At 38.9% G+C, this 72,089-nt stretch overlaps 1 protein-coding gene across 1 annotated transcript; it reads left to right on the top strand.

The window, feature by feature from the left end:
* Positions 1-25,459: 25,459 nt before the first annotated feature.
* fam204a (family with sequence similarity 204 member A) lies at positions 25,460-60,912 on the top strand. The gene is made up of 7 exons (XM_061961911.1): positions 25,460-25,798; positions 25,874-25,949; positions 28,316-28,346; positions 28,435-28,540; positions 29,855-29,944; positions 59,901-60,010; positions 60,194-60,912. The coding sequence occupies exons 1-7, from the start codon at positions 25,583-25,585 to the stop codon at positions 60,243-60,245; spliced, it is 681 nt and encodes a 226-aa protein (XP_061817895.1). The 5' UTR covers positions 25,460-25,582; the 3' UTR covers positions 60,246-60,912.
* Positions 60,913-72,089: the final 11,177 nt, after the last annotated feature.

Below are 72,089 nucleotides of genomic sequence, written 5' to 3'. Positions count from 1 at the left end.
AAAGCAAAGCTACAGTAATAACAACATCAGAATGCGGCTGACAGACTTTTTAAAACTACACGAAAATAAGAAAAACTTTCACAAACAAACTAACAGCTACTTCCTGGAGAAGGATAGACGACTTATACAAATAAAGAGTGGACCACCAATTATTTTTAGTTTATTAAAAAAAAATCATTAAAATTAAGAAGGATTTAAAAACAACATTTAACATAGTTATACTTAATGTTAGCGGATTTTTTTTATTTTTTTTTTATTTTTTTTACATTTTGCATATCACAAAAATAAAGATATCGGAATTTGTAGATTCAGTGTACAGAGAGTCATTATTCAATCTCCCTTTTCTCACAGGCCAATTGGAATATAGATAAAGAGAAGAAAGGCTGCACCTTCCATCTATGCTGCTATAATCAACCATGCAAGTGAACCTAAAAATATGTAGTTCATTTCATTTGAAGGGTCGGACTCTGGAGGGGCACGTCAGTCCAGATTAAATCTGAGCTCATCCGATTGGATCGTATAAAGATTCAAACTGGGCTAATTTAATGCCAATCCGGTTGGCTCGAGCGAAACTATGCAGAAAGCAAAGGGAAAAATAATTATTTGAAAAAAGGGAGACCACGGATAAATGGCAAAATAAAGTTGAAGGGCCTTCTTACCTTTGAAAAATGATTTCAATTTAAATGCATATATATTGTATAATGTGTAATCTATCTTTACACCTGAGTGATTACATTCAACATCAAACATAGTACAGATGCCTTATATGCTTGTCTGTGACAGTTAACTTTACAGGCACAGCATATAATGTTCAGATAAATGCAGTGGCTCCTTGCAATCTCTAACAATATAAACACTAAAGAGAAAACAGTTCATGATATCATAAACGTCAGTATGTATTTGGGTATTTCTGACTGGAATACACATATACACTCATACACATATAACATACCAGAAGTATCCATTTTATGAGTAATTATGTACCACATTGTGTATTACATTGTGTATCACAGTTGTAGCATTTGACGAGGGATCTAACTATATGAAAATATCATATCACATATCATATAAAATTGTGACCAAAAAGATCAGGGTATTTTCGCATGTGCTGAAAAAGTACTTAAACACACACTAAAAACTTTGAAGCAAGTTTTATTTCATAAATAAATAAACAGACATGTAATGGTTGATTGCATGAGAAGCGAGGGAGGAGCTGTCAAAACAACAATAATAATCCATCCATCCATTTTTCTACCATTTGCCCCTCTTGGGGTATATTAATAATAATAATAATAATGATAATAATAATAATAATAATAATGGATTTGATTTATATATATTCCAGACACTCATAGCGATTTATATATATTCCAGACACTCATAGCGCTTTACAGTGGGAACTGAGAACCCATCAGTCATTTACTCCACATTCAACATGGTGGTGGTAAGCTACATATGAAGCCACAGCTGCCTTGGGGTAGATTGACGGAGGCGTGGCGTACAATTTGCCTCTAGAGCCCCTCTGACTACCACCACACATTAATTTACATTCATACACCAGTGTGAGTGGCACTGGGACAAGGTGGGTGAAGTGACACGACGGCCGTGACTTGGATGGCAGAAGCTGGATTCGAACCAGGAACCCTCAGGTGGCTGGACGTTTGCTATGTCATCTTAAAGGGGAACATTATCACAATTTTAGAACGGTTAAAACCATTAAAAATCAGTTCCCAGTGGCTTATTATATTTTTCGAAGTTTTTAAAAAATTTTTACCCATCACGCAATATCCCTAAAAAAAGCTTCAAAGTGCCTGATTTTAACCATCGTTATAAACACATGTCCATTTTCCTGTGACGTCACATAGTGAAGCCAACACAAACAAACATGGCGGAAAGAACAGCAAGCTATAGCGACATTAGCTCGGATTCAGACTCGGATTTCAGCGGCTTAAGCGATTCAACAGATTACGCATGTATTGAAACGGATGGTTGTAGTGTGGAGGCAGGTAGCGAAAACAAAATTGAAGAAGAAACTGAAGCTATTGAGCCATATCGGTTTGAACCGTATGCAAGCGAAACCAACGAAAACGACACGACAGCCAGTGACATGGGAGAAAGCGAGGACGAATTCGGCGATCGCCTTCTAACCAACGATTGGTATGTGTTTGTTTGGCATTAAAGGAAACTAACAACTATGAACTAGGTTTACAGCATATGAAATACATTTGGCAACAACATGCACTTTGAGAGTGCAGACAGCCCAATTTTCATCAATTAATATATTCTGGAGACATACCCTCATCCGCGCTCTTTTCCTGAAAGCTGACCTGTCCAGTTTTGGAGTTGATGTCAGCAGGCCAGGGAAGCTATGGTCGATAGGGGGTTTAGCTCGCTCGTCTGCGGGAACAAACTGCCGCCATTGCTTGCCGTGCTACCGAGGTCCTTTGTCCCTGAATTGCTCACACACTCCGGCAGATTCAATGGGGGTCTGGCGGCAGATTTCTTTGACTTTATCGTTGGAAATGCATCTGCTTTGAGTGTCGCAGGATATCCACACATTCTTGCCATCTCTGTCGTAGCATAGCTTTCGTCGGTAAAGTGTGCGGAACAAACGTCCAATTTCTTGCCACTTTCGCATCTTTGGGCCACTGGTGCAACTTGAATCCGTCCCTGTTCGTGTTGTTACACCCTCCGACAACACACCGACGAGGCACGATGTCTCCAAGGTACGGAAAACAGTCAAAAAAATGGAAAATAACAGAGCTGATTTGACTCGGTGTTTGAGAAAATGCTTCCCGATGTGACGCCACGTTGTGACGTCATCGCTCCGAGAGCGAATATTAGAAAGGCGTTTAATTCGCCAAAATTCACCCATTTAGAGTTCGGAAATCGGTTAAAAAAATATATGGTCTTTTTTCTGCAACATCAAGGTATATATTGACGTTTACATAGGTCTGGTGATAATGTTCCCCTTTAACCACGCCGCCCCGTCGTGATTAAGTAAGCATTTTAATGTATTCTCAAGCGCACAAAGTAAGACAAAAAAATAAATAATTGTTTTAAAAGGAAGAAAACTTTATTATTATTTTTACGAAATATAAAAAATCTCGGGTTCCCAGGCACCCAGCAGCTACAAGACATTAAAACAACGAATTAGGTCCTGACTTTGAGCAACTCAAACCTAACATTGAAACAATATGCTTTCTGAAAATGTTTAATCAATGTTGGATTCTGGTGTTGATTTCACTATTGAATTTTGGTCATTTCCCAACCAATAGTCTACAACACAACACGTTAGCAATAGATCATTAGTCATTTTTGCGAGGGCTGCCTCCGTAGAGTGATTTGCCCTGAAACCGGATTGAAAGGGTTCACAGAGATTGTTAGACGCTATGTTCATTTAGCTGCTGTGCAACAATTTTTTCGAGGATTTTCTAAATAAACGGAAGGTGGGACACCGAGTGGTAGTTTACCATGAGGTCAGGATCGAGGTTTGGTCTTTTGAGCAGAGGATGAATAACCGCTTTTTTGAATGCTAGGGGAACAGTGCCAGAGGAAAGTGATACGTTTATAATATTTAGCACTAATGGTCCTAATATTACAAACAGTTCCTTGATAAGTTTCACAGGAAGTGGGTCAAGTAAACATGTTGTTTGTTTTATCCCATTTACACACCGTAGTAGTGTGTGTTTGTGAGTGTGTGTGTTTGTGTTTAGTATCTGTATCCAAACGTACGTATGTGATAATGGGAGATATGGGTCACCGGGGTATTGTTTTTAACTTTGTAAAGCACTTTGCGTTGCATTTCTTTTATGTATGAAAAGTGCTTTATAAATACAGTTTGATTGATTGATTGATTAATTGAACCAAGTGGCTGCCACCTTCTTATTTTGCTATAAATTATTTCTCACCTTCTTTTTTTTTTGTTCTTTTTTTTTTTTTTTTTGTGTCCTGTCCAGCTTCTCAGGCAAATCATATAGTTGATGTCGATGCCCATGTCGGCTGTTCAGATTTACTTTACAAAAGAGAAGTGTAGGATACTTCTCTTGTTGCCTTATTTGTATTTGACTTTATTAAATGTATTTATATTATCATTTAGTGCAGCCGGGCCGGAGCAGGAGGGGATAGAAAGAGAAAAAAAAAGAAGACAGAGGGGGAAATTGTGGGGACAAGAGGGGGATTAGACAGAGAGACAAAAACAACAACAGCAAACAACAACAACAACAACAATAGAGCAACATCAGCAAATATGACATGTACAAATATGATGGTAAAAGTAATAGCAAATAAGCAGTTAGCGAAAAATAAAAAATAATACAGAAATGACAATGAGCATTATTACACTACAAATGGATCAATACAAATACCAATAGAAATAGTGCTATTGATAATGAACAATACCAATAATTTACCTTTATTATCAACAATACAGTTGTTTAAATGCAACAATACATATACGTAATGATAACTTGAGATACGAAATAATGCAGAAAAATGGAGGGGGAGAAAGAGAAGCAACCTACATTAACCTTGTAGATTGTTATAGTCACAATAGGTTAAGCTTTGTCAGTGTGCCATGTGTTACACCCAGTTTACCCTAGGGCAACAACGTTAATATATGTTTGATGAAACGTGATTATGTGCATGAGTGTAAGTATGCATATGTACTTGTATATGTACAGAATGTGTATATGTGTTTGTACAATGAATGTATATGTACAGAATGTGTATATGTGTTTGTACAGTGAATGTATATGTACAGTATGTGTATGTGTATGTTTGTATATTGAATGTGCGTGTGGATGTACGAACATTAGGTATGTAAATATGTACTGTATTTGTGTATGTATGTGGGAGCGTAGGTACCTATGTACGTATGTGAGCATATGTGAATTTGCATGTACAATACATTCGACTCCCAGAGTGCGTGGGAGCCAGAGCACGGCCCCATCACCCCCGAGAGCCCAACCCACAAACAGGAGGCGTGGTGCCCAGGGAACCAGGGACCACCGCCCCCACGCAGCCAAGCCGGCCAGCGACAGGAACCCCAGAGCCCGACCCACCGTACCGCCCACAAGGGCCAGCAGCAGGCCGCAGACAGACGCACCCGGCAGAGGACAGGGCACGAGAAAAGCAGGGGACAGCCAGACCCCAAGCCAGCGAGAGACCACACCCCACACGGGCAGAAAGGCGAGACGCCCCGCCCGAGGGACCCAGAGACTCCCCGCAACCGGACGGGAAGACCGCCCCCGCCCCACCGGCAAGCGGGCCCCCACGAGCCCACCCCTCACCCCCGGAGAGCGCGGCGAGGCCAGCCCCCGGCCACCCCACCCAAACCGGCCGCCGCAGGACCACCCAGGCACAGGGCCACGGGAACCACCCACCCCACCCGCAGGGACCCCAACGATGGAGATGGAACAACCAGCAACCGCCCCGCCGAGCCCCCCCCCCCCTGAGGGAGGGGAAAATTAAAAAATAATATTAATAAAATATATAAAAAAAATAAATAAATAAATAAATTAATTAATTAATTAATTAAAAAAAAAAAAAAAAGAATTAAAAGAAGATCACAGACATGCTGACAAACAAGGTCACTACCCCAGCAACTGGCCGACTCGCAGCACCTCGGAATACCTTGCAGCACCAAGCTACCACAATAGACGCAGGGACTAGGCCCAACAGGCCCCAACCAAGACGGGCACCCGGAAGGGATGGACAGCGGGACCCAGGAGCTCCAGACACGCAGTTCGGATGCAGTAGCCTGAGGCGTCGACCCCCGTCTGACAGGCAGGCCCAGAGCGTACCCCCAGAAATATACATACATACATACATATATACATACACATACACACATACATGTATACATACCCACACATACACATATATACATATACATACACATATGTACACATACACATATATAAACATACATACATACACACACATATACATACATATACACAGTTCGTCAGCCCCGACAGCCATCACGCGCGCGCGCTGCCACCAGTCACAACATCAGCCACACCCCTGCACCAGACCCAGCAGCCACGGGCGCCCACACCACAAACAAAGGGCAGCAGAAACAGCAGCCGCAATAACCCCAGACAGCCAGCACCAGCCAATCAAATCAAAGCGATCAAAAAAAAACTGCGACCAGCAACCACACGCCACCAGGACCACGGAGACCAGCCGGCGCCAGCCCGCCAGTCAGCCCGAACGCCAACACGCAAACAAGAGACACCAACAACCCCCCCAACCAAAAGGCCCCCCACCCCAACCCAAACCCGCACAAACACACCACCGCCCAAACAACCGAGACACAGCATCCAGACCAGACACGGGGGCTGCGCCGCCACCACACCAAGTCACCAACAGAGACCCCACAGCGCAAGATCGGGCCACACGGGCACGGACCCCACCCAACAGGAAGTGAGACCCGCGCGGCGCCACACACAAATAAATAATAAGATTTAAAAAAATAAAAAATAAAAAATAAAAAATAAAAAATAAAAAATAAAAAATAAAAAAATAAAATAAAATAAAAAATAAAATTTAAAAAATAAAATAAAATAAAAATAAGTAAATAATAAAAATAAAAATAATAAATATATTAAAAATAAAAAAATATATATAACAATAATAAATGAATAAAAGCCTGGCAGGCCACCAGACCGCAGTCCCCGCCGGCCGACGAGGCAATGAGGGGTGCGCCGAACCCCAAACCCCCCATGCATGTGTACAAGGCCCCCAGAGTGTCTACTGTGTAGTTAAAATTAGGAGGTCAGCCGTTACAGCCGACCTCCAGTCCCTATTGATGTGTGTACTGTAGCGTGAGTGAGATATGTATGCTTGTGGGAACTAATAATGCGATTAAAATTGGGGGACATCAAGGTCATGGTGGGTCCCAACCAAACCAAGCCCCCCAAATCCTAAGTGTCTAATATGCAGCTAAGATTGAGGAATGGACGAGCAGGGGACAAGACAGGAGGACTGGAGCCCCATTGGAGGCATCCTCAACCCCCCGCCATGCCTCCCCGCAGGACAATCCCCAAAGTCCTATATATGTGTGACTGTGTGCGCTATAAGTAGGAGGAGTAGAGGGCCCGGACATCCCCCCAGTCCACGCGGCCGACAACCAGGAACTACGGCCAGGAGGCCGCCACCCCCCGCCACAGCCCGTGACCCACACCAGACCACTTTAACGTGACGCCACGCGAGCCCTCCCCCCGCCAAACAAAGCCAGCCCCCGCCCGCCCCAACCCAACCCTGCAGAGCCCATACCGGCAACCAAACGCAGAAAAACCGCACAGCCCCCACCTTCTCACCTTCTTTAGCAAACTGCTGCCACTCTCCAATTTCTCTGGCTAAATAGTGTGTGTTTTTTTTACAACAGTACTCTTAAAAACAGTACAAAGACTGAGTCACCAACATGTGGGGTTGTTGGGGAACATGATTCTTCGGAATGATACAGACTGGTTTGTTATGCGCAATGTTGTTCGCGTAACTGGTGTACGAACACCAAACTAAAACATTTTGTTGAAAATGTTTTAATTGATATGAAAAGTGGGGCTGATAAAAACATTACACTCACGATGACAATGTAATTGTGTAGTTGTGTGTCAGTCTGTTTTTGAGTTGAGTGATCACCTGCTATCCAGGAAACTTCCAGAGGAGGATGCAGCAGTGCTTTTACCCTCTTTCCCTCCCTCTGCACTTGGCTGGTTCTGAGCTCTGCCTGTGGGCACAGTGGATTTGACACAAGAGTGCTGATGAATCTCATCAGTTTAATGTGTTTATGCTTGCTAAACCCTAAATACTTATTGCTGCTCAATGGAGTGCTACAAAGTTACCTAATTTCCCCCCGGTTGTCTGTCACTGCATGGCTTCTGTTTGGGTCTTCTACAGCAGTGTTTTTCAACCACTGTGCCCCGGCACACTAGTGTGCCAAGAGATATTGTCTGGTGTGCCGTGGGAAATAATGCAACTTCAGCTAAGTGCTCCAAAAAATATTTTTTGCAAATCAATAATTATAATAATGTGCTGTTGTCTACTGCCTGTGCTGTGTAGAGCTTGACAGGGTAACCATGTAATACTCTATATCAGTAGATGGCAGCAGGTAGTTCATTGCTTTGTAGAAGTCGGAACACGTCGAGGATGGTTTGTCGTGATCCCAATATGCAGAGCACAGCGGGGGACAGCGTCCAGGTAAAAACGCTTAAACCTAAAATGAACAAAAGGCACTGAAGCATAGGGATGGCTATGCAAAACATAAGTAAAACTGAACTGGCTACAAAGTAAACAAAAACAGAATGCTGGATGACAGCAAAAACTTACAGCGTGTGGAGCAGAGACGCCGTCCACAAAGTACATCCGTACGTGACATGACAATCAACAATGTCCCCACAAAGAAGGATAGCATACGCACAACTTAAATAGTCTTGATTGCTAACACAAAGCTGGTGCGGGCAATAGCACTCAAAGGAAGGCGTGAAGCTGCTACAGGAGAACACCAACAAAACAGGAAGGGTCACCAAAATAACAGCGCAAGACAGAAACTAAAGCACTACACACAGGAAACAACAACAAAATCAAAATAAGGCACGACAACCTGGTGGAGTTTCTCATTTTTTAACCATTTCTGCTGGTGGTGTACCGCCATATTTTTTTAATGAAAAAAATTTACCTTGGCTCAAAAAAGGTTGAAAAACAGTGTTCTACAGTGTATGGGAAAAGGTTGTGTGTGCAACCTGTAGAAAACTAAAGGCATGCTGTGTCCTTGTGATTTGTGTTACCGAGCATAAAATGGACGTTGACATAAATACATTGAGCACAGATATTATTATTTCTTTCCCCACCTCGCTGTCGGCCCATGACTGTCTCTCTCCCTCTACATTGATCCGCTTTTACATCCTTTTCACACTAAATACTTTCATCTTATCTTCAGTGCCCCCACCTAGCCTGTCTCCTATTGGAGCCAAGGAGACTGGCTACCTATATGACAGCTATCACCCTGTATTAATAAAAATGTCACGCCACCGAATCAATATTGTAAAAAAGTTCAAACACAACTCATCACTGCCGCTGTGGATGACAGGTAAGTCCAAGGAAAGAGATGCAGTTGAATGGTGTGATGGAATTATGAACATGTAACATTAAAGATGTATGACCCCCCATATGGGTTACTTCATAGCTCACAATTGCAAATTATCCACACTGTCATGAAGTGTGCTGCTTTAACCTGACAGAGGCATAAGTCAGCAGCAGCAGTAGACACTGTGTAAAAACTCTTTAGCTTCACGTTCGGCTGATGTGCTAAACTAATTTGGGAGGGAATCTGTCAGAGGGACAGTTCATCTGAGATTCTAAAATAGCTTTGATAACTCAGCTTTATTGGGGTGAAAATTAAGGGGTTATGATTTATGTAACACAAGTTTTCACCATAACAGTGGTGCAATATGTAATACATTTTCATCTCATCATGTAATAACGCCAAATGTTATAATACAATTTGTGAAGCCATTCTGTAATAAACGTTGACACGTTTTGTAATAACTTCTTACACATTGCAAAAGTTATTACACCATACAGGTGTTTTTATGGTAACAATGCATTATGGAATAATGGTGCAATATGTAATAAATTTTCATCTCATCATGTAATAACACAAATTTGTATATTACAATTTGTGAAGCCATTCTGTAATAAACTTTGACACATTTTGTAATAACTTCTTACATATTGCAAAAGTTATCTGCACTTTTAGTGCATTATGTAACACACTTTCACCAGCATTTCACCACATTTTTGACAAAAAAAAGAAAAAAAAGAACTGGAATTAAAGAGCAAAGAGGTATAATGTAATAAGAAACGCTAATAACAGAAAGCTGACATGCAAGCAATTTTTTTTCTTAAAAAATCCTTAGATTTTTCAATCTGTGGCCCTTAGTGGAAACAGTTTGGACACCCCTAATCTATAGTTTATTATTATCATCATAACATAATCCATATTGCATGAGTGCATGTTTTCCAACATTTCAGTGCACTGGTTATTTTTATGTCAGTAATACTTCATATATGTAGTTTTTCTAATTAAGGTATCACATTCGACGGTTTAATGCAGGGGTGTCAAATTTTATCTGGCTCGCGGGATGAGTTTACTAAGTATAAAAATGAGCCAACATTTTTTAATGAAAGAAACTGCTGTTCTAAATGTGTCCACTAGATGTCGCAATAGCAATTCTTTGTATCTTTGTAGATGATGCTACATATGTAAAAAAAAAAATCCACCACATGATGTTCGTGCACCAGTCGAGGAAAATGAGAAAACTACATAAATAACATCCTGTAATTTAATTGTGATATAATTTTTTTATCTTGATAGATTGAAAATTACCACCGATAAGTTGACTGATGAACATTATCACATAATTTATTTAGAAAGTATAAATAACGACAAATAAAGATAGAATACTATTAACCGCAACATGTAAGTGTAAAAAACCCAACAACATTATGAATTGTACATTTTCAAAATGTGCTTGTTCTATTTTTAAACAAAGAAAACAATCTGAAGCTGTCTTAATTTTTAAGTTATCGTGCCGGGATTTTACCAGTCCGGCCCACTTGGGAGTAGATTTTTCTCCATGTGGCCCCCGATCTAAAATGAGTTTGACACCCCTGGTTTAATGTATGATGCAGCAAAGTGTTACATTTTATTCAAAACAGTGCATTTTGTAATAATTTTTGAAATATTTAAAAAGCTATTACAAATGCATTAAAGTTTATTACAAAATGTGTTCTAGAATTTTAATACAGAATGTTTTAAATAATTTGATTACAAGACGTTGCATTATTACATAATGAGGCGAACATGTATCACATTACCACATATTGCAACATTAGATAATGAGTTGTCGCAAAAGTGTCAATGAGTTATCTTAAATAAAACAGAGAGCTACTGATAATTGCAGAATATCCTGCATTGCGTGTGACAAATGAGGTCATGTCAAAACTTTGTGTGGGTTGAATATGTTCATACATACTGTACGCATTGACAGACATTGTTCCAAGGATACGGATAGAATGTGACAAATTCTGCCAGAGTAAATATGGTTTAATAAATGAATTAGCTTCATAAATAATGACTGTAATGACATTTTAGGGAACAATAAGCCAAAGCGTTGTGAGGAAATAGTTGATGTATGAGTTTCATGCCTCAGCGATTCCTCAAAATGAATAGGCTCGGGAAGATAGCAAGGGCCTGCAACCAGCCTATTTCCTCGAATTATCTACTTGTTGTCAATTTGCACAGTGGAATTACACATGCAAATTGAACTGCCTGCACAAACACCACTTGGAGATGATAAAAACAAATTAACAAAGGCTATAGAAGGAGGATTTATTTCACTGGTTAACCAGGGTCAAGCAATACATGTATTTTACGATTGTGTGTACCCAATTTTGGTGTAATCATGTCAGCAAATTATTCCCTGTAATGGTATTATTTTTCCCCAACCTTCTCCTTACACATATAATTAACTACCTTCATATTCTGACAAATAAACACATTTTGATTAGCAGATCACGCCTCTCACCTACACGGTGAAAGGTTAACAGTTTAGGGAAGCAGCTGACTTAAGTAGCAGTCAAATCTACAAGTCATAGTGTTAAAATATATATACTATCACCTCCTTACATCTCACCCCCCACCCACGTATTGGGGAGGACCTCCATGTTTGCTATTAGATATCTAATTTACTTTGTACACACAGTGCTAATCTGCACTAATGAATTCTGCCACACCAAGCCAGATGGAGATGACTTAAAATTATTACCACTTGCACAGATTTTCCTTCTCTCATTTGAGGCTCAATTTGGCAGGCTCGCAAAAACAGTCTGTCACAGCAAGATACTAATAATTAGGGTTTTAAGATGATTAGTTTATCTCTGTACTCTTACAGGCCTGCCTCTTATCCGCCATGGCCAAAACTTAATAAGGGACTCAAAGTTTTTAACAGCCAACTCGCAAATTACCAAGAAATGATGAAAAATAGTGAAGTGGAGCAAAAGGGTGAAGAAAGACAGAAATGGATGGTGGAAAAGCTACATGACATTAGAACATAAAGGTTTGTGTGTATTCAAAATCATGCAAACTTAATAGCACAAGCAAAGCTGATCTACTAGTCTTGTGCGCAGAAGGTTGTGTCTTTTAGGTGAGCAAAATCTGTCTTTATGAATATGCAGAGTATATGATGATTATTAAATGCCCACAATCCTAGAAGGAGAAGATGCAAGTATAATTCTTCAGCAGCCACAATTGGATTTATTAAGACTGTTCTGAGGTAGTAATTTTGCACGTCTGAAATCTACGTGCAACCTAGGGATGTAATGACAAACGGTAATAATGATAATTGCGGTAAAACTCCCGACAGTTAGTATTACCTTTGTAAATTAAAATGATCGAAAAACGGTAATTGATAATAGCACTTTGATAAACTCATGGACGGACTGGCACCATTTGCTATCTTAAATGCCAACATTAAAACAAGAGGCATTAACTTATTTGCCCATTATGAAACGACATACCCCAATCTAAACTGATATAACCACATTGCTTCCTGAGAAACTAAGCTATTCAATTGTCCAAATTGAACCTTCAAGCTGCGCTTTCTTAGCATAAGTGATCGAGAATTACGAGACGGGGGTGTTTTCACGGTGCTTTCAATGACCGCTGAACAGATTTGGTGTAATATTTACGAAGTAGTTATTAAAGCCTCCAACTACTTTGTTCATATTGTCATTATTTACAATTCCATCTGAGAAGTCCATCCATCCATTTTCTACCGCTTGTCCCTCTCGGGGTCGAGAGGGGTGCTGGAGCCTATCCCAGCAGCACTTGGGTGGAAAATTGTGGTTAATTCTTTGAGCACCATTTTTAAGGTTGCTATTTAGGATGCCCCATGTTGCTCTCATATTGTTCTGTACCTGTCCAATGAATGACTGTAATATTTTTCCTACATATTTGTAGTATGCTAGTTAGCTTGTTTTTATATGTTGTATACTTATTTATATGTCTATAAATCTTTGTGTTTAATATAAATGTTCTATATAATGTTTTCTTCTTGTTACAAGCATGCTTCAGTTCTTTTCTCATCCATTGTTAATAGTTCTTCTGCTTCTACCCAAGTTGTTTCCATGAACAATCAACAAGCATCGAGAAAGTATAAAAGAAAATTCCCATATGCATCATCTACATCATTTTCACTGTACACATTTACCAACGTTGTTCCCTAGGATCTTAAAAGCATTCACACTTTTCTCTGTGCATTGTCTTCAAAGTGTCTTTTTGTCATCCATGTTCCTCATACTGTAGTTTTCATCATAGATTGTGAAAACTGGTAGACGATCACTGATGTCAGTTATTGGCAGACTTTGTAGTATTATTATTAAAATCAAAAGTACATATATTATAAATAAGCATGTCACGCTGCCCTGTGATTCTGTTTGGCCTTGTGATTTTACGATATAAACTCATGCTATACATTGTATCCATGAAGTCATCAATGGTCTTTTGCTTGTTAGGCTTCAAGGTTGCATTAATCCAGTCCTCAACCATTTCAATACTTGAGTTAGGTGTTCAATAAATACATACAGCTGATCAATACATGTTTTCTTTTTTATAATATATTTAAATGGTTATGCATTATATGATATTATCAATAGCAAATGGCATGTTTTCTAACAGTGAGTTTTCCAACAGTGTGTCTATTCATTTTAGTTATTTACCAAAATAATAACTTGGACAAAAGATTGCAGTGTGTACATAAGTACTTTATGACCACAATCAACAATACTGCAATAATATTGATAACCGAGTGAAATTTTGTCACGATAACCGTGATATGACATTTTCATATCGTTACAGTACACCCTTGGTGCAAACTGACACAGTTACACACACGGCTTTGAAAAAAGAAGTGGATTGCGCTACGAAAACAGATGGACGGATAGTCCTTCATCCTACATGTGTGTGTCAACATATTTGGACTGTCATAAACAAAAAATAATTGACACATCATCTAGTCAGTAAAATAATTTTAGACTTTTCTAGTTGCTAGCTGACTTAAGGGGCCGATTAAAAAAAATGTAATTGATGCCTTTTGGTGCCTGGTGGCGTTTATTTTCTTTTAACGGCGTTCCTTTTTTTATTATTAAATACACTAGTATATCTACTACATGGAAAAGCGTATTGCAATATGCATTTTTTCTTGCAGAGCTTTTAAAAAAACTAAAAATAGTACCTGCTGTCTATATATTGTGATTTTATATTACAAAAAAGGTTTGACAGATTATAAATGTGTGCAAAACCCCACAGTTTGGAGAGCATAATAACATGAATATAGAGAGAAAAGAGTGTTTCCATGGGCCCATATGCCAGTAGTACACGCAAAAATCTAATTTAAATAAGGCGGTCTGCGCCACTTTGGCAGTTGTTATTAATTGTACACGAGGTCTTAGTACAGTGGTTCTTAACCTTCTTGGAGGTACCGAACCCCATTAGTTTCATATGCACATTCACCGAACCCTTCTTTAGTGAAAAATAAAATGTTGTTTTTTTTCAAATTCAAGACAAAGTTATATGTTTTTGGTAACACTTTAGTATGGGGAACATATTCTAAGCAACAAAGACTTAATTTAGAGTTATTTGGTTATGGTTAGGGCTAGGGTTAGAGGGTTAGGGCCAGGGTTAGAGGGTTAGGGCCAGGGTTAGAGGGTTAGGGTTATAATAAGGCCATGCCAAATAAGGCATTAATAAGTACTTAATAATGACTAGTTAAGAGCCAATATGTTACTAATTTTCATGTTAATAGGCAACTAATTAATGGTGAATATGTTCCCCATGTTTTTTTACTGGTGCACAAAATGAACCGTACATGAACATCACCTTGTTCAAAGAACAAAACCAACACAGTGTCTAAACTCACAACAAATTACACACCTGCAAATCAGTGTGACTTCTGCTGTTGCCGTATCCATAATACGCCGATAGGGAGACATTTTTATTTACACGATGAGTCGGGTGTGTTTTCTTTGCTCATCAAAGTGTCATAGACGTAATTAAAGTACTGATAATGCTGACTGAGTGACACCAGTTAATGACTGCATATTTTAGAGGATGGGTTTGAGATTTGTCTCGTCAAGATGACATTCAATATAACATAAGCCCTATCATCCCAGTTTTACGTGCACTGCACTTATGTGCGCAAAACTTAACTCACTCATTTATGGTATCAGGAGGTCAAGGACAAGACAAGGTTCCTGCAATTGTTGGCTTCCTTGTGTAGCCCCGAGCGCTGGCACATGCACATCTACCCTTAAATTGCTCTTTCACTCTCATTCCCATTAAGTTATGGCCCACTCTTTGAATAACACTCTTTAAACAGCAAATGTATTAATATTATTAATAAGTGATTTATCTCTTACATACACTGTGCATGTAAGTGTTGTGTGCAAGATCCTACGCACAATGAACATACACAGTGGTACAGTAAGCATTGATCCTGCAAAGACTGTAATGTACAAAACCGTATATATTTTTCTCATGGGAAAAATATATACGGTTTTGTACATTACAGTCTAATGTTTAATGAAGATGAATAAAGACAATTTCCCGTCTAATCTTGATATGTCTAATGTTCCAACTCTAAAAGAACCACCATTTTTCTTCACTATTCTTTTTGTTTGGACACCCAATTCAGTGCAGTAGAATATACGCTGGCAAATGGAGTTTGTTACGTGCAATGTTTGGCCGTATTATAACTGAGACAAAAACTGGGAAAAACTTTTGGCGAAATATTTAACCAAAAACCAAATCAGGCCAAAAGTGGAGCGTACAAAAACTGAAGTACCACTGCAATTACTTGTAAATCTACTTGCATAGTAATGAATCTGACTGACCCATATATAGTATAGAGAGTCTATTATTTCTCCTGTTTGATGAACTTTGCATTCAATTTGAGCAGTAACTGATTGACAAACAATAACATAACTAAATAGAATAACCCTGAGACCCCTGCGATTGTAGTGCCCACGTATACAACATTTAACTTGCCTGCAGAATGAAAATAGCTAATGTACTGACATTATCATTATCAACTATATTCAGTGGTGTAAACAAAATGAACTACTATAGTATGGCTGTACCTGAAAACATGAGCCTTCCCTCAACCCATTTCCACCTTATGAGACACAAAGTGCAATCGTATTGCAGCTTTGCAAATAGAAGCTACCAAAAGAAAACTTAATGGGAATGAGAGTGAAAGAGCAATTTAAGGGTAGATGTGCATGTGCCAGCGCTCGGGGCTACACAAGATTTGCATGCTAATCATCCTAGTAATAATGTAATGCCCATAGCAACGAGGGTCATATAAGGAAGCTTATCTCACCAGAAATATGGCACAAAAATAGGCTAACATTTGACGGATTCCTGGTAAATTATAGACCTCACCTTGCAGAAAATGCTAGTGTTTTTAAACACTAACTCGCTTGGCTTGATTGTTGCCTGAGCAAATTACTCTGCTTACCAAAATAATTCTAAAGTTTCTAAAACCAAGTATTTAATATTACTACTAGTAGTTGCAGGGCTACTGTATACTTTATACACTTTCTTGCTATAGTTTTTTTTAATTAATAAATGTTTCCCCGACTACTATATTAGGTGATGTTTATCAGAAGTTGAAGCTTGTAAAGAAAACATAAGGTAACATAGTAGAAATGACCCGGATCATGTAATGATGTACCGTATTTTCCGCACTATAAGGCACACCGGATTATAAGGCGCACCGTCAATGAATGGCCTATTTTAAAACGTTGTTCATATATAAGGCGCACCGCATTATAAGGCGCATAGAATAGACGCTACAGTAGAGGCCGGGGTTACCTTATGCATCCATTAGATGGAGCTGCGCTAAAGGGAATGTCAATAAAACAAATAGTGATTGTACTGACACTTCTACTTGCTGCTCTCTGTTCAACAACCCACTGTTCGAGTTTGTCCACCAACTGTAGCCATCTTGCTTTGTTCCCTTGGAAACTCTGTTTAGTCTTCTTTACTTGGCGCAGGTCATCATGTTGCTTCCTCCACTTCCGCACCATTGATTCGTTAATGTTGAATTCTCTCGCTGCTGCTCTATTCCCGTGTTCTACTACGTGACTGATCGCCTTGAGTTTAAACTCTGCGTCGTAAGCGTGTCTCTTAATAGGAGCCATTTTTGGGTCTTTACATAAAGTTTAGGTCTCGCAACTACGGTAATCAGCCGCGACTTCATTTTTGGTAATCAGCCGCCGACTTCATTTTCCCCCGCAGAAGAAGTTCTTCTTCTACGGTAAGCAGCCGCCGACTTCATTTTCCCCCGTAGAAGAAGAAGCGCTTCTTCTTCTACGGTAAGCAGCCGTAGAAGGGGAAAAATTAAATCGGCTTAGTTACCGTAGTTGCGAGACCTGTTGTGGCACAATATTGGTCCATATATAAGGCGCACCGGATTATAAGGCGCACTGTCAGCTTTTGAAGAAATTAGAGGTTTTTAGGTGCGCCTTATAGTGCGGAAAATACTGACTTGTTCCTTATATAATTTTAGACATTTCCTGAAAGGTAGAAGATCATCTACCCATAACTGTTTGAGTTATCTATAGCAAAAGGAAAGAAACTGAGTGATAATTTCTTCATTATTCCATTTTGGACATTTCCTGCAAGTTTCATGAAAATCATGAGTTTTTTTGTTATTTTGATAACTAACTAACTAACTAACTAACTAACTAACTAACTAACTAACTAACTAACTAACTAACTAACTAACTAACTAATTGACAGAGAGACAAACCAACAGCAACTATTGTAATATCTCCAGGCTGAAGTAATAAAAACTGTCAATAACACTAAATCAAAATCGGTGTGGAGCACAATGAACATATATTGCTTGGATGTTACTGACGTCAGGTGCTGTTCACGTTCATTAAATATGTGTGGTGGTCAAGTTAGCTCTGTTCCCAATGGCTACAAAACGTCATTTAGCCTGTCTCGATGAAAAAATTCTCAATGCTTGCGTTGTTTTTGGTTTGTATTCGTTGAAATCGCGAAAAGGATAAACGTTTCTTTAACATTTCTAGAGAATTGATCAAAAGGGCAGAAGAGTGCAAGATTTTACGAAACAACGACGAGAAAAGCAGCACACTCTTAAGTCCAAGGGAGCGAAGTCGAAGAATGCAAGTTTGCAGTGATCACTTTGTCAAAGGTCTGTTAGATATATTTTTAACGTTTATTATTTCCCATTTAAGTATTACATTGATATTAGTTGTATTTCTCACACATGTTTGCCTGAGTAGTCTTGGGTTCAATCCAGGGCTCGGGATCTTTCTTTGTGGAGTTTGCATGTTCTCCCCGTGACTGCGTGGGTTCCCTCCGGGTACTCCGGCTTCCTCCCACCTCCAAAGACATGCACCTGGGTATAAGTTGATTGGCAACACTAAATTGGCTCTATTGTGTGTATGTGAGTGTGTCTGTCTATCTGTGTTGGCCCTGTGATGAGCTGGCGACTTGTCCAGGGTGTACCCCGCCTTCCGCCCGATTGTAGCTGAGATAGGCTCCAGCACCCCCCGCGACCCCAAAGGGAATAAGCGGTAGTAAATGGATGGATGGATGTTTGCTAAGAGGGTTTCAAAAAGCACCAACTCGGCGTGTCTAAATTTTTATTTAGCAAGCAAGTGTCAGCAAAACATAAAAGAGTTAAGCTTTTACCAAAGACAACAATCATAAAGGAAACTTTCAGCACAGACACAATGTTGACATCAATAGTTATATTTTGATAAAGACGGCGGGGAAAAACATGCTACTCATAAACGGCGCGTACAAAAGCAACAAAGATGGTGATAAACGTGAAGTTAAATCTTGAAATGCAACCTTGCCCGATTATAAACAATTCATATTTATCCGGGCAAGTCTTGATACCAAATGACCCAGCCATACACAAAGAAGCTTTTCCAAGTTGTCATCTGTTTTGTCGTGCAGAATGTGTGAAGGTTGTTTGGAGTGCAGCGTGTACAGAGTTCGTTTGCTGTCGGGGCCGGGTATGGTTGCCCTAAGAAGCATGCCGGGTACTAGGTTGTGGGGGCTGGCCTCCTGGCCGTAATTCTCGGTCGCCTCCTGCATTGATTGGTGGGTCGTGGGGCTGTGTGTGGACTCCCCACTCTTCCCATTTACAGCACACACAACTATAGGACTTTGATGGGTCGGCTTGCAGGGAGGCATGATGGGGGTTTGAGGATCCCTCTTTGGGGCTCCAGTCCTCATGACGTGTCCCCTGTTCATCTATCCCTCAATTTTAACTGCATGTTAGACAATTACATTTTGAGGGAGCTTGTTATGGGAGGGACCCACCATGCCCCTGCTTTCCCCCAATTTGAATTGCATCAATAGTTTCCACCCGCATACATGTCATCCTTGCACTACAGCATACACATCAATAGGGACTGTCTGACCTCCTAATTTCAAGACACTCTCAGGGCATTACACACACCCACATCATATGCACAGGTGGGATGATTTGGGGGGTTGGCACATCCCTCTTCACCTCCTCAACCAGTAGAGGCTCTGTGGGCTGCGGTTTTTGCCGGCACTGTGCCTAGTCCCGGGGCCTTTTTGGCCTGGCCTGTACGGCTCTCTAGAGTTTCCACAGCTGGGCCGTACGGAGCCGGGGCTGGTGCTGGTGGAAGGCACCGTGGCACCGCTCTTGGGCTCCTTCGTGTTGCTGACCTTTTTAGAGGGGTCAGGATTACTGCGGCGGTCCCAGGGGTGAAGAGAACTGTGTCTTCTGGGACGTCAGTGGCGGCGGGACTATGGTGGGAGTGGTGAGTGTCCTTGCTCGCGGGCATTGTGCGTGCCATGGCGGGGTGTTGGTGGTGTGGTGCGGACTTGTCAGGAGTTGTCCCCGGACCTGTGGGGGTGGGTTGGATCGGCCGACTCTGGTTTTTTTGGGGTTTTTTATATGCAGTGGGACCTTCTCTCCCGGTGCCCTGGAAACCTCCCACTTATGAAGACATGCACCTGGAGATTGGCTGATTGGCAACACTAAATGGTCCCTAATGTGTGAATGTGAGTGTGAATGTTGTCTATCTATGTTGACCCTGCGATGAGGTAGTGACTTATCCAGGGTGAACCCTGCCTTCCGCCCGACTGAAGCTGAAGTAGGCTCTAACCCAATACCCAGCACTGCTCTTGAGGTTGTCAGGGAGTTAGGTTAACTAACATACACATGGCCCAGCCACACACATATTAGAAAAACAACTTTGTCCTTCTCCACAACTATAACAAGGAAACATCCTTGCCCATGCACACAATCCTGGTGTTGGAGGGTGAATATTGGAGGTTTTGGCACCAGTTGTGAGAATAAATCTGAACAATCTAAGTCTAACACCAGATCTGACCAATCTAAGTCTATGAGCATGAAATGATGAAGCCTACTTGGATGAGAGGCGAAACGTCTTCTAAGACAAACCAAACAGTCTTATTGCAATCGATTAAATGCCCTGAGAATACAATGACCTGGATGAATGAGAACAGCCATAGACATTCCAACAATTAGATTTACAAGGTGAAACTTATATGTGACATAGGCTCATAACATGCAACTCAACATACTGTAGGTAAAGCCTTCTTTTGATGTAATTTTGATAATTATGGTTTACGGTTTATGAAAACCTTGAATTGAAAATCTCATAAAATTTGTGGTTTTCAAAACTGTAAGCCATGATCATCAAAATTAAAACACATAAATGCGCTCACTTTGCATGGTAATGAGCTTATATGACATATTAGTTTCACATTTGAAGTTGAACTGCTCAAATGAATGAACTTTTGCACGATATCCACATTTTTTTGTTTCACCTGTATATACGTAGGTGCCGTTTTTAGCACTGAATCAATCATACGTTGACGTAGCCGCCATATTAGAAAACCGAACGGAGACGATGCCTCATTCATGTGCTGCATGGAATTGTACCAACCAGTTTTGAGTCCACTCCAAACCACATCTTGTGAAATTACTTTTCAAGGGTAAGACTGAAAAAATACTTTTGATTGTATTTACACTATTATAACAGAATTTTATCAACAGAATTTGCTGACATTGTAGCTAATGCTACAAATTATCACGCACAATACTGTAGATTCCCGAGGTGAAACCAGCCTCCAAAAAACTAAAAAAAAACATTTATTGTTTTTATTTTAACTTTCATCCATGTCCTTGCTTTAGTTTAAGGGGCAGATCTGCCATATCCAATATGGCGGACACGCTGACGTAGCGCAGAAATGGCGAACCCACTCAATGGGGCATCTATGTACGGTGTGTCCGTGTGTAGCACATCACACACACATTTTGTTAAACAAAAACATGTAAAAAATTCACATTAACATTTTACACTTCATACAAAACCTCTCTTTATTGTAGAGCGTCAAAACAGACAGGACCCCTATTTGTTCATTGGCCAGCAACTAGTAACTACAGTATGTTGCTATTGCTTGTATTCTGTCAGGTGCTGTTGTGCAGCAAGCAGTGCACAGACTTTTTAGTACACACAGGGCCTGCGGTAGATATTCCTGCAAAAAGCAGGTACGTGCAACAACTCAAACTCTGCCATGCAATAGATCCCTAAACGTTATCAAAAAAAGATTTGTCCTTTGATATCAAGGATTATCTGTTGGGGTGGTTCCGAGATATATCGAACTATCTTGTGCTTCAGACGTCATTCTACACGACAAAACAGATGAAAACTTGGAAAAACACGTAGGCCTACAAATTCTTTGTGTGTGGCTGGGTCAAGGAAATTGGTATCAAAACTCCCCCGGATAAATATTTAGATTAGATTTAGATTTAGATTTATTGGTCCCCTTGGGGAAATTCATTGTCACTGCCGTACATTTAAACAATAGACATTACACATCACAAAAAATAACAAAAAGACATCATACATGACCAACACACATTTACAGGCTTGTCAGACAGGTCGGCCGGGCCTGCTGTTAAGGGCGGCTATAGCTGCAGGGATAAAGCTTTTCCTGAGGCGGGCCCTCCGGAATGTGATAGTTCTGTACCTGCGCCCTGATGGTAGTGGGATGATGTATTGGTGTAGTGGGTGAGTGATATCCTGGACTATTGTTTTTGCCAGTCGGGTGATGGACCTGTGGTTTAAGTCTGAAATGTTGGGTGTGGGTAGGCCGATGATTTTAGCTGCTATGTTTGTAATGCGTGTGAGTTTGGTCCGGTTGGTTACAGAAAGCATGGTGAAAAAACATGTGGAACAGTACATAAGGATGGGTTGAACAATGCTTTGGTAAAGTAATAACAGGAGATGAGGTGCAACGTATAGTCATTTAAGTTTTCGGATGGCTGACAGTCTTTGTTGACTTCTTTTTTGAATGTCCGTGGTGTGCTGATCAAAGGTGAGTTTATTGTCCAAGGTTACGACCAGGTATTTAAAAATGTCAACTGTTTTAACTGTTTGTGTGTTTATGATGATGGGGTTCTGAGGTGAGGGGGGGTTGAACCATATTTCTTTTGTTTTATTGACATTGATTTCCAGATAACTGGCTGTGCATGACTCTGTGAAATGTTTGACTGTGTTATGATAGTCCAGGATGGATTGACTGTTGGAGAGGAGTGCGAGAATGGCTGTGTCATCTGAGTATTTTAAGTATGTTGTGGTGGGTGAGATGCTACGGCAGTCATTGGTGTAGAGTGTGTACAGGAAAGGGCTCAACACACATATGACATTTGTGGCTGCATATCCATTTAACAAACTAACTATTATTGAATTATCACCATATTAAATGTTGTTCTGTACTCTGACACATTTGTGTACAAATTAAACAAGAGAGGAGACGTAGAAGTACCTTTCCTGATGAAGTATTATTGACCCTGACTTTCTGGTTTCTGTTTGTTGAAATTAAATACAAACAATTCAAGATAATAATTCAATGGCCAATAAGAAACAAGTAAAAATACATCAGTCAAACCTCAGTCTGCTCCTTTTGACTCCTTCTTGCACTCTTCCACTCTTCTTGATTTCATCTCGAGGAACTCTGAAGGAATGTTTATCCTTTTCGCAATTTGAATGGTTTGTACGGCCAAAAACAACACAAGCATAGGGCTTTTTTTTTCGAGAAAGGCTCAATGGCGCATTGTACCCATTGAGAACCTACGCTGCTTGACCACTACGCATATTTAATCAGCCGGATGTGAGCAGGACATGACATCATTTAAATCCAAGCAATAGCAGGTTATTTTTAAAGCACAGGCATGTGAGCACCCTTTGAGAAAAAAAAGAAAAAAACTGACAAAAAAAGAAGAATATTTTTATCGGCACAATGTGTTGCCACGCAAGCTCCGAAAGAAAATTTTGAAAATTAAGACAACATTTTCTGCAATTGGGTGCATTTCTACACTACATTTTACCTTCAGATTTATTCTCATCTACCAACCTCTTTTGGCTGTCTTTTTTACTTACATGTACTTACAATACTTAATGTACCATTTAGTACATAATTTACTAACATTATTGTCATTGAAAATGTAATGTAAAATTCTATAACATGCATTTAAAAAAACGCAGAAAACATTTCACATTTAGTAACTCTATCCGCGCCCCCTCTGTAAAAATACTTAGACATCTACTTATACATATACAGTGTTACACTTTCTCACTGGCTACTAATAATTAGTCTACAACTACAAACGTTTGTACAATTTGTTCGGAACTAACAGTGTTTGGATTGTAATCATCGAAATATGATTAGCAGCAAAGTAGAAAGCAGTCGTGCTTTCGAACATTGTGGCTCGGAGAGCGAACACAGTAAGCTAGCTAGATGATGCTAACTATGCTAACTAGCAAGCTTGTTTCGATGCCCCTGATCGTTCAACAAATTTGGGGTGGATAGTAATTTTTTTTATATTTCATTTAAAAATAAAAACGCATAAGTGTTATTTTGACGCAAAAATGGTGGTTTAAAATCGTGGATTTACTCGTTCTCGTGGATATTTTACAAGCCTGAAGGTATCGAGTAGGAATGTGAATCTTTGGAAACCTACGTAACGATTTGATACGATTCTGATTCCTGGGGTGAGGTCTCGATTCTGAGGTCTCGATTCAGAATCGATTCTCCACTTAACGCGATTCTCCATTCAAACCGAACTGATTCTCGCAATGCATTATTTGGTATAACAATTATAATGAAACTTTTTCAAAACAGGTTACAGTTAAGTAAATGGCCTAAAGCAGGGGTCCCCAAACTTTTTGACTCAGGGGCCGCATTGGGTTAAAAAGATTTGGCCGGGGGCCGGGCTGTATATGTGTGTATATATATAGTACTCCGGCTTCCTCCCACCGCCAAAAAAAAACATGCACCCGGGGATAGGTTGATTGGCAACACTAAATTGGCCCTAGTGTGTGAATGTGAGTGTGAATGTTGTCTGTCTATCTGTGTTGGCCCTGCGATGAGGTGGCGACTTGTCCAGGGCGTACACCGCCTTCCGCCCGAATGCAGCTGAGATAGGCTCCAGCACCCCCCCCGCAACCCCAAAAGGGACAAGCGGTAGAAAATGGATGGATATATACATACAAATTCCGAGCGCGAGGATGTCACGTTATCGATGGGAAAATGCATTTTTAGACAAAATGATTTGCCTGAGCGGCTAGGAGACACCGAGAGTAACAAGCGGTAGAAAATGGATTAGAAACGATAGATTTTCAAAAATTATAATAAAAAATTAATAAATAATAAATAAATTAACTTGGAACTCCCCGCAACCAGATTTTGGACGCTGGCGGGCCGTAGTTTGGGGACCCCCTTATTTATAATACAAATAAATAAATATATATTATGATCTGATTTAAAATCGGGATGAAAAAGAACCGCGATTCGGATGTGAATCGATTTAACTAACTATATCAACCAAAACCTAACTGAGTAGCTCGTTGGCTAACCTTTTTGGGAAATATTTAGAGAGCAATTTCTCTTAGAAATCATTAAACATGTCTTATTTCACAGTCAAACAATTACCTCTTTGTTGAAATACACACCATGAGCGTTAATGAGTTGTCATCACGCGTGATAAGTAAGCGCCAGTGTAGAATTGTTCTTTGAGCAGCAATGTGAGCAGCGGGACAACTCAATACATTGCATTCTGGGGCTTGTAGTTTTCATCGTACTTCACCATGTATTGATATCTTCTGTAGCCAATACAATTTGATTCAATTCAATGTAATTATTGTTATTTTTTATTAAATGTTATCTTTTATCATGAGTATGCTTTTTATTAACTATCCTTATGTCTTTTGCTCAGCATTGCGAGGGCGAATGTTCAATCTGACTCGTCCAACTAGACCTACGTCACCGTGACGTCAGCATGTTTACCCGGAAATGCGAAGTTATTTTCACGGCGGCTGGCTTAATCTTGAATTTGTCTGCAATTTCTTCGCGTTTCATTACATTAAATGAGACTTGTATGCATTCCGTAACCTAAGGTATGTTAATATGTACAGTGGTCTTCTGCCTAAGGGTTTAACTGAAGAAGAGCTGAGTCCGGACGACGAAGAAGAGGAACAGGAGAATAACGCCGGAGAAGAGAGGGAGAGTCCTGCAAGGGACAAAGATGGCTCTCTGGCAGGAACGCGAGCAAAAGCTGTCATCAATGCCAGCATCGAATCGCCCATATGCAACCTGCCTGGTATATCCCAGGGAATGTGGCAAGTATGTTGTTTATCATTCATCCATGATCGTGTCATTCAGGTCTCTTACAAACGGACTGCTCTGTATGTGTTTAAGAAATTCAATGAGCTGAAAAGAAAGAAAGATGACATGAAGACGCAGGGGAAAGGGAAAAGACGGCGACGCAAGAAAGGTGGCTTTTTTTTAATAGCAAAAATAGTTTATTCACTGTATTTTGTACTTCTCCTTTAAGTCAGCTAGTCTTATTCATAACAGCACGACAAACTACGCAGCTAAATTCCATCCATCCATCCATCCATCCAAATGTCTACCGCTTGTCCCTATCTCAGCTGCATTCGGGCGGGAGGCGAGGTACACCCTGGACAAATCGCGACCTCAAAATGTACATTGTAAAAGTAGAACTTTCAGTGCATCTAGAAAGTATTCACAGTGATTCTCTTTTTCCACAATGTATTATCAATCAATCAATCAATCAAAGATTATCTATATAGCCCAAAATCACAAGTGTCTCAAAGGGCTGCACAAGCCACGACTCTGGGGCCGCATTGGGTTAAAATGTATATGTAAATATATATATATATATGTCGTTGTGGCTTGTGCAGCCCTTTGAGACACTCTTGATCGATTGATTGATTGATTGATTGATTGATAACACATTGTGGAAAAAGAGAAGCACTGTGAATACTTTCTAGATGCACTGAAAGTTCTACTTTTACAATGTTAATTTTGAGGTGGCGACTTGTCCAGGGTGTACCCTGCCTTCCGCCCGAATGCAGCTGAGATAGGCTCCAGCACACCCCGCGGCCCCGAAAGGGACAGGCGGTAGAAACGACATATATATGTGTATATATATGTGTGTGTGTATATATATATATATATATATATATATATATATATATATATATATATATATATATATATATATATATATTTTTTTTTTTATATATATATATATATATATATATATATATATATATATATACCGGTATATACATATACATATACATATATATTCTGGACTCTAGAAAGAGGTTCCGCAGCCTCCGAAGCAGAACCTCCAGGTTCTGTAACAGCTTCTTCCCTCAAGCCGTAAGACTCTTGAACGCATCATAATTAAATTATCCCCTCAACTCCCCCCAAAATGGATTAACTCGCTGGAATAAAAAGAACAATATAACATACATCCATAAACGCGGACGCATGTGAAAAAGTGCAATATATTTATCTGTACAGTAATCTATTTATTTATCTATATATATGTATATATATATATATTTATTTTATATATTTATTTATATATTATTTATATATATTTATTTATTTATATATGCACCTTATTGCTTTTTTATCCTGCACTACCATGAGCTTATGTAACAACATTTCGTTCTTATCTGTGCTGTAAAGTTCAAATTTGAATGATAATAAAAAGGAAGTCTAAGTCTAAGTCTAAATATATATATATATATGTATATATATATATATATATATATATATGTATATGTATATGTATATGTATATATGTGTCGTTGTGGCTTGTGCATCCCTTTGAGACACTCGTGATTTTGGGCTATATAAATAATCTTTGATTGATTGATTGGGCGATCGTTGCAATGGACGTCAAGTGGATCTCGATCATAGTGTGAGAGTCCAGTCCATAGTGGGGCCAGCCGGAGATCGTCTTGGGTGGAGACAAGTCAGCAGCGCAGAGACGTCCCCAACTGATGCACAGATGGGTGGTCCACCCCGGGTCCCGACTTTGAACAGATAGTGCCTTATCTGTGGTCACCTAATCTGTTTCCCCCCTCTCCACGAAGGAGAGGGGGGCAGAGCAGAAAAGAGACGGCGGATCAACTGGTCTAAAAGGGGTGTCTATTTATAGGCTAGAGTATATAAATTAGTTTTAAGATGGGACTTAAATGCTTCTATGTTACAGCCTTATTCTAAAATTTAAAACATTAATTTTTGTCATTAAAAATTCTGGATGAAAACCAACCTTTGCCATCCAACCTAACGGAGCTTGAGAGGTGCTGCAAAGAAGAATGGGTGAAACTGCCCAAACATAGGTGTGCCAAGCCTGTGGCATAGTCCATCCATCCATTTTTCTACCGCTTGTCCCTTTCGGGGTCGCGGCGGGTGCTGGAGCCGATCTCAGCTGCATTTGGGCGGAAGGCGGGGTACGCCCTGGACAAGTCACCACCTCATTGCATAGTATTAAAATAAAAACAACTTGAGGCTGTAATTGTTACCAAAGGTGCATCAACAAAGTATTGAGGCTGTAAATACGTATGTACATGTGATTTTTTTAGTTTTGATACATTTGCAAATTAAAAAAAACAAAAACAAAACTTTCACATTGTCATTATGGGTTATTGTCTGTATAATTTTAAGGACAAAAATGAATGTATTTTGCTGTAACATAAAACAATGTTGCAAAACAGAAGCACAGTGAATACTTCATGGATGCACTTAAAATATAAAACTATATTTTCATACTGTAAATGTTTGTATGTCTAACTGTCTGTTTTGTCATCTGACAAGGAACAAAAAGCGAACAGCCAACAGAGACAAGGTGCCAAGTTGTTTTAGTATATAGAAAATAAGTACATTGATTTGTAATTTGCAGATTACTGACTATAAATTTTACCATTTCCTGCCAGGTGTCAGTTGCAGGAGAAGTCGGAGAAGCACTGGGATGGGCTTAAGCAGTATTTTGGTGTAAATGATCGATTTTATCCCCCTGCAAGTTCCAACCCCCTACAGAAGGTAATAAAACCTTCTGCATTCCATGCTATCTGATTGCAAGGTTTAAGACCTTGTCTGCAGTGACTGTTGGAAACACCCCTGTCAAATCCTTTTGTGTTTCCGTGCCACTGTGTCCTTTTATTGTTTTATGCGATATGACATATGGATTAGAAGAATCCGTTTGGATACTCAACCTGACACTGAAAAGAATATTAAAGATTATGTTCAGCTACATTTAGTGATACGATTAGAGACACTCCTTTCTTGTGTGGTTGAGATTAAAGTGAGATCTAAGTTTCTCCTCCTCTGTGCAAATCCTCATAAAAACCCAAATTTTGCTTTGCAGAAGAAAGGAGGGTTGGAGAAATAACTTCAAGAAATCTATCAACATTTTGCAATTATGCATTTTAATATTACAATTTAAGTACACAGAAACTGCAAATAAAGCACAATGTGTGTGAGTTTGTACGAGCGTTTTAGATGACCCAGAGAATAACAACTGTTCTCATTTTAATTTGAAATGATTGTCTTAATTATTTGGGGTGTATTTCTTTTATGTAAATAAATTAAGATTGGACTGATTTATCCACATTGACTGTAGCAACTCTGAAAGGATAATGACTGAAATGATTAACCAGCTGAATTAAACCAAAACTTTTTTCATTAATATAATGAGGCACCCTCAATCCCTCAAATGCAGTTCCTTATAATTCATATATAATTTATTTGCCCAAAATAATGAATGTCTGTCAGTTTTTCTCTTAGGGTACAAAAGATACATTTTAATATTGTTAATAATCAATGTCAACCGATAATAATTAATTATAGCTGGTTATGGGAGTGATGGCGTATCGTGCAAATTATTATTTTAAAGTGAACAATACTCTTCGCTTTTGCTGTCATCTACATGCAGTATTTTTAGTTCTTAAATATTTCATCAGAGGAGACAGTTGTAGTTGCAGCCTCCTCATGATATATTTTATTTTAACATGATGACATTTTGGTGCTGAAGACATCTGGTGGTCTGCTTTCTTAGATAGGCTCATCACAGCAGACGTGCCTTTCGATCAGAACGCTCTGCTTCGTCCCGTAATGGAAATTTGTAATTAAAGTCACATTTATGTTTGGTAATCTCCTGTAGCATTTTTAAGATTTCCCCTCTAATATCCAATCAAAAAGGTTTTCATTTCTGAGGAGAAATCTACATATTTGTAGTAATGGCAATCGTATTAAAAATACGGCCCTGGGGACTTTTGAAGTTACTCTTTGATTTTTCTTCCTCACTACCCTTATTTCCTCCCCAAAAAAGCAGATTTTTTTTTCTCTCTTTTGCAGTCCGGCCTAGAAAAGAGCATAGAGACGGCCATAGCTGAAGGGGACGTTGCAAAGGCGGAGGAGATGAGCGACAGACTCGCCACTCGAGAGGTACGTTGTGCTGATAAGAGATCTTTGGGGTGCTCTTGCTGTGACAAATCAGGCTAATGGATCCGTGGCCATTTCTGCTGCAAAGACATAGAAGAACATAAACACACCCAGACAGCCACCATTCAGTCCTGCAGCCCTTTTCCATTGAGTTAATGGAAAGCCCTCCCCTTAGTTTTGAAGTGCTGCAGTTTTAAAGGACTTTTGGCTCTGCTTTTTAATGAAGGGTACATTGCTTTCAAGCCAACTCTTAAATCATTCCGCAGGTATGAGTTTCGTACCTTTGAAGTGTACATGTCCCTAAATGCAGTGCCTGAAGTTTTGGAACCTACCGCCTTGGTAGGCATCAAGGATCAAGTGGTTTGCAAGTAATTTACCATCAAATGTAGACTCCGTGCATGTAATCCTTTTTCAAAAGAAACATATCGGTAGAGCTACTTTGCTTTGCTGTGCTTTGCTTATATTTTTCTTTCAAATTGGGAGTTTTTTGTTTCATAATACACGTTGCTCAGGGCAACCAATACTAGTTTACATTTTGCAATAGTTGCCAAAATGTTATACGGACAGCTGTTTGTTCTTTCACATTCTTCTAATGCCACACAAATTCAGGAATTTAATTAATAGCGTAACAATTTTATTGTATGGCTACAAGTTGGTAATTTGCGTTAATTAGTTTAATTAACCCTGCTCCCTGATAACAATATTAAAGTATGTATATGTGGCATTTGAAGCCATGTCAAAGCGAAGTCCCCAACAACCCAAGTCATAAAGGGAAACTATATTTTCCTTGAATTTACACCAAATCTACAAGCTAGGTATTCACGCTCACACGTTTTATTATATTTATTTAAATTAAGATATTTTAACTGTTATTCAAAATATTGTGCTTACATTTTAAGCTGTTTTATGTATTTTTTGCAAATCATCAGGAATCAAGGGTTGAGAAAAATAATTTGTATCGTTCATTGATTAAATTCCATGATTTTCAATGTAAGATATTGGTAAATTATTGTAAGTATGAGTAGATTGATGTGATATGTTCTTATCCAAGCAGTGAACAGACTGGTCAAATTTGAAGGTTTACAAAAATCCCATTATGACTGGCACCTGCAGTGGGCTCTCAGAAAGCCTCTTAGAGTGCTGGTGGATGGTTTTTGCCTGATCCAAGGTGCCTGCCTCCCTGGCACCTGCTTTGCGTTTTGCCAGAGCTGTGATGGGATGTGACAGCAGTCTGGCATCCACCTCTCCTTGTTTAGCAGTGATAACTTCATTTGACCAAGTCCCAGAAACTTACTGAAGATGAGTCCCAGCAGCACGATCATCATGTTCGAACTAAAAAATCCTGATCCCCAGGATGAGTAGACTTGCAGGACGTATAGGGAATGGAAAGCATGGCCTAAAATCTGTATCGCTGTATGTATTGCAGCCTCTTCCGATAACAATGTATATCACGATATATTATATGTTATTTAAATTATAATAAAACCATCTTAAAACAGGTTGCCAAGACTCCGAGTTTGGCGTATGCGGTTTTGATTGATTGATTGAAACTTTTATTAGTAGATTGCACAGTACAGTACATATTCCGTACAATTGACCACAAAATGGTAACACCTAAATATGTTTTTCAACTTGTTTAAGTCGGGGTCCACGTTAATCAAATCATAGTAGTGTAACACATTGCGTCATTTCTGGTTGTATTATTTTTTCAAAACTGTTATTAATCTTCTTGCTAATTTATGGTTATTATTGGGTTTCTTTTTGTTGTAACACGGTTCTATCTACACCTCCGTTAAAATATAGTAAGCACTTATTCTTGTATTGTTTGGCTATTTCCTTATATTTGTTTTGGGCGATACTACAAATTTCGATATCGATCTAATACCAAGTAGTTACAGGGGCAGTATCAGTTATACCAATGCTGATACAGACATTAACTTTTCAAGATCATTGAATTATTACATTTTTGATCATGATTATAATCAGACAAGGTGTTTTGCCCTTAAACTTAGACTTATTTCCTGAGTATGTAAACAAAAACGACAAACGATTTTTGGATAACAAAAAATACTGACCATGTAGTATCGACCATTTATTGATACTATACTTAAAGTTCCATATTTGTATCGATTCGCCCACCTTTTACATTCAAGAGCTCTCTCTTAGCAATTAACATATCCTCCTATGGTGTGTAGTGTAGCAGGTTGAGCTATTTCTTGTCCTTCAGTGATAATTGTACTTGTAAGAAACACAGTTTCTTTTCCGCCATGGAGGTGAGGGTTGCTGACTTAGAAGTGGCTCTTGCACTGTGGAGGAACTTTAGCCGCTAGCGAGAATGCTACATTGCATTGAATAAGTGTTTGTTCGCTTGTCACTGTCAAGTTTGCGGGACATAGCTAGAATGTGTCATCAACATGCATTACAAGGATGTAACGGTAGTAATAATCAAAAGCTCTATTGTCGGCCACATGTGTATAATTTATTTTGCAAACTGTCTATACGTGATCTTCAAACTGTGTGGTACGCCAAAAAAATCACTTGATTGAAGTATTGTATGTAAGAGTTGTATGTTCCTATATTCAAACACAGTGTTACTCTTAAAACTGTGTGTAAGGTTTCAGCAGCCAAAACTATTAAATATACTTGTTAAATAAAAGCTATACCTTGTTTTTAAATGAATACCCAGGACTACAACGCTACCGTCTTTAAATATTGTTCGTTATTGTGGTACTTGGAGAGACAATTTCTTTCTGAGGTGGCACTCGGTGAAAAAAGTTTGAGAACCACTCGTCTATATCAAAGGATTATGGTATATTTTTAATAGGTGCAGCCTGTTATGAAGATAGCATTAGGACCAACATGTTGGTTTAGAGTCCTGTTGACTTCTGACTCGGCTCTGTGTCAAATATTGTGAGGATCAATAATCCCCGGTGTGCCCAGAATCAATTTCAAGGTTATACATGAGTGGCTCATTTGGTACGCACTGCCTTAGATGTTTAGTTTGTTTATGGTCTTAAGACCAAAACATGATTGAGGCAGGTTTTTCTCAGAAACAATAGTAAAAGGTTTTCTTAGCAAAATATGCAAAAGCATTTTGACAGCTGTGAAGAACTAAAGAGGCCTGTTTGTCCCTTAAGGCATTGTTTTGTAAAGAAAACACGGGTACATGTTGACATCAATGTTTATTCTAAGAGTAATGGAGGAGAGACAGAAAGCTGGCTGTCAGAATTACTTGTTTGTATATCTTTCACTGTTTGGATTTACTATACTTAAGTCTTTTTCGTGTGAACAAGTGGTCAAATGTAGCTGACATTTTTCTAATGTCAATGTTCTGAGTCACCCATTTCGGATATTAGAGTTTGAGTTTTTTCTTAATTTTTTTAATCTCTGAGATTCAAAACAAGTGCTGTTGATTAGTGCATGATGACATGAGCTGTTTTACATATTTAAAGATGGAGTAAAAAAAACCCACTTCTCCTCATAGGTACCAAACGATCATAAATGTCTGCATGGCTTAGACAAAGCTCCCTAATGTATTCCTTTAAACCGTGCAGTTAGGGGCTCTTCTCTCATAAAGATGTCTGTAGGTTCTTCCTCTCATGTTAATACCTCTTTTTAAACACTTCTTTTTAGAAGCCATAGATGACACATGTGAAAGAACTCCCCGTTTCCAAATGAGTCCATGTAGCTCAGTAGTTTCAAAGGTCCAAGTCCTCCAATTAAGCAGACCGGGTCGCTATCTTTTAATAAATGCACACACACTACTTATAAGTTTCACATGGGCTAATTAATTCTGTAATTAGCATAACATTGAGTGACTGACACACAGTGTAGCCCAAAGCTCTATCAGGAGATGTGATAGCATCCATAAGCCTGTATTTGACAGATTGATTTTGCAGCTATTTCAGCTAAATGAAGCCGTGCAGAAAGTTGGTAACACTTTAGGCCTCCAAAGCTACAGGGCCTACACGCCAAAAGTGTACTTTAACCTGTGGGGAAGTGTGCTATGATCTTTCACTTTCCATTAAAAGATAATTGGTTTAGTTTATAAAACTGGACTTAATGCATTGTTCTATAGTTACACACAAACATACAGAATAAATACATTGATAGGTAACGCAATACAAAAAACTAGTTTTCCGGGAATGGCGTACAAAAAAATGGGATCATACATTTCAACTTATTTTATTATTTATTTTCCTCTAAATTATACATACACATTTAAATTTAAACAATAAACCCCACTTATATTTGGTCAAATGATCTCAACCACTTTGTGTAGCCATCATCAAGCTTTTGGCATAATTCTCGCTGGATAATTGACCACGCTGGTCGAGTTAATTCAGGGTGCATTCACATTTGTAATTTTTTGTCCGGTAAAACCGACTACAGTCCGTTTTCCTTGTTAGTGGAGTTTGTTTGTTTGGTAACGTGCAGTCCAGGACTTAACGGACAGAACCAAACCAAATTTGGGGTTTTGGTCTGCCTGCACCAATAAACCCAAACTATAATGAACATATTAATTATTATAAGTGAATGTATTATTGATATTTATCATTATTTATAGTAGTAGTAGTAGTAATACTGATAGTAGTAGTATATTAAACATATACTGTATAACTAAATATGATTTCACCAAGCAAGGCGATGCATATTAAAGGGGCCCTATTATGCAAAACCAAACTTTTCTAACCTAATGGTATCTGCTTGTGTGACACAGAGGTAGCAACTGCAGAGCCCTTCCCTACCAACAACAATGCAAATCATACAAACTTTGTGAGAGCCAAAAACAACTACTTTGGGACAAGTAATGGTCCAGAACCATATATTTTTAATCCTGAATATAAGGACGATGAGCTACAAGTTTTAGAAGCTATGCTAAACAGATCCAGCTTTAGTGAAACACTAATAAGCATCATGTAGCAGTAGGGATGGGAATCGAAAACCGGTTCTTATTCAGAACCGGTTCCCTGTGTATCAAATCCTTGGAATCGCTTGCCATTTCATCTAGCGAATCTCTTAACTGTTCTTCCAGGTGGAGATGACGTCATTACGAAATGTACGTAGTGACGCCAGCAACATGTGGTGTTACTGGGTGGAAACCGCGCACGGAGTTTGCCAACATTTTATTATTAAAACCACACCAGCGCTACTTTTAATGCTTTCATCAAAAGGAGGAAAAACAAGCAATATGCTGAAACATTTGAACATACAGCATACAATGATTGTCGTGTTTTTGAAACGCGCCAATCTCATCCCAGGCAGCAGCAGTCATCTGACGTAAATACAACAGGTACGAATACCACCAATAATGTAAGAGCTATTACCTATTAAATTGAAATGAATGCCTTCTCATTCAGATGAGCATTAGGAGACATATTCTGACCGGTTTAGAGGTGGGCAGTAATGGCTCCAGTTCATGTCCGGCGCAAGTTTGTACCGCAGCAGGGAGGAGTAGCACTTGGCCAGGAACGACGAAACTCACCCAGCAGTGACTAAGTTTGTGTTCAAAAGCTTACAACAATTTGCCACATCAATGCTCCTTCTGTAGGTGAATGTTCAATCCAATCACATTTTTGCTCAATCATTATATTATACAGGTGGAACTCATAACATTTGAATATCGCGTAAACGTCCATTTATGTCAGCAATTAACTTCAAATGTGATACTAATATGTGACATTAACTCATTACATGTAAAGTGACATATGTCAAGCCTCTATTTAATACAACTTTGATGATCATGGCTTACATTTTTTTTGTTTAAACACAATAATCTTAGATTTTCTATTTACGGTTTTTATAATCTGTAAGCAATAAACATCAACATTATATCAAAAGAAGGTTGAAATGTCTAATGTTCAATGTCATTATATTAGCTTCACCTTGTAAATCTAAACAAACCTTTGCACGATATATTGCACGGTATATTTTCTAGGTAGATGACAAAGATTCTTAAAAGTTTTAAAAATGTTACATTCGTGTGTAATGTCCACATGTTTTATTTAGTCAAATTCTACAGATACATTTTTTTTTTTTAATGTCTTTTCAAAAGTTTTTTTTGCTATGTTATGTGCCTCTTAAGACCTCACTGTTGGCTTTGTAAGGTCATGTTAGCTCTAAACCAGTGGTGTCAAAGTCAAGGCCCTATGGGATGATATTTGATTAGTATTAGAACAGGCCCGCGGGCCACAGCCGCCTGCCACTGTTTTGCACGCACCAATAGTACATTTTTGGGGTCCCACTTTTTTGTAACCGTTTTGAAAACAAATGACAAATGTATGCATTATCCTGTTATATCTCACATTCTATATTGTGTTTTGGAAAACGGTTGTCATAAACGTTACTTAATTCATTAAAACAAATCATACAAAAGAAAACACATTTTTATGCGTATGTAAATTGATTCAGTTATAAACATTCATTCACTTTCTTCTTTTCTTCATGGATCTAAACTTTACCGCTGCCGGTATTTAAAAAAAATATTTTTATTGTAATATTTTCAGAATGTGTTTGTTTTATTTTTGGCCAAAGTAAGACAGAGAAAATAATCTGAAGTTTTCTTTTTTTTTTAAATTTTAATACCATGATTTTAATAGTGCGGCCCGTGTGCACACATTTACCTCCATGCGGCCCTTGAGCTAAAATTAGTATGATACCCCTGCTCTAAACCAAACAAAATTGTTGCTAATCCATCATATTGTTATCTTTTTTTCCAAATAAGAATCGATAAGGGAATCGATAAAGAACCAAATCGTTAAGCAGAATTTTAAGTGGAATCGGAACCTTAAAAATATTTTCAATCCCTATGTAGCAGTATTGCTAGACGCTAAACAAGAAATACAAACTACAAACATAATTAAACGATCGCTCATTGTACGATTTCTGCTCTCACTGTGATGACAACTGATACCATGTCCATAACTTCCTCTTTAGATGAATAATAATTTTTAATCCACACGACAAAGGGTTACAAATGTTGCTACTGACACTGTTTTCTGCTGTAGTGTGTTTGTCTCCATCTCCAAGTATAAACTGAGTGTTACAGATAATACGATTTGTGGCTAAATCCCCCTAATATCTAGATGAGAGCCATGATTTATAATCCAGAACAATTTTGACGAGCCGGGACGCGATGCAGCAGTAGCAGAACGGCAGCAATTAAGACTTCGCCGGCTCAATGCTGCAGTGCTGAATAAACTTCTTCTTTACAGTTTTACGGCAGTTAGCATCCATATACAGTATGTTGCATTACTGCCATCCTCAATTTAATTTTATAATTACATTAAAGTCTCACCTTGAGTACAGTGCATCATAAACTTTAGTTAGCTCTCGGTTATCAATGCTAAAAATACTTTGTCTGTGTTAGCGTTTATAATAACAAGATTACTAATATTTGGTTAATATTCAGGTCACAAGATGTAAATAGAGTATTGTTTGCGGGTTTTGGATGGTGTTTAAGGGAGTTTTGTGGGCAAAATAGAGAGCCCCCATAGTTAGCTGACTTTGTATGTGTTTATTTATTTACGACTTAAAATGCATAAAAAGACAAAAACATATGTGTACATGTCCTATATAGGGATTGTGAATGATAGACAGCCCATATCTTTCTAATTTTTGCGTTTTTCCAGTATGACTAATCTGATAACATGGTCAGAGTGCAGAAGCGTTACGACAGTGACATCAATCTCCGGAAATAGCCAAAGTTATTCGGAGCGAATATTCAAAATGGCTGACTGAATTTGTGGCATTTAGTGATGTTTAAATGGTATTTTCACATACTTTGTGGATTGTAAATACAATTGGATATGGTTTAATGGATATAATGAAACACAATTAGCATATAAAGTCAACTTGTTTTTCCAGCCGCTTTATCCACTTCAAAACCCGGTTTGATATGTGTTTGGAATTATTGTCCTTTTCGTTTTTGAACACCCAACTGTGTCCAAGTTTCAGATACATTTGGAGTTCTCTCTTTAACTTTTCTACCCACTTTGTGTAATACACCAGTACCACAAAACAGCCCAGATGCATGATTCCACCTCCATGTTTGACAGTTGCTAATAAGGTTGGGCATTGTTTGAATATGGATGATTCTGGTTCCTTGTTCTTAAAACATTACTTTGACTGCTCCAAACATACTTTTTCTCACATGGCAATGTTAAACTGTCTTTACTGTGGACACTGACACTGGTGTTCCAACAGTTTCCAGTTCATGACATGCTTAACCCTTGGTGCTTCTCAGTCGAAGCATCTGTGCCTGTGTCTGCGTGGGTTTACTTCTGGTACTATCACTTCCTCTCACATCCAAAACACATGCCTGTTTGGTTAATTGGAGACTAAACTATCCATAGGTGTGAGTTGTTGTTTGTCAGTATGTGGCCTGTGATTGTCTGGTGATCACTCCAAGGTGTACGCTACCTCCCAAAGTCAGCTGGGATAGGCTCCAGCTGAATGAAGACAAGCGGAACAGAAATTGAATGGATGGATAAGACAAATGTTCTATTTTAACTACACTGAGTATTTACTAATTATAGAGACAATGGTTTTTTTTAAGCCAGTCAAACGTAGACTTTGAACGCCACACTATTCTTTTAGTAATCAAGTCTTTTGTTATTGTTTTAATGAGTAGTTGCTTACTTTTTACCTCTTAAAATAACAGTGCAAGTAAAGTCGTTTGAAACTGAGGTTGTCTTTCATGTGTAGGAAGTAGGTTTATTTTCTAACAAAAGACTGTCACACCACGTTAGAGTGTAGAGTCTCCCCGTAGCACTCATCTCAATTATTAGAAAGACATTACCACTTCAAAACAGAAACTCTATTCAGTCTTACACAATAGGGGCTGTTGGGCCAATTTCATGACTCCAGGACCTTAAGAAAATACAAATTCAAAATTACATTACATGGCCTCAAAGAGCCAATAGATGACACATGAACATGTATTATGTACGCGGTATTCTGCCGATCAGAGTAACTTGCATGCTCACGTTATCACATTTTTAAGTATAGTCACTTGATCTTATTACTTCTGCTACTTATGATATTCAAATACATTTGCTTTGGTTAAGTCTCTGTCAAGATGTGTTTTAAAACTTGACTACTTTAGCCACCATTATCCCACCAAGTTTATTATATTGCATTATTTGGCTCAAAATAATGATAAAACCTGCACTGCAGAAGAAAGATACAAGTCTCCTAGTTGGGAATAGCAAAGCAATTGATGTTTTGACAACACAATTCATCTAGTGTTGTTTTTTCTTTTTTTTTCTTTGTTTTTCTACTAAAATGTATTTTATTTTTTGTCGTACTTAAGTCCTCTAAATGTATTACATTTTAGTCTATAGTTTAGTTTCCAAACTTTTTAGTCGACTAAAATTCCAGCTTGGATTAAGTTCAAATTTAATATCATGCGCCGTTATTGTTTTATTTTTGCTAAAGCCAATTCTATTTGTATTTTCAATCCAGATTCAGAACTGACCGCAACCTCAAAAGGCCACATTTTCAATGAAGTTTGGGCTGTGTGTGTGTTTAATCGTTGTCGCATCTCCCGGCGAAATCTGAACCACGTCCCGAAGTTGTCACGTCGTATAGCTGGGCAGTGAGGCTTCACACCTGAAGTAAGCCTTGATACGTGCTTTGCGGAAACGCCCTCATTACTCCAGACACGCCTCAATGCCTCGGCACATCTCGTCACATCACTATGACATTATTTTTTCAGATGTTAAATGATAACATTATATGAATAACATGACTACTATATGAAGTAATAAATTGATGCTGCAAAACTCCATCCATCCATCCATTTTCTACCGCTTATTCCCTTCGGGGTCGCGGGGGGCGCTGGAGCCTATCTCAGCTACAATCGGGCGGAAGGAGGGGTACTCCCTGGACAAGTCGCCACCTCATCGCAGGGCCAACACAGACACACAGACAACATTCACACTCACATTCACACACTAGGGCCAATTTTTAGTGTTGCCAATCAACCTATCCCCATGTGCATGTCTTTGGAGGTGGGAGGAAGCCGGAGTACCCGGAGGGAACCCACGCAGTCACGGGGAGGACATGCAAACTCCACACAGAAAGATCCCGAGGCCGGGATTGAACTCACGACTACTCAGGACCTTCGTATTGTGAGGCAGACGCACCAGGCATTAATAATTCAACAATCTCAGCAATAAAAACAGCAGTAAACTTAACAAAAAAAAATTAGAGAGAGATTATTGCGTGCTTTGCTTCACTAGTTAGGATGATTCGCCTGCATATGCTGCTACAAGATGTGTTTGTATCAGTTATAATCGCTCCACAAGGTTTACATCAGGGGTGTCAAACGTTTTCTTTGTGGGCCACATCGTAGTTATGGCTGCTCCTCAAAAGGGCCCTTGTAACTTTGAACGTGTATGAATATAAATGTATAATCACCTCATTATATTATTACACACAATTGCCTGCACATTTGATTATTTATATTATTTTACTAACACATTTCTTAATAAATTGCTATAAGTAAGGGGGACAAACAAAATTGTTGGTATTTTTAAAAGCAAAAAATTATTGGAATATCTTGTAACATGATCATGCAACATTACAGTTTAGAAGATATGCAATTGCATATAGTACCTTTTTCTGTCAAAATGAAAAAAACAAATATGTTTAGCATGAGAAGGTCAAGTGCTATATTGACACTTTTGCGGGCCACATAAAATGATGTGGCGGGCCAGATCTTGCCCCCGGGCCTTGAGTTTGACACCTGTGGTGTCCACACTGTCTTGTTCTCAATAGTGTCAAATGTAAAATGTGTCCATATGTCTACTCTTCTTAATGCCCAGCAAGGGTTCTGTTAGGAAGGAAATAAGGTCTAAACCAGGCGTCCCCAAACTACCACTTGCCAGCCTCCAAAATCTGGCCCACGAGATGTCCCAAGTAAAAAAAAAAACCTGTCCAGCCGCTCAGGCAAACCATAACCATACTGTTAATGTAGATGCCCATATCTGATATATATATACAGGTAAAAGCCAGTAAATTAGAATATTTTGAAAAACTTGATTTATTTCAGTAATTGCATTCAAAAGGTGTAACTTGTACATTACATGAAGTGCTCTAAAACTTGCTGGTAGACGGCTGCGTTGACCCTGGATCTCAGGAAACAGAGTGGACCGACACCAGCTGGACTGCTGCTGAGTGGTCCAAAGTCATGTTTTCTGACGAAAGCAAATTTTGCATTTCCTTTGGAAATCGAGGTCCCAGAGTCTGGAGGAAGACAGGAGAGGCACAGGATCCATGTTGCCTGAAGTCTAGTGTAAAGTTTCCACCATCAGTGATGGTTTGGGGTGCCATGTCATCTGCTGGTGTCGGTCCACTCTGTTTCCTGAGATCCAGGGTCAACGCAGCCGTCTAGCAGCAAGTTTTAGAGCACTTCATGCTTCCTGCTGCTGACCTGCTCTATGGAGATGGAGATTTCAAGTTCCAACAGGACTTGGCGCCTGCACACAGCGCAAAATCTACCCGTGCCTGGTTTACGGACCATGGTATTTCTGTTCTAAATTGGCCCGCCAACTCCCCTGACCTTAGCCCCATAGAAAATCTGTGGGGTATTGTGAAAAGGAAGATGCAGAATGCCAGACCCAAAAACGCAGAAGAGTTGAAGGCCACTATCAGAGCAACCTGGGCTCTCATAACACCTGAGCAGTGCCAGAAACTCATCGACTCCATGCCACGCCGCATTAACGCAGTAATTGAGGCAAAAGGAGCTCCAACCAAGTATTGAGTATTGTACATGCTCATATTTTTCATTTTCATACTTTTCAGTTGGCCAACATTTCTAAAAATCCCTTTTTTGTATTAGCCTTAAGTAATATTCTAATTTTGTGACACACGGAATTTTGGATTTTCATTTGTTGCCACTTCAAGTCATCAAAATTAAATGAAATAAACATTTGAATGCATCAGTCTGTGTGCAATGAATAAATATAATGTACAAGTTACACCTTTTGAATGCAATTACTGAAATAAATCAAGTTTTTCAAAATATTCTAATTTACTGGCTTTTACCTGTATATATATATGTAGATGCCCATATCTGATATATATATATATATATTATATATATATATATATATATATATATATATATATATATATCAGTGTTTCCCACAGGACAGGCATCTATTTGTGGTGGTGTGGTCGGGGGGCGGGGGGTGACGGCGGCAGCGGCGATGACCAAGAAGAACGCGGAGTTGGAATATAAGTACAACACTTTATGTACATATTTAGCTCATTAAAATTACCGACAGGAAGGCGAGAAACACTTTATTTCAACAGACTCTGGCGCCGTACCTGTCGTCAAAACTCCAAAGACCGACTGCACAGTTGCGCTAACAAAATAAAAGTCTCAGAAAGCTGGCGTGCACAAGCTAGCAAGCTACGGAGTTTGCCGACAATGTATTTCTTGTAAAGTGTATACAAAGGAGTACAGAAGCTGGACAAATAAGATGCCAAAAACCAACCACTTTCATGTGGAATTGGACAGAAAGGAGGACTTTTTTTCTCCTCCATTCGAAAATGCGGACGTTATCAGCACCACTGTCTGATTCCTATCAATGCAAGTCATCACAATCAGGTAATACACCAACTTATATTCTTGTCTTCATGAAAGAAGGGAATCTATATTTGTTAAACATGCTTGTATTATTTTTAAACACCTTTAACTTATTAACAATATTAACTATATGTGTTAAACATGCTTGTATTATCTTTAAACACCTTTAACTTGTTAACAATATTAACTATATGTGTTAAACATGCTTGTATTGTCATTAAACACCTTTAACTTGTTAACAATATTAACTATATGTGTTAAACATACTTGTATTATCATTAAACACCTTTAATTTATTAACAATATGTGTTAAACATGCTTGTATTATCTTTAAACACCTTTAACTTGTTAACAATATTAACTATATGTATTAAACATACTTGTATTATCATTAAACACCTTTAATTTATTAACAATATTAACTATATGTGTTAAACATGATTGCATTATCATTAAACACCTTTAACTTGTTAACAAAAACATATATTTCATAAATAAGTAAATATGAATTATATATATGAATGAGGTAGATCCCCACGACTTGATCAATTGAAAAGTAGCTCGCCTGCAGAAAAAGTGTGAGCACCCCTGAGTTACACCCATCTGAACAGGTCAGCCACCTGTTTAAAGCCCGATCACAGTTGAAATCTTGAAATGAAGGGCCTTTAATGGCCAAAACATTAACCTGGACAACATTTTAACAGCTGGTTGGCTAAGATTGTATTCTTTTCATTGCATTCACATCACATGCTGCAGTGGACAGTGGACAATTTAGCTTCATTATTAATGCAGTATCTGAAGCACCGTCTCCACGTGTGTTTATTGACAACAGGGTTATAACCTGGACACGTTAGCTCGTCGGTATGGTAACACATGACGTGACAACAGCGGCGGTGTTAATGAAGCAGCGTCAGGCTGCTCACCGTGAGTGAAACGCTCGGTGAAATCGCGGATTAGCGTTAAATATATGACGAGCCGCGAGCGATGCAGCTATAACTTATCTACCTACAACCTATATTACCCTCGTATTTTGATCCGGTCGGTCCGTTCTTTTACTCCGCCGTCTTCTTCTTCTTCTTCTTCTTCTTCTGGCCCACCAGGTGAATTAAGTGCTATTGGCGGAGTTACAATGCATAGTAGGCTACCGCCACCTACTGCACCGGAGTTGTAACTACAAGGTACATTCACAGACAGAGTCCCATTGCTTTTATGAGCGGTCGAGCGAGTCAAAAGCCGAAAAATCCATTTTTGGCGGACGTAATTCTTTCGTGGCGGGCCGCCACAAATAAATGAATGTGTGGGAAACACTGTATATATATATATATATATATATATATATATATATTTATATATATATATATATATATATATATATATATATATATAATTATCAATGAAAATATCATCCAAGGAAAATTTGTTGAGTTGCAGGACAGGGCGATCAGGAGCCCCGAAACGCTAGTTAACGAACCATCTAGCTAGTTTACTTGTAGTCACTTCCATTTTCTCTCAGAGCCACAACATTAACGACTGTCCACTTTGCTAATCGTACTTTGATGATTACAATCCAAACACTGTTAGTTTCCAAACCAGTTGTAGTTCTATAGTATTTTTTAGTAGCCAACGTGACGGTATATTTTTGAGGTGAAGGATTGTAAAATTTACATTACATTTTTAATGATAATAATTTTAGTAAATTATCTACTAAAAAACATTACATGGGACATAGGTTTCAAAAAGACAGTCAAACGAGGTTGGTAGATGAGAACAAAATGTAATGGTAAAATATAGTGTAGAAATGCACTTAATTGATTTTCAAAATGTTCTTTCTGGGTTTGTGTGGCATCACCTAGGGCTGATAGAAATGTTCCTCCTTTTCTCTCAAAGGGTGCTCATATCCCTGCTTAGTACAGACAACAGAATCTAAAATAGTAATATTTAATAAAAGGTTAATATACTTTAACCATTTATGATTTTGTTGCATTTAAGTGTACCGATGGTCATTGTAGCACAGCTCAAATTTCAGTAGCATTCCGTGAAAGGGAAGCCTCACTGTCCTTGAAATCTACTCTTTGTAAAGCCGGCTTTAATAGCTGTAAAACAAAGGTTTTGTTAGAGGCAACATGACAGCTTAGCTAAAACAAAGAACACAACTAAAATTGTTTCATGATGTTTACATTGTTTCTCCCCCCCAACACCTTTACTCTGCCCTCCCCGTGTTTGTAATCAAGAAATTAATGAGCACAGCGTTCAAGGAAGGCGGGCTTTATCAGATTTTGACTTCCGCCTTCCCACATCGGAGAATTAGGCTGACTGTCCCCACTGCAACCCCCCTCGGGCCACCATGCAGAGAGTTTAGTGAAACTCTCCTCTTTGTTCTTTTCCTCCATCATCATAAGCAATTTATCAGGGATTGAACTTTTATTGTATCTCTGAATGACTCATATTAGATTTTTGCCCATTAATTTTGAAATGGATTTCAAAAATGGGTACAAAGCTTTTATCAAATGCCTGGGAATCTCATTTGGATTATTGTATTTCATTAATTACTTGATAGACAAAGCATACTTTTCAATGTCGATGTGTGTGCCATTTAATTAATTAGCATGTTTTCTCTTTTAATTAAAGCCATTTTTAAATTGGAGCCCACAGCAAAACACATATATAATTTGTTTGTAATTAGGCCTTAATTGGTGGTAGTGAAAGCTTAGCACCCGTGGTTTCTTTTTTCATGATTGCCATTTTATTGCCAGTCACTCAGTAATTAGACTGTTTTCTCTAATTAGCTTATAAAACTGTTGATGGCATATTATTCTAAGTGTGAGTTCAAAGCTTGCTAATAAGCCTACCCCACTCAGAAGAGGCAAGATAATGGATTGTGCACAAGCAAGTGAACTTTTTTTGTGTCTATTCCCTAACGATGAAACGTCATGTGTATCTCAAATCAGATTACTTGAAGCGAAAATTGAGACGTTGATGTTCGTCTGTGTCTTCCCCGGAGTTCTTTTTCTTTTGCCTGTCATGTAATTGTGTTTGTCAAAGTGGTGGCAAGATTACAAAAGCTCTTTGGAGGCTGCCCACTAGGATGTGCACAGGGACTTGCATTGTAACTGAAATAATCACACATTGCATATATTCAAGCTTCCATGGTACCCATTGTTCACAGCGATTCCAATATTGCTGAATTTCGTACTAAAGCTGTCATTGCAGGTATCAACCGAGTACCAACTAAGAAACTGGACATGTTGGCAGGGTTTGCTTTGTCTGTTGATTGGCCTTTTTTGAGAAAATTATTTAACAATTTAACGGTGGAGATTTCCACATGAAGAAATAATTACCGGTATGTTACAAATCGCAACAACTTGTCTTCCTGATTCTTTTCATCCTAATGGGGAACTGCACTATTTTATTGAAATTTGCCTATCATTCACCATTTTTAGAGACAAAAACATACACCTTTCTCTTTTCTGAGCATTATAAATCCTAAAAAAACATTAGCAAGAGGCAGCTCGCAATGCAGGTAATCGGGATCGGATGTATTCTGCCTATATAGCCCTCAAAAAACAATATATACGAGATGTAATTATGTATGAAATGTAGTAACAGACAAATCCATAAAAACAATAAATAAATAATAAATAATTACAGCATTTTAGTCATTTTAAGCATTTCTGGAACTTCTTTCCTGGGTGCATTGATTTCACAGTCTGCGTAGCAACTGACGCTATGTCCGTCAACAACAACTACTAATTGTGGCAGAAATTGTGAGAGCGACGACTACTTTGGGACAAATAATAATTGAGATCCTTATCTTTTTTAAACTTGACTATAAGGAGGATGAGCTACACGTTTTAGAAGCTGGGTGCTAAGCAGATCCAGCCCTATGGTTAAACATTAAACCAACATGTAGCTCTAGTGCTAAGTGATAGACAAGAAAAACAAAATGGGAACAAAACAGTCATTTAGAATGTCCTGTCTCACTAGGATGGTTGTATCTTTCAGCACCAGCTTGTGTAAACTTGTAAATTCAGCATAGTCCTCACTCCTCAGGTAAATAATGTTGGGATGAAACAAGCATTTTGCCGGATCTTCTTAGCGATGTATTCAGGTCTAAGTTGAACAAAGTTGACCAACTTCTCGGCTTATGGGCAAAAACTTTGACTATATGCAACGCGACGCATTATTTATAATCTAGCAATAACTTTTTCAAATGCAAAGGCGAGTCAGCAGCAGTTCAGTAAGTCAGTAGCTAGCTTACCTCTCGGTGAGCAAGACATGGTGTTTTTAAAAGTAGTTTGTCTGTGTTACCTCTTATAATAACAATGTCGCTATAGCTTGGTTAATATACAGGTCACGGCATGTAAATTGTGCGTTGTTGGTGTTTTTGTATCTTTTTTAGAGGGCTTCATGGGCAGAATAGATGACTCCATTTACATGCATTGTTAGCTGCTCCTTGCTAGCAGTTTTTCACTATTTAGAACACGCAGAAAAGAGAAGAGGTCTTGTCTCAATTAAGGGTAATTAATTAAAAAAAAAAAGTGAAGTTCCTCTTTTAAGATCCAATTCATAAATGTGGCTATGCCCATACTTACATTAGATCCTGTATTACCTTAACATTGACATATCGTCCTGAAAGCCAGCGTCCACTACAGTGTACATTTATGTTTTGAATAACAGGACTATTAATTTTGACAAAAGAAATAGACCGAAAACAAATGTTCACTGCAGAGGATGCTGGTTCTCATAAGGATACACAAGAATATAAATACATTAATTGTGAGGAATACATCACAAAATATAACAAACACATAGGAATGGAAACCATTTGCCTGCTTGACAATAAATGCAAGAGGTTGGATCAGTGGTTGTTAAACTTTGTTCCAAAAAACCACCCCAATGACCTACATTAAAATACAGTAGCGTAGTAGACCTAAGTATTCATTAAGAACAAGGCAATCGTTTTATTTAACAAGTATATTTCATATCTTTGGCCACTGTAGTATTTCACACAATGCACAAACATCATCAATGATACTCCATATACAGTACATATTTACAGACTAGTGTTGTCCCGATACCAATATTTTGGTACCGTTACCAAAATGTATTTCAATACTTTTCGATACTTTGTTAAATAAAGGGGACCACAAAACATTGCATTATTGGCTTTATTTTAACAAAAAATCTTACGGTATATTTCTTATTGCAAGTTTGCCCTTAAGTAAAATACTGAACAATGGTCTTTTAGTAGCAAGTACGCAAACACGGGCTCCTAATTTAGCTGCTGACATATTTTTCATTCTATTATTTTGTCAACATTATTAAGGACAAGTGGTACAAAATGAATTATTCATGTAATTTTTCATTTACTGTTATCTGCTTACTTTCTCTTTTAACATGTTCTATCTAGATAGATAGATAGATCGATAGATAGATAGTACTTTATTACACTTCTGTTAAAATTTAATAATCACTTATTCTTCTGTTGTTTGGATGCTTTACATTAGTTTTGGATGATGCCACAAATTTTGGTATCAATCCGATACCAAGTCGTTACAGGATCATACAATGGTCATAATTTAAGTCCTTGTGTGTTCAGGGACGTATTTCTTGAGTTTATAAACATAATATACATTTTGTGATCGATACATACCTGCCAACTACTCCGGTTTTCCCGTAATTAGTACGATTTTCATCAACCTATTCCGGGTTACAGTTGCAGTGATAAAAAATACGTTTTTTGATTACCGTATTTTCCGCACTATAAGGCGCACCGGATTATTAGCCGCACCTTCTATGAATTACATATTTCATAATTTTGTCCACCAATAAGCCGCCCCGGACTATAAGCCGCGCCTACGCTGCGCTAAAGTGAATGTCAAAAAAACGCTGCGCTAAAGTGAATGTCAAAAAAACAGTCAGATAGTTCAGTCAAACTTTAATAATATATTGAAAACCAGCGTTCTAACAACTCTGTCCCAAAATGTACGCAAATGTGCAATCACAAACATAGTAAAATTCAAAATGGTGTAGAGCAATAGTAACATAATGTTGCTCGAACGTTAATGTCACAACACACAAAATAAACATAGCGCTCACCTTCTGAAGTTATTCTTCATTCGTAAATCCTTCGAATTCTTCGTCTTCGGTGTCCGAATTGAAAAGTTGCGCAAGCGTGGTATCCAAAATGGCCGGTTCCGTCTCGTAGAAGTCATCGGGAGTCAGTGTCGCTGTTGTTCTGTGAATCCTGCCTTCCGGAAAGCTCGGACCACAGTTGTGACCGAAATATCTGCCCAAGCATTTACGATCCACTGGCAAATGTTGGCGTATGTCGTCCGAGGCTGTCTGCCCGTCTTAGTGAAGGTGTGTTCGCCTTCGGAGCTGTGTGAAAAAAGCCACCCGGCCTCTTCGCGTAAACTTCCCTTAACCACTCGCTCATCTTTTCTTCATCCATCCATCCCTTCGAGTTAGCTTTTATGATGACGCCGGCTGGAAAGGTCTCTTTTGGCAAGGTCTTCCTTTTGAATATCACCATGAGTGGAAGTTAGCATGGCAAGCTAGAACCACAGTGAAGGATGACTTCATTACCTGTGGTGCGAATATTCACCGTACGTGCTCCCGTTCCACAGTGCGGTTCAGTTGCTGTGAAATACGGTAGTAATCCGTGTGCGGATGGAGAGATTGCGTCTTTTTATGAACCGGATCGCTTAGTAGGAGCCATTTTGTGGTCTTTACAGATGTAAACAGGAAATGAAACGTACGGTGATATCCGCGCGTTTTTTCTTCTTCTTCCGGGGGCGGGTGAAGCGCTTCCTGTTCTATGGGGGCGGGTGAAGCGCTTCCTGTTCTATGGGGGCGGGTGCTTTCCTTGGCGGTTGCTTGCGTAGAAGAAGAAGCGCTTCCTGTTCTACCGGGAAAAAAGATGGCGGCTGTTTACCGAAGTTGCGAGATCGAAACTTTATGAAAATTAATCGTAATAAAGCGCACCGGGTTATAACGCGCACTGTTAGCTTTTGAGAAAATTTGTGGTTTTTAGGTGCGCCTTATAGTGCGGAAAATACGGTAATTAAAAAAAAAAAATTTTTTTTAAGTTTTATTCACGAAATCGCGTAACAACAATGACAATCGACACTGCTTCCCGTAACTTCCTATCCAGCCATTCCGAATGCCATGCGCGAGGCTATTTATAGCACCGCTGCCAAGCACGAGGCACCAGTTGCCATTGTTTCCAAACGAGCGAACAATCATGGAATCAGCCGGAGAAAAATCGCAAACGAGTCTTAAACCGAAAAGAAAACTGCAGTCATTCCGTGAAGAATATTCAAAAGCCTATCCGGGAATAATTATCCGTTCCAAAAAGGGTGAAAACTACGCGAATTGCACCTTGTGCAGACAAGATTTTTCGATCGGACACGGAGGAATTAGCGATGTAAAAGACCACGTTGGGACAAAAAAACACAAGTCTAATGCCGTTGCTAGCGATACAAGTGGAAAACGTTCAACGTTTTTCGTCGCCCAAACAGATTCTTTGGATGTGATAAATGCCGAAGTTTTATTTACGGAGGCAATAATTGAGCATGGACTTCCAATCGCACTGGCTGATCACATGGGACAGTTATTTCGGAAAATGTTTCCCGACTCGAAAATCGCCAAAAAATATGGATGTGGTCGAACCAAAACATCAAACATTATTCAGTGTCTTGGAACAGAATCCTCAAAAAGTATCGCCGATGTCATGAAGACACTTATACTAGTACCGGTATACTGTACAACCCTATTACAGACTTCTTTGGCGTACCACTAGACGTGGCCCGCTTACCACAGTTTGAGAATCACTAGGTTAGATCATTTAACTAATTGGAGACTGGAGAAAGCTGGCACTGTGGCTTCTTATATTGTAGATTTAAAAAAAAAAAAAGCCTTCGCTAAACATTTCATTTATACTGTGTCTCAATGGTGTGGTTTGTTTTATTTGACTTAAAATGTTTCATTAAGGAATATCATGTGGTTACATTTTCACAATTTAACATGTCAATACAATATAAAACAATTTATTTGTATCATATTAAAATTTTGCAGCAGAATAACAAACACTGTTGTTTAATTACAACAATTTAATATGTCTTAATAGAGTAGGAAGATGCATAGCTCATTTGTTCCTACCCTTGTCCATGATAACAGTTCATTATACTTTGCAAACACCATGTGCTTATATTCTTTCATAGACTGAGCTACATTTATACAATGTTTACGTTCTATACTTAATCCATCCCATAATTTAATTCCATTAGGGATGCAACGATATGAAACTTTAATAGCAGTTATTGTAACCAAAATGATCATGGTCATTATGATAAACTAGCATTATTATCACTGTGTAGTTGAATGTGCTCAAAAAGTATATATAAACACAATGACATCTTTAAACCATGTTTTATTTAGAAAACTAAATTAAATAAATATACACACTGCACTTTTTTAGCAGAAAAAAACTTTTAATATTGTTCTTGCTATATTATATTAATTTGGGTGTTAAAATATGTGTACCTTCATCCATTTTTATCTTTTAGAGCGGTTTTAAAGTGTTTTTTTTATGATAAAGGTTAAACGAGTGTTGTACATCCGACTTATGTGACGTCGTACGAGTTCACTTCCTGTTGTTGACAACCATGTGTCACATTTCTCCAAGTATAGATCAATCACTCTACTCGAAGCGAGCACAGCCTGTAGGTGCAATATCTTAGTTGCTCAGACAGCAATGTCTTTATACAAGTTTAGATTGTGGTATGTCATTTCTTAATGCGTAAAGACGCTATCGTCTCTTCTTGGCATGTTAGCACTAGCTTGATTCTGCAGTAAATGAGCAGATCTGCTTTCTTATGAAAGTGTGGTTATCAATTATGGTTTTACACTAATTGTGTGAATGCTCCAAAGCATTCACACATATGGTTTTCTACACCAAAAGTCATCTATTTGTTAAACTTCTTCTCCAGATTTTTGCGTGCTCTACCTTCCACATTTTTCATTCCGATTCAAACTGTTGCAACGTCAAACTGTTCAGCCTATTTGGGAATTGCGGGCTTTCCCTTTACGAATTCCAACAATTCCCAGATTTCCCAGAATTCCAGGTTTTCCGGGACATTTTTCCCATTCAAAATGAATTGGCCATTTTTCAAACTTCCACCATTTCCACATTTTTGAACCGATTCAAACCATTCCACCTTAAACACATTTCACCATCGTAGAAATTTAAACAACTTTTTTTCCAAGTTCAAAAAAATTCCAGGATTTTTCAGAATTCCTGGTTTTCCAAAGCCCTATTTTTACCCTTTTTCGGTTGACTACTCCTTCCACATTTTAACCGTTCCACCGTCAAAACATTCCTCTTTGAACTGAAAAAATTCCCGGTTTTCCCGAAATTCCTGGAATTCCGTAATACCATTTCTCAATTCAACATGTTACTATTTCAACATTTCTTGACCGATTTGAAAAATTCCAACACCAACCATTTCAACTCATTCAAAACATTCAAGATTTTTACCATTTTCAAAAAAATTCCCGCTTTGCCCGAAATTCCCACATTTTGGGGAAATTCCCATTGAAATCAATGGGACATTCTTCAAAGTTTCACAATTCCCATATTTTTCATCTGATTCAAACTGTTCCAACTTCAAAATATTCCGCCTGTTTGGGAATTGTGTGCTCTACTTCAACAATTCTGAAAAAATTCCAGGATTTCAGTTCAACTTCAGCATTGGAGCATTCACACGCAATTCCTTCAGGAATTTCCTCATCTAGTTTTCGCTTTTCTAAGCCACGTTTTAAAGTTCAGGGGTGTGTTTGTTCCTTAATGACTCAAGTATTTTACTCTTACTTGGATTATCTTTTCTTTTTTTTTGAGTCAGTTGATTTTTAAAATGAAAGTTACTGAAAAAAATGCCCTACCCTTCTTTTCTGGAGCGATATGGGTGGTGTTGATTGATCTCTTGGTCCCCTGACCTTCCCAGTGTTGCTGCAACAAAACACGCTTTCTTTCCCTTCTGCCTCGGTTTGAAGAAATTCTGCGGAAAAAAACACACACACTGCCTAATCTGATATTCATTCCATTCTTATACAGCCCTTCTTGCCAAGGTTGACTAAGGCCACATTATTTAGGCATTAAGGTAGTGTGATAAGGGAATTAGGCTGGTCATTAATCGTTTACACGTCAAATGCAGCAGAGCAGCTCGGGGAGGTGATTTAGTGAGGCAAAGCCATATAGCCCTTGTTAATCCACCTCTCACACATTTTAATTGGAAGACCCTTCCTGGATTGGAAATTTATGAATGGCTTTAAGGCCATTTCTTCCTTAAAGCCATCATTTATTTCATATTGTTAAAAGGAGCTTTAACACTTCATCCACATGGAGACACATTTTTCTCATCTTTAATTGAGCTATTGTATTTTGTAAGCAGTTTGATTATGACTGTTATGTTGGGAGCCCTACATTTTTGAATGCATTTGTGTAATGCGTAGGGGCTTGACTATTTCTTTTTTTATTTGGCATTGGGGTCCCTTGTTTGGATCTCCATGACAACCCAAACTTGAATAAATCAGCAGTGTTGACTTAACCCTCGCCGTAGCCTTAAGCTGCAATCGCTGCAGTGTTCACATTGAGCCCAATGATCATTCAAATCTACCAAAGGTCAGAGTATTAATCCTCTGAATAAACCTTATTTTTAACAGGACTATGGATAGGACACACAAGCCAGACAATCAAGGCAGGGCAACAGGATCATGACAGACACTTAATCGGCCATTAATATGCGTTGCAGTGGGAAGAACGGCCTCTGAGGCGCCACATAAACATAATATGCAAGAGGTTTCCTGTCTCTTGTCTTTGTTCCAGCTCTGTACTTCCATTCTTATTTTTCACCCGCTTCTGATGTGAGAGGATTTGGCAGTAAGATGCGCAGGGACGGGGAGGGGGGAAAAATCCTGGAAAAGTGGATCAAAAAAAGTAAATGGAAAATAATGTCATATTACAGAAAACATGAGAGGCTAATTTGTGCCGACTTTTTGCTAATTTTGTTCTCGCCACAGAAAGAGGAGCCGTCACCTGCTCGGCGCCGCAGCGCTGACAGTGCCAGTGATCCATGAAATAAGCTGCCGCTGGCTTTGTTCAGATAAGAATGAACAAATCTGCACAATGTACTGCTCTCGGAATCTCATTTTCATACTTGCATGCAGGCTAAAGGAAATAAGCTGTTTGCAGGCTTGATTAATCAGACTTTTGAGGGGTTTTTTTTGTCTCTTTGATCTATTCTGTCTCCTAGGTAACTTAGTTGACGTTAATGTTGAGCCCCAGCTAACACAATCAGTCGACTAAATTCATTAAAAAAGGAAGCACTTTATTGCTGTAGGTACAGTAAAGGTTTTAATTAACAAACACAGGAATAATGGGGATAGAAGTGTTTAAATTTTGGAATGTTTGTAGAGCGTTCTAATGCTCCAACAGGAGAGCAGGTGATTGTGGGTAATCCGTCTGTAGGAAAAAAGAAACGGTGCCTCTATGTGAACCCATTTAGCGTCATGCTGTTTCATTTGATTATTTCCCAACAATGAGGCCTCTTTGCCACCGAGCTGCCGTTGGATTTGTCAATAATTTAATAAACGTGTGGTTTATAATCGCACCGTGCATCGCAGCCACTCAAAAGCACAGACACCAGTCCAACAAAGAGCAAGGAAAAGCCCCGGTGTGCTATCATCTGCTCGCAAATCTACCACAAATGCAGACTTAGCTGCCCGCTGTAAGGCTCTGCAAGAGTAGAAAACATGATTTGGAGAATTTTAAAAGCTCTAAAATGGTAAAGGACTGTCATTGTATGTACGCTTCAGGTTATACAGGCGTTTTCACAAATCTTTTAGTGGCTGTAAAGATGAATGCCTTAAGGGCCCTGCCAGAGCTCGGCACTTGCAGCCAGCTGGAGCCCTTATCTTAAATCCAAGCAAAGTACCATTAATCTTTTTGAAAGACCTTTATGGCTTTTAATGTATCCCAAATTAGAACATTTTACACCCTTGGTTCCTGAAATATAGTGATAAAAAGCCTTTAGAGTTTAATTTTTTCTGCCTGTTCGCTCTGACCTGCTTAATCCCAGCATGCATTAGGAGATATTTTAGTTTCAGTCTTTCTAATAAAGTTTATCCCACTTAATTATAATTGAAACATTTTTTTCCAAGCAGGTCTTTTTTTTTCAAGTGGCACACTGTTGGCACATTTCTTCATTACCTCAAGACTTCCTTCCTCTTTAATTGTGCTGTGCATATTACAGAGAATTACCAGAACGTTTGGTGAAATTGTTCCAAGTTGTTTATCGAAGTTTTCCTCTGCTTGAATAATAAACCTACCTCATGAGTGACAGCCGAGGCAGGCTTTTCCCTTTGTTTCCTGTGCTCCTGTGTGACTGGGGTTATTGGGATTATTCTGCTTCACAATACAGTCATGTCTTCCCTGGGATTTAAATGTTTTCCTCTTGCTGTCACGGTCATTCTCTTCACTACTGATTTCAGGGACAGCCTCCAGTATTGCAAACAGAAAAGTTGCTTGTGCACTTGAATGATTACGAAATCCTTTTTTTTTTTTAAATGCAATTTTTACTGTTCTCAAAACAAGTACAAATTAGTTAATGAACTATGTCTGTGTCATTAACTAATTGTCTTGTTAGAACACTTACTATAGCACAGCTTCTCAAGGCCAAATACATGGCTTTCACAATGATAAATGCTACAATTTTAAAATCTGAGATCAGCATTACAATTTTTTTCTTACTCCCGTTAGCCACATCTTGCAAGCGTTTTTTCCATTATCATTAGGATCCTAAAACAAATGCATGTGTGTTCTTGTCGCTCATAATGATTGTGAACGATAGGCACAATTCCAAAAAATAATGCAGTTCCCCCTTAAGCTAGCTCATGATGTAGCAATGTGGCTAATGTCATGTTTAGTGACCTCAAAAGCACACAAATTAAATGTCTTGCTCATCAAACTCTCCACTAGTACTTGCTTGTAATTTAATATTTAAAAACATAAAATCAATGATGTTGTTATGACCTGTCTTGTTTTTCCTTTGTTTGTGGTTTTCCTGTGTTTGAGGTTTATTTCGGTTTCAGTGCTCCGTTTCTTGTGTACTTCGATGGTTGTTCGGGCCGCTGATTAAACCCACTGGTTTATATTTGTTGATTTGGACATGCACTGGCAGCCAATCGCAACCATGCCCTTTTTAGACCCATCTTGCCGTCCAGTAGGTGAGGGTTCAATGTTGGCTTTACGCAACTGTTTGCGTTATTTTTACTAGCTATATTCTGTGGATTACTTTCCTTCTTTCCTTCTTCTACAAACCCTGTTTCCATATGAGTTGGGAAATTGTGTTAGATGTAAATATAAACAGAATACAATGATTTGCAAATCCTTTTCAACCCATATTCAATTGAATGCACTACAAAGACAAGATATTTGATGTTCAAACTCAAAAACTTAATTTTCTTTTTGCAAATAATAATTAACTTAGAATGTCATGGCTGCAACACGTGCCAAAGTAGTTGGGAAAGGTCATGTTCACCACTGTGTTACATGGCCTTTCCTTTTAACAACACTCAGTAAACGTTTGGGAACTGAGGAGACACATTTTTTAAGCTTCTCAGGTGGAATTCTTTCCCATTCTTGCTTGATGTACAGCTTAAATTGTTCAACAGTCCGGGGGTCTCCGTTGTGGTATTTTAGGCTTCTTAATGTGCCACACATTTTCAATGGGAGACAGGTCTGGACTACAGGCAGGCCTGTCTAGTACCCGCACTCTTTTACTATGAAGCCACGTTGATGTAACACGTGGCTTGGCATTATCTTGCTGAAATAAGCAGGGGCGTCCATGGTAACGTTGCTTGGATGGCAACATATGTTGCTCCAAAACCTGTATGTACCTTTCAGCATTAAAGGCGCCTTCACAGATGTGTAAGTTACCCATGTCTTGGGCATTAATACACCTCCATACCATCACAAATGCTGGCTTTTCAACTTTGCGCCTATAACAATCCGGATGGTTCTTTTCCTCTTTGGTCCGGAGGACACGACGTCCACAGTTTCCAAAAACAATTTGAAATGTGGACTCGTCAGACCATAGAACACTTTTCCACTTTGTATCAGTCCATCTTAGATGAGCTCAGGCCCAGCGAAGCCGGCGACATTTCTGCGTGTTGTTGATAAATGGTTTTCGCCTTGCATAAGAGAGTTTTAACTTGCATTTACAGATGTAGCATCCAACTGTAGTTATTGACAGTGGGTTTCTGAAGTGTTCCTGAGCCCATGTGGTGATATCCTTTACACACTGATGTCGCTTGTTGATGCAGTACAGCCTGAGGGATCGAAGGTCACAGGCTTAGCTGCTTACGTGCAGTGATTTCTCCAGATTATCTGAACCCTTTGATGATATTACAGACCGTAGATGGTGAAATCCCTAAATTCCTTGCAATAGCTGGTTGAGAAAGATTTTTCTTAAACTGTTCAACAATTTCCTCACGCATTTGTTGACAAAGTGGTGACCCTCGCCCCATCCTTGTTTGTGAATGACTGAGCATTTCATGGAATCTACTTTTATAGCCAATCATGGCACCCACCTGTTCCCAAGTTGCCTGTTCACCTGTGGGATGTTCCAAATAAGTGTTTGATGAGCATTCCTCAATTTTATCAGTATTTATTGCCACTTTTCCCAACTTCTTTGTCGCGTGTTGCTGGCATCAAATTCTAAAGTTAATGATTATTTGCAAAAAAAAAGATGTTTATCAGTTTGAACATCAAATATGTTGTCTTTGTAGCACATTCAACTGAATATGGGTTGAAAATGATTTGCAAATCATTGTATTCCGTTTATATTTACATCTAACACACTTTCCCAACTCATATGGAAACGGGGTTTGTATGCTAAGTTCGACCGTTGACATTGATTCAACTTTTGAAATTTCTTCATTTCAAAACCAATAACATTGATCCAACGTTAGACATCAACGTTGTCTCACACAGTGTGTTACACCAGAATTTGTCTCATTTCATCATAAAATCAGTAATACATTATTATTTGATAGACAGTGGTACCTCTGTTTCTGTTATTGAAGCATTCCAAAAAGTCGGACAAAGACCAAATTGTACGAAAATAAAATAAATGTTCCCCATAACAAAAAATGTTTATCCAATTACTCTATTCCGGACAGCAAAATATATCAACACAACACATTTTATAAAAAAATAATTGTAGTTTGATGGCGGAAAACAATACAAAATGCATATAAATGACAAATTAAATGGATGCATAAACATTTAATATAATTTCTACCTTTATAAAAGACAATAGCAGTAAGCAGTAAGCAGTGTTACGGCAATAGCAGTACGCAGTGTTACAGCTGCGAATGGTTGTGGTTGGTGTGATCACAAGATGCAGAGAGGTCAGGCAACGTGCAAGCAAAAGGTCATTTTATTAGGTACCGAAAATGAGGAAGCACCAGCATGGCTACAGCAGAAGATCGCGGGCGAGTAAAAACGTGGCTAGGCAAAAAACACAAACATTAGACAACAAACCAGGGGCCCGGGGACTCACTTGTCTCTGACGACTAATCAAGAGCAGGTGTGGAGAACAATGCTCATAAGCAGTGATAAAAGACACTGCAAGACAAAACCAAAACGGGAAGAGGAACAAAATAAGCGCGGTAGAACCGAAGACACATTAAACACAGGATAATACAAGAGCAAAACAGTCTTGATGCATCAGGAGGACAAATTTATTTATTGAATTCAATAGTGTTTCTCACCTTATTCGTCAAAGTGCTAGCAATTGCAACTTTTTTAGGAACTATGGAGGTTTATTTAGCTGTATACTACCAAAAAAAGCACGGAGACTGAGTCACCAATGCGTGGGATTTTTTGTTTGGGCATTGGATTCTGCGTAATGATACATGTGCAAACTGACTACTTGTTTATGCGCAATAATTTGCAGTATGATGAAATGTGGCACAATTCTGGCATAAATTGTCTTTGACATGAGGCCGTACGAAAATCAAAGCACCACTGTATTATTGTGTCTTGTTAACAGACATGCATTACCTGTACTGCAGTAAAGTTCAGAATCTGGCACAGGAATATCCAAATCCAGAACCGCTAGTTTGTTTGTAAAGGTTGCGTACACAATAAACAGGTCTTGAAAGTAGCATATATCACTTTTTATGCCAATATTGTGACCAACATGAACGGTTTCGCTTAATTGTTGTGCCAGACAGCAGTCATTTGCAGGTGCGCCCTTTTTTATGGCTACAACTTCATTGGAAGGCAGAGCCTTCCCGTCATTGTATCTCAGAAACTGTCGTTTTGCTACACAAAATCCATTCTTGTTGGAGCATGTCTCTACTTTGACGAATAAATACTTAAATACTAATGAATACTAATTAATAAATACCATCCTCTCAGACTAGTCCTATCTAGTCTATGAGCATGAACTGATGAAGCCTGCTCGGATGAGAGACAAAACGTCTTCTGAGACAATCGGAACAGCCCAGTTGATTATGTTTTGCATTTGGGTTTTATGACTATTCCGATAACAAACCAAACCGTAATAATGGCGTACCACATGCAGTGTAAACGTAGTTCAATCAATCAATAAAAGTTGACTTATATAGCCCTTAATCACAAATGTCTCAAAGGGCTGCACAAGCCACAACGACATCCTCGGCTCAGATCCCACATCAGGGCAAGAAAAACTCAACCCAATGGGAACAACGTGAAATCCTGGAAGGGACCGCAGTTTTGGGTGACCGCCCTCCTTGGGTGACCAGTGCAATAGATGCCGAGTGGACATGGTTAATAATGTGAGAGTCCAGTCCATAGTAGGGTAAGCAGGAGATCCTTTTGAAAGGAGACAAGTCAGCAGCGCAGAAACGTCACCAACTGATGCACAGAGGAGTGGTTCAAACCAAGTCCCAACTTGAAACAGCTTGCTCATATAGTGGGTCTGGGTTCTGCTCCTGATGCGTGGTCACCTGATAATCTCTCCACACAGGAGAGGAGGACAGAGCATAAAACAGAGACAACAGATCAACTGGTCTAAAAGGGGGGCCTTTTTAAAGGCTAGAGTATACAAATGAGTTTTAAGATTGGACTTAAATGCTTCTACTGAGGTAGCATCTCTAACTGTTGCCGGTAGGGCATTCCAGAGAATGCAGTGTGGAAACTATATAGATGCTGTGTGGAGGAGGCAGCAGAGACGGTGACAAGCATCAGTCAGACAGATTTGATTTATTCCTCGTCATTCTCCAATGGGCCTCTCCTCTCTCTCTAAATAGCTGGCTGTGAAAATCGCTGAAGCCACTGGTTGCCGTGATTATGTGCAGTGCAAACAGGAAGAGGACGCTTTGAGGGCAGCGAAGAAAAGGAAGAAACAAATAGCTTGGGGGTAAGACGTCCCTGTACTCATGTTTTGAGTCTGCCATCCCATCTGACATAGTGTCAAGTACAGTTAGGATGCTGAAGTCTCCAGACTTTGAGTCATTAGTCATTCTCAGATGGGAGCTGGCAGTTAGAATGAATGTGCCAAGGGTTCAGTAATGCACTGATTTTTTTTTTTTTTCTGTTTCAGGTTTGAGGCAAAAAAGCGTTGGGAAACCAAAAGCAACATGGGCTACATGTGACCAACATGGATGGGAGAATGATGTTGTATTTTCGCTTAAAGGACCCATCGCGTCTAAATGACCTACATTTCACCAACAAGTTCTCTTATGTATTTTTTGCTCCTGAAAATGAATCTGGCAATTATTTCCCATACTATCAATAACAATATGATGTGACTGAAGCATTAAGGAGTGGGACTGTCCAGAACTAGCTGCAGTGTGCTCAAACAACCACCAGGTAGCATCTGTAAGCAGATAATACGTACCATGCTTTCTTTTTCGGACTTATCAGGTTGGTAGTGCATTCTCCAAGCATTTCTCACTCAAGCTTCAAGTAATGGATAAGGAAAACATTAAACCAGACCCACTATATGAGCAAAAAAATAAGATAATTCCGGAAGTACTTCCCTGCTCTTCTATTTCCTCTTACATAAACACCATAGCCTGTGTTTTCTCATGGTCTTTCAGCATCTCCTCAAGTATCTTGAGAAATACATCAGTAAAAGAAGTCACAAAATAAAATACTAGCAGCTAACCTCATTTTTGAGCGCCAAGTCTGCTTTACTTTCTCAGTTTTTCCACAGACAGTCTTTCTCCCCTAAAGAGTAATTCGGATTTTTGGGATCACATTTATCTTGAGTCTTTTAATTTGATATTTTCAAATCATTAAAATGATTGCTGAAAATTACGCTCCTCTTGCTTGGTTTGTTTTATTTTGTGTGAGTCAATTTGACTCGAGAGGTAAATATTTTTTAAATTTTCCCATCATTTGGAAATGTATGCAGAGTGAACTATTTTTAGTTGCATTGCTACAACCTGCATCAATGCATCTGGCAGACATATTTGATCATTCCTTCAAATTCTGCACGAAAATAATGGGATTTGGGATTAAATTGCTACCAAAACACATACATTGGCTCTTAAACATGGTTCTTATACTGTTACGTTTGTATTGTAAAGCAGAGTTAGAATAGTTGCTTCTAACCTCGACAGAAAGTCCCTTTTTTTGTTTAATAAAATGCACACTTTGAAGACACTATAATGTATGTATGCATGTGTGTGTGTATATATATATGTATATACATATATATACACACACATATATATATTACACATATATATATTTACATATATATATCCATCTTCTTCCGCTTATCCGAGGTCGGGTCGCGGGGGCAGCAGCCTAAGCAGGGAAGCCCAGACTTCCCTCTCCCCAGCCACTTCGTCCAGCTCCTCCCGGGGGATCCCGAGGCGTTCCCAGGCCAGCCGGGAGACATAGTCTTCCCAACGTGTCCTGGGTCTTCCTCGTGGCCTCCTACCAGTCGGACGTACCCTAAACACCTCCCTAGGGAGGCGCTCGGGTGGCATCCTGACCAGATGCCCGAACCACCTCATCTGGCTCCTCTCGATGTGGAGGAGCAGCGGCTTTACTTTGAGCTCCCCCCGGATGACAGAGCTTCTCACCCTATCTCTAAGGGAGAGCCCCGCCACCCGGCGGAGGAAACTCATTTCGGCCGCTTGTACCCGTGATCTTGTCCTTTCGGTCATAACCCAAAGCTCATGACCATAAGTGAGGATGGGAACGTAGATCGACTAGTAAATTGAGAGCTTTGCCTTCCGGCTCAGCTCCTTCTTCACCACAACGGATCGATACAGCGTCCGCATTACTGAATACGCCGCACCGATCCGCCTGTCGATCTCACGATCCACTCTTCCCTCACTCGTGAACAAGACTCCGAGGTACTTGAACTCCTCCACTTGGGGCAAGATCTCCTCCCCAACCCGGAGATGGCACTCCACCCTTTTCCGGGCGAGAACCATGGACTCGGACTTGGAGGTGCTGATTCTCATCCCAGTCGCTTCACACTCAGCTGCGAACCGATCCAGTGAGAGCTGAAGATCCTGGCCAGATGAAGTCATAAGGACCACATCATCTGCAAAAAGCAGAGACCTAATCCTGCAGCCACCAAACCGGATCCCCTCAACGCCTTGACTGCGCCTAGAAATTCTGTCCATAAAAGATATGAACAGAATCGGTGACAAAGGGCAGCCTTGGCGGAGTCCAACCCTCACCGGAAACGTGTCCGACTTACTGCCGGCAATGCGAACCAAGCTCTGACACTGATCATACAGGGAGCGGACCGCCACAATCAGACAGTCCGGAACCCCATACTCTCTGAGCACTCCCCACAGGACTTCCCGAGGGACACGGTCGAATGCCTTCTCCAATCAATCAATCAATCAATCAATCTTTATTTATATAGCCCTAAATCACAAGTGTCTCAAAGGGCTGCACAAGCCACAATACTGCCGAGAGTATAGAGCTGGTCCACAGTTCTCCAAGTCCACAAAGCACATGTACCGGTAGACTGGTTGGGCAAACTCCCATGCACCCTCAAGGACCCTGCCGAGAGTATAGAGCTGGTCCACAGTTCCACGACCAGGACAAAAACCACACTGTTCCTCCTGAATCCGAGGTTCGACTATCCGGCGTAGCCTCCTCTCCAGTACACCTGAATAGACCTTACCGGGAAGGCTGAGGAGTGTGATCCCACGATAGTTAGAACACACCCTCCTGTTCCCCTTTTTAAAGAGAGGAACCACCACCCCGGTCTGCCAATCCAGAGGTACTGACCCCGATGTCCACGCGATGCTGCAGAGTCTTGTCAACCAAAACAGCCCCACAGCATCCAGAGCCTTAAGGAACTCCGGGCGGATCTCTTCCACCCCCGGGGCCTTGCCACCGAGGAGCTTTTTAACTACCTCAGCAACCTCAGCCCCAGAAATAGGAGAGCCCACCACAGACTCCCCAGGCACTGCTTCCTCATAGGAAGACGTGTTGGTGGGATTGAGGAGGTCTTCGAAGTATTCCCTCCACCGATCTACAACTTCCGCAGTCGAGGTCAGCAGAACACCATCCGCACCATACACGGTGTTGGTAGTGCACTGCTTCCCCTTCCTGAGGCGGCGGATGGTGGTCCAGAATCGCTTCGAAGCAGTCCGGAAGTCGTTTTCCATGGCTTCCCCGAACTCCTCCCATGTCCGAATTTTTGCCTACGCGGCCGCTGAAGCCGCACACCGCTTGGCCTGTCGGTACCTGTCCGCTGCCTCAGGAGTCCCATAAGCCAAAAGAACCCGATAGGACTCCTTCTTCAGCTTGACGGCATCCCTCACTGCCGGTGTCCACCAACGGGTTCTAGGATTACCGCCACGACAAGCACCAACTACCTTGCGGCCACAGCTCCAATCAGCCGCCTCGACAATAGAGGTGCGGAACATGGTCCACTCGGACTCAATGTCCAGCACCTCCCTCGTGACATGTTCAAAGTTCTTCCGGAGGTGGGAATTGAAACTCTCTCTGACAGGAGACTCTGCCAGACGTTCCCAGCAAACCCTCACAATGTGTTTGGGCCTGCCAGGTCTGTCCGGCATCCTCCCCCACCATCGCAGCCAACTCACCACCAGGTGGTGATCGGTAGAAAGCTCCGCCCCTCTCTTCACCCGAGTGTCCAAAACATGAGGCCGCAAATCCGATGACACAACTACAAAGTCGATCATAGAACTGCGGCCTAGGGTGTCCTGGTGCCAAGTGCACATATGGACACCCTTATGCTTGAACATGGTGTTCGTTATGGACAATCCGTGACGGGCACAAAAGTCCAATAACAAAACACCACTTGGGTTCAGATCCGGGCGGCCATTCTTCCCAATCACGCCTCTCCAGGTTTCACTGTCGTTGCCAATATGAGCGTTGAAGTCCCCCAGCAGAACGAGGTATGTATGTATATATATATATATATATATATATATATATATATATATATGCATGTATGTATTTGTAGTAAGGTGGGCAGTGCAGGGTTAAGGGGGAGGAATATATTTATAGCTAGAATTCACTGAAATTAAAGTATTTCTTTTATATATACATATATATATATATATATATATATATATATATATATATATATATATATATATATATATATAAATAAATAAATGATAAATGGGTTATACTTGTATAGCGCTTTTCTACCTTCAAGGTACTCAAAGCGCTTTGACAGTATTATATATATATATATATATATATATATATATATATATATATATATATACATATACATACATATATACATATATATATATATATACATATATATATATATATATATATATATATGTATAAAATAAATACTTTAATTTCAGTGCAAATTCAAGTATTTATTTTATACATATATATATATATATATATATATATATATGTATATATATATATATATGTATGTATATGTATATATATATATATATATATATATATATATATATATATATATATATATAATACTGTCAAAGCGCTTTGAGTACCTTGAAGGTAGAAAAGCGCTATACAAGTATAACCCATTTATCATTTATTTATTTATATATATATATATATATATATATATATATATATATATATATATATATATATATATATATATATATATAATACTGTCAAAGCGCTTTGAGTACCTTGAAGGTAGAAAAGCGCTATACAAGTATAACCCATTTATCATTTATTTATTTATATATATATATTTATATATATATTTATATATATATATTAAATAAATACTTGAATTTGCACTGAAATTCAAGTATTTCTTTTATACATATATATATATATATGTATATATAAATATATATATATATATAAAGAAATACTTGAATTTCAGTGTTCATTCATTTACACATATACACACACATAACACTCCTCTGTACTCATTGTTGTATTTGAAAGTGCAGCCAGGAGCACAGCCTTTGAAGGAGCATAGGTGAAATTTAATTTGCAGGAAAGAAGTGAGTTTAAGGTTGTGTGGACATTACTACTTGCCGTAGTTTTGAAGCAATGCATGATGGGAATCCGGATGTTGTGTGTCAGTATATTAACGTGCCGGCTGGAATAAACACACGCTGAGAAATAGCGCCGTGCCTGCCTACTTTATGGGTTATAGATCAACCTATGGATAACGGAGACATATATAATAGGAAAAAAGGAAAATCCTCTTTAACTTGTGTCTTTGTATCGGTGAATATTTGTGGCATTTTTTTAAAATAGTCAGAGTTTTGAGTTGTGAACAGCGATCCTTCATCGGCTTGTGTCTCGGTCGTGCCTTCACCTCATCTGCAATAAAAGTCCTGCTTAGGCATCTAAAAAAAAAAAAAGCCAGGTCTCATCACAGTTAAAAACTTGCTCCAGTTGAATCCTTTAAGTGCTTGATAAACTCCTTTGCGAGAGGCGGGCGGTGAATGCCGGCTCCTCTTATTAAACTTTTCCAACCACCCATGGCTTGACTTAAAATGTTCTTCTGTGCTGGCTCCAGCATCATCACTTTTGGACATCAAGTCATGATATAAATGGCGAGCCTTTTTCGCAAACGGTAGCCTCGGAGATGCGATTACCTGCTAACTCCTTCTCAATTACCCTCACAAGCAGCAACTTTTCGACGCGGTCCTGCACTTTCTCTCTTTCCTTGCAAAGATATTTAACCCCTTGGCAAATCAGCCACCATATAAATATCTTTTTTTTTTTAAATGGTTGCAATTGTGAACTTATTTCTTCCATATTTGCGAGCTAATACGTCCACCGCTGTCGCAATTTGGTAAACAAGATGTGACGTAGCTAGGGGCCCTACCTCTTCAAAACTGATTGATTGATTGAAACCTTTATTAGTAGATTGCACAGTACAGTACATATTCCGTACAATTGACCACTAAATGGTAACACCCGAATAAGTTTTTCAACTTGTTTAAGTCGGGGTCCACGTTTTGCATGCCCGCGCGGGCAGGAAGTGATGTCATCAAAATAGCAGCCCCCAGTTGGGTTTCTAGCAGCACACAAAATAAATTAATGTTCGTAAGTTGAGACATTGTTCGCACGCAGAGGCATATTTGTCTCGATCTAAAAGTTCATAGACCAAAAAGGTCCTAAATAGAGGCATTTGTAAATCAAGGTTGCACTGTTTTACGCAATATGACATTGCCTCCACTCCTCTGTAGGTGACGTCAGCAGGGTCATGAAGGCCCACTCACATTTTGGGGCTAAAAGTGGGCATTTCAAAATGGGCTGGGAAAACAAGCCCTAAAATCACTACGGTGTCTATTTTGGGGGGAATTTTCCATGTAGATGTCCTTTTTAAAGTTAAAGTACCACTGATAGTCACACACACACTAGGTGTGGTGAAATTAACCTCTGCATTGGAGCCATCCCCTTGTTCCACCCCCTGGGAGGTGAGGGGAGCAGTGAGCAGCAACGGTAGCTGCGCACTGGAATAATTTTGGTGATTTAACCCCCAATTCCAACCTTTGATGCTGAGTGCCAAGCAGGGATGTAATGGGTCCCATTTTTATAGTCTTTGGTATGACTCGCCGGGGATTGAACTCACGACCTACCAATCTCAGGGTAACATAAACACAAACACAGGTTTTCCTGCTCGTCAGGGGATTTGCCAAGCACGGATGTAATGGGTCCCATTTTTATAGTCTTTGGTGTGACTCGGCCGGGGTTTGAACTCACGACCTACCGATCTCAGGGTGGATACTCTAACCACAAGGCCACTGAGCAGGTTTTAGCCTCAGAACTGTGATATAAGTGCCAATATGGTCAGAATTAGAGTGGCCCTTTAATTTAATGAAAGTCATTATTTTTGTCATGGCAAACTGATTTGTTTCATAATTTTGGCATAATTTTAAAGAATTAACACCAGCAAGAGTTGCTGTGTCGGCTGGGGGGGAGAAAATCCATCTAAAAGCAAAAAAAGGAGATGATGGTACATTCAAATTAATTCCCTAGGCGTCCATTGGAGTCTGCATTGTGTTAGTTTTCCATTACATTTCAGCGATTTGAGCGTTCTGGCCTTCAAATTAAATCTGCTGTACATTATGGGATGATGCGTTTATTTATTGCTGTAAAGTGGGTTAATCATGAAGGCGCTCCTTTCTTCTCCCGGAGAAGAGAAAGGAAAGATTAGGCCCCTAATGCAATGTACAGGATAATGTGCGATAGGATTTGGGAGAAGAAAATGAAATTTGCCTGCTGTAAACTGTTGTCAGCTAACATAAACTGCAAGTTGAGAGAGCGGCCGCGTGTTGGGAGGGGGGGGGGGGCTTTGCTGTTGGCCGTCTCCCATGCTGGGAGACATACTATTGTTTCTGTGTCTGAACAACGGGGAAGCTTTTCTTGAAGCTTCTACTCGCCGCTCTTTGTGTGATGAGCCCTCTTCAGCATGCGTTAACCGCTCTAAAACTACGTCTTTGATCTGTTTTTTTTTTTTTGCCTCCGAAGCTTCTTTTTAATGCTGTGAATTCCGAACAAAGATTACTTGTATTCATATGACTTAAATGTGTTTAGCATATATATATATATATATATATATATATATATATATATATATATATATATATATATATATATATATATATATCCGTTAGGTCAGGAAAAAACAAAGAGGCTATATCATCCCTACAAGCCTGTCTCGCAGGTTTCGCAGATTTCCCTGCTGGTCAGGGGAATTTTTTCATTTGTTTATTCATTTGATAGGTAAATAATAATACAGGTAATGAGAAATCAGACACATGTTTTTGTCCCCGCGCCCAAAAAAAATAAATACAAAAAATAATAATAATAATAATAATAAAAATTCAAATAATAACACCCCCTCCCACCCCTCATCCTACATTTCAGTCACAGTGGGTAGCAATGTACTGCCTTCCTCTTCACCACAAGCCTATAGAGAATCACAATAACTGAGTAAAAGGACAAAAAAAAAAGGTAACAACAAAAATAAAAATCACAAACATACAAAGAAGTGATTTTATTTTTTATAGAATATAAAATCCCATGACGAGCAGGTGGCCCTGCGATGAGGTGGCGACTAGTCCAGGGTGTACCCCGCCTTCCGCCGGAATGCAGCTGAGATAGGCTCCAGCACCCCCCGCAACCCCAAAAGGGACAAGCGGTAGAAAATGGATGGATGGATGGATGGATGAAGAGCAGGGAAACCTGCGAAAGGTTTCGCAGGCTTGTAGGATGATATAGCCTCTGTGTTTTTTCCTGACCTAACGTTTATATTCCGCTCTACCCCGGTATTGAGCACTGTATAATGGATAAACCACAGAAACCTGGACTATATATATATATATATATAAATGATAAATGGGTTATACTTGTATAGCGCTTTTCTACCTTCAAGGTACTCAAAGCGCTTTGACAGTATTACCACATTCACCCATTCACACACTGATGGCGGGAGCTGCCATGCAAGGCGCTAACCAGCAGCCATCAGGAGCAAGGGGTGAAGTGTCTTGCCCAAGGACACAACGGACGTGACTCGGATGGTAGAAGGTGGGGATTGAACCCCAGTAACCAGCAACACTCCGATTGCTGGCACAGCCACTCTACCAACTTCGCCACACCGTCCCCAATAATATATATATATATATATATATATATATATATATATATATATATATATATATATATATATATATACATATATATATATATATATATATATATATATATATATATATATGTATATATATATATATATATATATATATATATATATATATATATATATATATATATATATATATATACACAGAGGTGGGTAGTAACGCGCTACATTTACTCCGTTACATCTACTTGAGTAACTTTTGGGATAAATTGTACTTCTAAGAGTAGTTTTAATGCAACATACTTTTACTTTTACTTGAGTATATTTATAGAGAAGAAACGCTACTTTTACTCCGCTACTTTTATCTACATTCAGCTCGCTACTCGCTACTATTTTTTATCGATCTGTTAATACACGCTTTGTTTGTTTTGGTCTGTCAGACAGACCTTCATAGTGCCTGCGTTTCAACAAATACAGTCACTGGTGACTTTCACTCCGTTCCACCAATCAGATGCAGTCACTGGTGACGTTGGACCAATCAAACAGAGCCAGGCGGTCACATGACCTGACTTAAACAAGTTGAAAAACTTATTGGGGTGTTACCATTTAGTGGTCAATTGTACGGAATATATACTGTACTGTGCAATCTACTAATAAAAGTTTCAATCAATCAATCAAAAGTGTGAAGGAAAAAATACCCTTTTATTTCAACCGTACATCCCGTCAAAAGCCTAAAGACTGACTGCACAGTTCCTGTCTTCACAATAAAAGTGCCGCTCCATCGCGCCTGCGCTTTCAAAACAAGAGTCTCCGAAAGCCAGCGCAAACAAGCTAGCAAGCTACGGAGTTTGTCGCCAATGTATTTCTTGTAAAGTGTATAAAAACGAATATGGAAGCTGGACAAATAAGATGCCAAAAATCAACCACTTTCATGTGGTATCAGACAGAAAGGAGGAACTTTTTTCTCCTCCATTTGAAAACGTGGACGCTATCAGCACTACTGTCTGATTACAATCAATGCAAGTCATCAGAATCAGGTAATACACCAACTTATATTCTTGTCTTCATGAAAGAAAGGAATCTATATGTGTTAAACATGCATGTATATTCATTAAAACACCTTTAACATGTAAACAAAAACGGCAAAATAAATAAATATCAATTATATACTGTATATATATATATATATATATATATATATATATATATATATAAATGTGTGTGTATATATATATATATATATATATATATATATGTGTATATATATATATATATATATATATATATATATATATATATATATATATATATATATGATATGTGTGTGTATGTTACTCATCAGTTACTCAGTACTTGAGTAGTTTTTTCACAACATACTTTTTACTTTTACTCAAGTAAATATTTGGGTGACTACTCCTTACTTTTACTTGAGTAATAAATCTCTAAAGTAACAGTACTCTTACTTGAGTACAATTTCTGGCTACTCTACCCACCTCTGTATATATATATATATATATATATATATATATATATATATATATATATATATATATATATATATATATATATATATATATATATATATATATATATATATATATACTGTATATATATGTATATATATATTTTTTTTCCTGTTTCAAATGATTGCTTGCTTTGAGGTAATGAGAATTCTAATGACTCCACCTTTGTTATTAGCGTTGAACATATTTGGCTATTGTGTCGTGAAGTGATGTGAACTTCCTCAGCTGTATCGGTACAGGAGGGAATTAGCAAAATCTGCATTTTAAGTTTGTGGCCATTTATGATAACACACATTAGTTTTCGAGAACAAAATTATGCACACGCAATTTAACCTTCATGTGAATGTGTGTGTGTGTGTGTGTGTGAGGATGTCATTTCTGCTAATTAAACTATTAATTATCTCTGTAATGAGACACGAGTCAAAACTCTGTTAAGCACATCAAAGTATAACATGGAATTGCTTCACTTTGATGACTACTATGAAAAACAGAGCTTCACTGAGGAGTGAGGAAAATGAAACGTTCCATTAACCAGGAGCAAAGAAAGCCTTCAAAAGTTCTGGATAACTTTGAATTTTCCAACTTTTTGCCTTAGATACAATGACTGAATAGTTTGTTTCATTTCAAGGACAGCTGGGGTGGCATGCAAAATTAAAGCACTGAAATCAATCAAAAATACTTATTTTATACATTGAAAAGGTTATCTTGGCAGATTGTGCTTATTTAGGATAAAGGGTACAGTCAAGATGCTAAAATCAATATACTGTCGATCAGGTGAGTTATCTGAGTAGAACATATTTGTTTTGTGTAATCGCAATGCAAAATAGTGCAATATTTATTGAATCTAACCCCACAAGATAGACTTAAACAAAACTATATTAATCCCTAAGGGAAGTTATTTGACACCCAGCCCCTCAATTAAAAGTAAAATGATGAAACTCTCAGGAGCCTCTATGATCTGCTGCTATTCTTACAGGCGCACATCGAAACCATGTGATTGTGGTGCAGGCTCAAAAAGTCCACAAAGAACTAGGCAAAAACATACAAAAGCAAACAGGGGAACTGCACTTTTTTGGAATTTTGCCCATGGTTCACAATCATTAAGACATGACGACTGATGTATTTTTAATGCATTGTAAATATTAAATAATAAATATGAGAGCTCCACTGTTTCGCCAATAAAATCCAATAAATAACCCTTCGAAAAGCACCAATAATACTCCATTTACATTTCGTGGCTTATATATTAACCAATTATTAGTGATATTAATATTATAAGCGCTAACACAGATTATTTATAGCGGGGACGTGATCACAAGCTTGTGTCTCTATGTTTACATCATCGAGTGGTCTGCTGCTTCCTTGCTTCCCTGCTCCCTGTAAGTTTATTCATAAATCATGCCTCTCACCTGGACAGAAGACGTCTGAGTAGGTATTCCGACAAGTTGGGACACTGTGAATCTGGAACTGGCCAGAAAGAGACGGAAAGTGCTTGTTCCCCCACATTCCCTAACTTCGACCCCCAACCCTGTTTCTTCGCAAGGATTATGAGACATTTTTTAAACTAAATGGGAATATATGAACATCCTAGCAGTCGGCATCCTAATGACAGCAGACATTGTACAGTAAGTGATGTTTAATTATGTTTGTTGGCTCTCATGAAGTCTGCAGTGAGCAGAAATCAGTGATGAAGAAAAAAAACTAACATTGTGATACGTTTTTGAAATTAATACGCCGCGAATGCTTAAAATGATCAAAATGCGTAAATATGAAATGTTATTATAAATGTGCCCTTTAATACATTACATACTTACATCATATATATAAAACCCTAATGGAGGTATTTAGGTGTTTTTTTAGGGGCTCTAGAGGCAAAATTGATTGGCTCCCATAAGCTCCATTGTAAG

This window comes from Nerophis lumbriciformis, linkage group LG02, assembly GCF_033978685.3.
Source record: "Nerophis lumbriciformis linkage group LG02, RoL_Nlum_v2.1, whole genome shotgun sequence".
NCBI classification, from domain to species: Eukaryota; Metazoa; Chordata; class Actinopteri; order Syngnathiformes; family Syngnathidae; genus Nerophis; species Nerophis lumbriciformis.
The sequence above is the reverse complement of the archived record's forward strand: the minus strand, read 5'-3'. Positions and strand labels throughout refer to the sequence as shown.

What these genes read in the sequence shown, in the direction of transcription:
- fam204a (XM_061961911.1), top strand. Translation starts at nt 25,583, where the DNA reads ATGTACAGTGGTCTTCTGCCTAAGGGTTTAACTGAAGAAGAGCTGAGT. An exon ending in GAACAGCCAACAGAGACAAG is followed by an intron (nt 28,347 to 28,434) that starts GTGCCAAGTTGT and finishes ATTTCCTGCCAG; the next exon opens with GTGTCAGTTGCAGGAGAAGT. An exon ending in ACAGACTCGCCACTCGAGAG is followed by an intron (nt 29,945 to 59,900) that starts GTACGTTGTGCT and finishes CTCTCTAAATAG; the next exon opens with CTGGCTGTGAAAATCGCTGA.